Raw genomic sequence first — 69,617 nt, 5'->3', positions numbered from 1 at the left:
AAACTGCAGGCTTTAGAACAGCTGTTATAGGAGCAACTAGATGCTCAGCATATTGAAGAATCAACCAGGCCTGTAATTCTCCTGTATTTATTGTTAAAAAGAAATCTAGAAAATGAAGAATGGTAACAGATCTAAGAGCCGTCAAAAAGGTGTGTCAGCCAGTGGGCTCTCTACAGTCTGGAATGCCTTTGCTTTCTCTTATTGCCTAAAGGATGGCCTCTTACAGCTAGTGATTTAAAAGATTGTTTCTTCACTATACATTTACTAGAGAAAGAGAGAAAAATTGCAAATCAGAAAAACATGTGAGTCAGTGGCTTAACTCAGTCAAGTTGGATGGAGGGCAATGCTGTAAGTCTCTGTGCGACTGGAACCTTCAGCTTACCTCTGCATGATCCAGAAAGTCCCATTTCTTTCTCTCCAGATCCTGTCCACTCAGAGAATCTCTAAGAAACAAAAGGTGCCACAAAGCCCAGTTCCATATTCTTGGCGTCTACGGCAGCTCCTCCCCTGAAGTTGCCAGCAGCCCAAGTCCCTGCCTAAGCATTCAGCTTTTCCCCATACTTGGGTACAAACTCAGCATGGGCCAGACACAGCATCACCTCTCACCTACATGGTATAGGAGCTCCCTGCTTTAGTTCAGGAGTGAGACTTCTCCAGCCTCAATCTCTGGTACTGAAGAACTCACCCGAGGTTCCTTTGCTCAATTAAAACTGTTCTTTTACTTTTTCAGTTCTGCTTTATCTGGCTTACTGTGTTCTTACTGCAGAGAAACCTTTATTGCACTTACAGAAAATCTAATACTCTCTGCCAAGTTTTAAGGTAGAGAACCTGTATCCTAGATGAGGGAGTAAATTCACCCTTCTGTGTTGGAATTTTTCAAGCCCTGAGAGATTGACTGGTGCCATGTCCCACGTGAGCACTATCTTCTCTACGAAATCAAATGCTAAGCTTTTCTAGAAACACCGCAGTGGACATAATGGGAAATAGTATCTTGAAATGTATGTAGCATCTGCACAAAATTAACTATCACACTGTGTGGAAAGTAACCTAGAATGGAATCACAATTACAACATCCCTAAGGAAATAATTTAAAACTTTAAGACAATTCTGAAGCCATTTCTGAACCCTCTCAGTACTTCCCCTCCTTGGGAACCAAGGACATAACAGCTAAACATACACGTACTGAGATGTTGGAAACTTTCCATCTTCCTAAATAGGGGCAAGATAACCCTTAGGTGTTGACTCAGTTACAGATGTTTTGACTTAGTCCCAGGGAAGGGGCAAAGTGACTCTCAGAAGTTTCCCTTTACCTCATCTGATCTGGCAACCACTCTCCAGGCAATTATTGGTAGTAGCCCTTTTGAATAAGCCAATCATAATAGTTAAAGAACAGCACCCAGACACCCCTTTTTTCTGTGTTTTTTTCCCTTTAAAAGTAGACTGTACCAGCCATTCAGGGTCTTTCCTAGCCTCCCAAATGCTGGAAGACCCTGACATGACAGAACTAATAAAGTCCTCATGCTTTTACATCAGCTGTGGTGGTGAGAGTCAGTCTCTGGGAGACGACTCCTCCTTGGTGTTTGGACTCTAGGGTCCAACAACAAGTGTGGACTGCGTCGGATCCATCGTTCAAATTTCTCCAGGAAATGACTAAGCAACAGGTATAAAATTAATAAACACTTTTATTCAGGGAGATTCACAGACTTTGGTTCCTCAGGTGGGATCTTCTTTGAGCAATAATTTACCAAGAGGACAGGCAAACATTCCAAAGCATTATGAAATGATGAGAGTGAGCTGGGCGTGGTGATGCACACCTTTGATCCCAGTATTTGGGAGGCAGAGGTGGGTGGATCTGAGTTCAAGGCTAGCCTGGTCTACAAAGTGAGTTCCAGGACACAGTAAAACAAACTGTAAAAAAGAAAGAAAGAAAGAAAGAAAGAAAGAAAGAAAGAAAGGAAGGAAGGAAAAAAGGAAGAAAGAAAACTGCTGTGCTGGCCACCAGGTGCCTATGTAATCGAGACAGAGGTGAACATCATTTACTGTTGTCACCAACAGATTAAATGATTCTACTAGAAGAGCAAAAAATAATCTCTTATAAAGGACTACACTAATCTTATCTTGAAGTAGCGCCCCACACTACAAAAACAGAAGAAAATGACCATGAGCCCCTTAATATGGGTGCTGGGAACTGAACTCGGGCCCTCTGGAAGAGTATGTGCTTTTAACTTGCCCAAAATTTTAAAAATTCCGTATGCCTGTCTGAGGGTATATGTATGTGACTGCAGGAAGACATGAGAGGGCATTGCATCTTTCAGGGCTGGGGTTGCAGACACTTGTGAGGCATTCAATCTAGATGCTGGGAACCAAACTTGGGTCATCTGCAAGAGCAGTCTGTGCTCTTAAGTGCAGAGCGATTCCTCCAGACCTTCACGATGGAGCCTGTGCCAACACAGTCAGGCAGGACACCTGGAGTCGGGAGTGGGCAATAAGGCTAAGGAAATGTCATATGAAAGAAACTGAGACAGAAAACACAGGGTAGATTCGGGAGTTCTGTTGGTAAAATACCAACCAGTCCAGAGTGTACTTCAGAGCCTGCTTACACACAAAAGCAGCACAGAGCACCACAGAGACAGTCAGTCAGTATCCAATCATAAGACCATTCCTGTCCTTGGACAAGCAGTTTCTCCTTCTATCTGGATGTGTCCTCAGCTGGCATTCACCAGCCCGTGTCTTAGTAGATAATGTGTTCTTTCTCAAGGGCAAAATGCTCTTTCCCCTGGGCTCAATCAGAACTTTCTCACAGTCCTCAAGGATGCAGGAGGAGCAGGCAAGCTTAAGTCACAATTGACTCCAGATGGAAGCTGAGTCACATACGGGCTCCTACACCTTGATGATTTATTTTTACTGGTGTTAGGGATTGAACTCAGGGCCCTGCACATGCTAGGAATGTGCTCTACCACTAAGACATACACCAAGGTTTTCTGTGTGTGAGATTATGAAATTTGCAAATCAAGGTAAACTTTCTTCCTTCTTTGCAATGTGGGTGCCTTTATTCCTTCTGCTCGCCTGGTTGCTGTGCCACAACTTTGAGCGCTGTGTTGAACAGAAACCATGAGAGTTATCATTGTTTGTCTTGGTTATGAGCTTTGGGGTAGGGGCTGGAGAGATGGCATAGTGGTTAAGAGCAGTGGCTGCTCCTGCAAGAAGACCCAGGGTTGGTTTCTAGTACCCTCATGGCGGCTCACAACTGCCCACAACTTCGTTCCAGAGGATCTAGTGCCCTCTCTTGACCTTCTTGGGTACCAAGAACAGGGTGGACACAGATGCCTGTGCAGGTTAAACACCACATATATAATCTCTGAGGGAAAAAAAGTTACAGTATTTTTGGTTTTTTGGTTTTTCGAGACAGGGTTTCTCTGTAGCTTTGGTTACTGTCCTGGAACTAGCTCTTGTAGACCAGGCTGGCCTCGAACTTACAGGGATCCGCATACCTCTCCCTCCCGAGTGCTGGGATTAAAGGCGTGAGCCACCACCGCCCAGCAAGTTCCAGTTTTTACAACTAATTATGATGGAGGGTTCTTACACATGCTTTTATTATGTTGACATATCTAGTTGACTTATGAGCACGAAAAACTCAAAACCTTTTCATCTAGTTTTTGAGTATTTGAATCATGAGAGTTGTTGACTTTCACCTTACTATGTAGATCTGTTTGAAACCTGGGACCTCGGGGTCTGAAAGAATGGGAGGAACTACAGTCCACTACTGCAGACAGCCTTCCTTCAAGGTCACTGTGCTTTTATCTCACTTGAAACAAAGACAGCGATGATCCAGGCGAGGTTGTTTGAGTTCAGAAGAACATGATAAAAAGTGTAAATAAATGCCAGTAATCACATACTAAATATTAACAGAGCAGCGTTTCCCAGGATGTCCTCAGGACACACCAGTTTAAACACCATTGCCTGGCACATTCTATACATTACATCTGAGAAAGCACAAAAGCAAGGCAGAGCCCATATGCAGATTCAGGGAAGACACTGGGGACAGCACTCAGCCATCCTTTTACCAGACTGTGTTCTATAGCTATGTTCCCACATCCAACATACAATGAACATGTCTTGTACATGCAATGTAAGTGTTTAACACAGGAGGCACGATCACATGCAAGAACAATCCAGGGAACACAATGCACCTGAAGTAAAGGCTCTGACTTTTTCCCTGGAGCCTTTCTCATAGCTCCCCAAGGTATTGTTATCCATTCCTCTGCCTTTTGACCATGTTCCAACAAGAGCGGCTGAATTTTACAAGATGCTACTTCTATATCTATAGAAGGACATAGGATTTCTATCTTGCATTCTGTTACCATAACGTGTCCATCTGGTTGCATTTGTTGAACCATCTTTGCCAAGGACCACGATAGACATCTCTCCAAAGAAGACACGCAGATGGTAACAGGCATGAGGGGAAGGCAATCAAGGGCAGTGAAGTATCATCTCACACCTCACAGAGCCGCTACCCCCACAGAACAAGCAGAGAAACTGGAATGCCCACATACTGTTGGCAGGAATAGATAATGGTGTAAGAGTAAGGAGGGAGTTAAAAAATGATCCTACCTCATGATCCCAATACTCTCACATCCAGGGATATGGCCATTCTTCTTTTTTTGTTGTTTTTTTGTTTTTTGAGACAGGGTTTCTCTGTGGCTTTGGAGCCTGTCCTGGAACTAGCTCTGTAGACCAGGCTGGCCTCGAACTCACAGAGATCCGCCTGCCTCTGCCTCCCGAGTGCTGGGATTAAAGGTGCGCGCCACCATAGCCCGGCCTTGGCCATTCTTCTGTTTATTGCAGCACAACCAATCACAGCCTAAGCAACAAGCAATCCAAGTGCTCATCAGTGGGTTAATGGATAAAGAAAACGTGCTGGGAATTGAACCCGAGTCTTCTGGAAGCAGCCAGTGTTCTTAAATGCTGAGTCACCTCTCCAGGCCAGGAAAGAAATTTTGCAACATACAGCAACATGGATGAGTCAGGGAGGTGAAATTAATCATTCACAGAGAAACAAACATGACATAGTTCCACTTCGCAGAGATGTCTAACCAAGGCAAACACAGAGTAGCACAAAAATGGCGTCTGCCTGAGGTTAAGGGAGTAGACCATGTCAACTGCCTCTGAGAGGCACAGCCCCTCCGCCGCTCAGGGTGAACATGCTGTACGAATCTGCTCTAGGACATCACTCTTACAGTTAACAGAACTAAACCATGCACCCAAAGACTTATTTAAAGCTTTAAGCTGGCCATGGTGGCACACTGTGGAATTCTAGCAGAAGGGGGAGACTCAGAGGCCAACCTGGACTACCTGCAGAGACCCTGTCTCAAACACAAAGACAGTAAGCTTTAGTATATCACTATTTTTTTTCAATTTACATGTGAAAATCAATTATAACCTGTAACAAAAGTTTCATGGTAAAGGAATGGACTTAGGATCTGGATATTGCATGTTACGTGACTTAGTTATTTTATACTGGGTTCCTAGAGCTTTTCTTCATGAAATTGTTCTGTTAATTCTCTGTGCTTTTCTTTCACTCTTAAATCTTCTTTTCTTTCTTTCTTTCTTTCTTTCTTTTTTTTTTTTTTGTTAGAGAGTCACCTGTAAAGCTCAGGCCTGACTTTATTTTCTTATATTTTAAAATGTTATGACAGAGGCTGGAGAGATGAACTAGGGGTTACGAGCACTGTGAAACCACCTACCTGTCACCTGCAGTCTGGAACTGTTCTAATAGGGCCAAGAAAAGTTTCCATGAGCCAACATGAAAAGGATTTCATGAACCTCCAAAGTATTGATCTGTAGGTTATTATAGGTCAGCTCAAAGGATACATATTCCCTACAAAGCACTGAGCTATTGTATTGCAAATACTTTTTAAAGACTTATTATTTTACAGGTATGTATGTGTGTACCACATATGTGCAGGTGCCGATGGCGGCCAGAAGGGAGCATCGATCAGGAGGTTGTGAGTTACCTGATATGGCTGCTGGAAACTGAACCCACGTCCTCTGCAAGAGAACTAAGTATTTTTCATTGCTGAGTCATCTTTCTAGCTGTCTTTGGGTTTCTATAGCTGTGAAGAGACATCATGACCACGGCAACTCTTAGAAAAGAAAATATTTAATGGGGGTGGCTTACAGTTCAGAGGGCTGTCCATTACCATCATGGTGGGACCTGACTGAATACGGGCAGACATGCTGCTAGAGAAGGAGCTGAGAGTCCTACATCTTGCAGGCAACAGGAAGTGGTCTCAGACACTGTGCATGCTTGAGCATATATGAGACCTCAAGGCCCGCCTCCACAGTGACACACTTCCTCCTCCAAGGCCATACCTACTCCAACAAAGCCATGCCTCCTAATAGAGCCACGCCCTTTGGAGGCCATTTTCTTCAAACCACCACCCAGCCTTCCATGGAAATCTTAGAATGAGGTTCCTAGGAATGTTTCAGAAGATGCTGAGTCACAGCTCCCCCTCCCTCCCCCATAAAGATTAATGTGAATTCAAGGCTCTTTCCTAACTATTAGGTCTTGTCTTCATTCCACTCTGAAGCCCTCTAAAGTCTAAAGCATTACTTCTCCTAGCTTTCCTTTTCTGTGTCTGACCCCATGGACCCTCCACCTGTCACTTAAGAGACTGTCACACTGCCCTGCATTTCTCCCAGGTCACTCCGAAGTTCTGCAGCTGCTGACTGCTGTCCTAGTGACCCTCACCTGACCCTGGCAACAAAAATCTCACAGCTGCTTCTTTTAAACAACTTCAGAAGGAAAGTTCCCTTTAAGAGGCCCCTTGGGTACTTACCTTCTCTCACATCATCGATTCCAATCTCCAGTCTCACAAAACTTTAGGCTCCTCCTGAGGTCATTACAAGCCTATAAGCAAGGACAATCAATTTTAATTTATATTGGGGCTACTTTCTGGCTGCTACAGCTGTTTGCTTTCCTTGGGGCTATCTGGACCTGTTTAGCAGGAAACTTTTAATTCTATTCAATAATGTCTGTCTTGCACAGAGGTATTAAATAATCAAAAATTAAAAATTTTAAGAAGGAAGAAGACGAAACAAAAGCCCAATCCCTGAGCTTTGTCCATCTTGAGACACAAAGTGACCGACTCTTATGACAACGAAGATACTCACTCTTCAGGAGTCCTCTGTGCTCCCTTAGCTGCCAAGGGAGATGAGGCAGACCTCTTTTTCTGCACACTAACTTACTCTGATTCCAACCAGTCCTTAGAATGTTCTAGATAATTAAACTATCATCTACCAAGAAATCAGGCTTATGTAAGAATAACCAGAAACCCTCCAAAAATGAGGCAAGCACAGTTAATTTGGGAGAAGTCCCGGGAGGAATAATGGGTTCTTTTCTATAAAGGTCGACTTCCATAGTGGGACTGGAACAAAATACATACAGCAAAACTTTGCAGAAGGTAGATCTCTGAGTTGAGGGCACCCTAGACTACATAATGAGTTCCCACCTAGCCAATGCTACATAGTGAAGCCTCAAAAAACAAACATCAAATAGTCAGAAACATTGGGAAACATGAAGAAACAGTTCTACCTTTGATAATGGGTAGGAAACAGAAGCTGAGGAAGGAAAGCAATCAGTTAAAAAACGTGTTGAACCAACATGCAGGACGCTTTCTTCTATAAATTGCCTTGGTAATGATGTGTTTCCACACAATAGAAAAGTGGCTAAGATAAGTCCAGACTTTAAGATTATAGGACCAGGTATGGTGCCACATATCCTTTTTTTATTTTTTCATTGGTTGGCACACATCTTTAATTTCAGCACTCAGGAGGCAGAGGCAAGCAGATTCTGTTGAGTCTGAGGTCAGCCTGGTACAGAGTGAGTTCCAGAAAAGGCAGGACTATGTAGAGAGACCCTCTCCCCATCTAAAAACAAAATAAGAAACAACAAACAAACAAAAAAAACACAACCAAGCAAACAACATCCTGATTGTAGCTTAACTCACAAATAGGCTGAGTAGGATAGCGGTAAAATGACTTCAAGGTGCATTGTTACCTCTGGCAGTGCGGGCCAGCAAAATTCTCAGTCTCTTAGAATATGAGATATTTTTATCACAATGCATTGCCACGGTACAGTCTTAAAAGTAGTAAAAATTTTAGGTATAGTCACCTGTCACCTAGCACATTTGGTTAAAGATGGACCCTATATATTTAGGAAGTCCCATAGAATTCCAGTGGAGTTAAAATTATTATTTGATGACCGTGCAGGAGACTAAAAGCCATAGCAAAATGCAAGTGACTAAGTGATCCCTGCTGTACAAAAGGAGAGCCCACTTTCCGCACCTCCAGACACAGTCTTTGTACACATACAAAAACTGGTGTTGGGAACAGTATACCCAGATATGAACAGCAGCGGTAGACACCTCAGGCGTCTCTTTCTTGATGGCAATTGCTGGAAGCTGACCCTGAGCTCCTCACGTGCTGGTCCTATGCACCTTTCGAACTTTCAGGAAGTGTAAAGTCTGTAACTATAATCAGGTGGTCACATGCTGAGAGACACGTGACTCGTTTTAATCCTTGAATAATATAAGCAGACATCCTGACCATGTATGAACCTTCAAAATTTCCATTTTCCAACTTTTTTTGGATCAGATTTTTCTGATAGAAATAATCTCTTAGTTCACATGTACTTCTGAACAGAGACTTCTCTCTGCCAAGTGGAGAAACATCAACTCCGGACAACCGTCCTCAGCAGAACCTGCAGGAATCTGCCTTGTTTGACCACAGGGATGAGGCGCCTAATCAACACTCCCGGGTTGGGGACTCCCTGTGACCTGACCCTGCCACACACCCAAGGAAGCAGGATGTGAGCGACTCAGCCAATGCTCTGCTTCAGCGCCCTGGGCTGGAGGATGGGGGTGGGACTTCGGGCGGAATCACAGATGATTTCCTGGTTTTGTGGGGTGGAGCTCATTAACTTTGCTTCCGTAGGGGAAGGCGAAGAGGCCTAGAGCTGGGTGTGTGTTGCAGGGCAAAACCTGTTGGGGAAGGGCCACACCGGGCACCAGCCCAGCCCAGCTATCAGAGAGCAGGAGGGTAAAGTCAAAGGTGCTCATCCCGGAGACCAGTGGACTCAATCCCTGACACCAACAGCACCAGCACCATGCCTATGACACTGGGTTACTGGGACATCCGTGGGGTGAGCGCCCACCTGACGGTGAAAAGAATCGCCTCGGGGCTAGAATGAGGGAAGCGGTGAGGGGGCGGGTCCTAGAGGAATTCCTTTGCTTGTCTGGCTCAGAATCCTGCACACGTGCTTGCTGCTGCCTGCGCCTATGTGTACTAACTTGGCGGGAGGTGAGGTCACATAGAAATCCCCAGGCCCCATTCCTGACCTATCTCTACAGCTGGCTCATGCTATTCGCCTGCTCCTGGAATACACAGACACAAGCTATGAGGAGAAGAGATACGTCATGGGCGGCGGTAATGCCATCTTCTGGTCAAACTTCTTCCTTACCCCTGTCTATTGGTGCTTAGCAGCCCGTTTCTGACCTACATTACAGGACAGGGCTCCTCCAGGTGGACTTAGAATCTTCCTCTTCCAGAAACCTCCAGAGGGTGGGCTTGATCTTAATACGGAATCCTGGTAATGGAGGGTGGGTCCCCACTGCTGTTGAAATTAGATCGCATTCCCCATGAAGACTTGCCTGAACCGTTTGTAAGTTTTAGAGATGTAGGACCCACAGCCCCAATCACTTGTCATCACTGGTACCTTATGTTGTGAGATTCAGTGTGTGGGTTGCAATTCCCTGCTTTAGGAGGTTGGGTCCCTGGAATAGGCGTGTTGGACACTAGGCTGATTTCTTTTTATGTAACCTTATCAACCACAGCTCCTGACTATGATAGAAGCCAATGGCTGAGTGAGAAGTTCAACCTGGGCCTGGACTTTCCCAATGTAGGTGCAGGGAAGGGAGGTTTGGGGAAGGCATGGCGTCCTCACCTCATCTCCTTGACTGGCTGAGGGGATTTGGGGTCAGAGCTTCTGCTCTCCTGCTCCCATTCCTGGTGGTTGCCCAGTGTGATGGGCTGTGCCCCAGCTCTTCCATTCAGTGTGCACTGTGTTCATGCTGGCCACGCTGAATGCCAGGCCACATGGCCACGTGTCTGCCCTAACCCAGGGAAGTAAGGCTGGGACCTCATATCCCACCTGACTGTCCCTGCTTGTCTTTCCAGCTGCCCTACTTAATTGACGGGCCCCACAAGATCACCCAGAGCAATGCTATCCTGCGCTACATTGCCCGCAAGCACAACCTGTGTGAGTGGGGCTGGCTGCAGGGTGGGGCATGGGGGACAATCTCCTTGTCTGGACTGGGGTGAGAGGCTAAAGGTGAGTCTGTGCTGTGTGTGCTGCAGGTGGAGAGACAGAGGAAGAAAAGATTCGTGTGGACATTTTGGAGAACCAGGTTGTGGATGTCACCAATCACCTTGCCAGAATCTGTTACAGCCCAGACTTTGTGAGTCTCATCCTGCTCCCGTGCTGGGCTGGACCAGGCAGTGTTTGGGTCAGGAGTCAGCTCTTTCAAATTCCCATCTGCACAGGTCTTTTTTACCTTCTGATTTCCTTAGCCACTTATTCTCCAGGATGTGTTCTGTTATCACCAGCAGTCCCCAGTACACTGAAATATCAAATGAACACTCTTATTAGGCCCTACCTGTCTTAGTCCAGACTTCCCAGAGCAGACATTAAGTTTCTCAATAATAGATCTTCTGGGCTGGAGAGATGGCTCAGTGGTTAAGGACATTGCCTGCTCTTCCAAAGGTCCTGAGTTCAATTCCCAGCAACCACATGGTGGCTCACAACCATCTGTAATGAAGTCTGGTGCCCTCTTCTGGCCTGCAGCATAACACAGACAGAATATTGTATGCATAATAAATAAATAAATATTAAAAAAATAGATCTTCTGTACCCCCATAATAGGTTTCCCTGCCAACCCAGTAAACCAGATCAAGCTGAATTGAAAAAGTCCTAGAATAGGTTTATTTGAGCAAAGCAACTCCTGGGTGGACTCTCTACTCCCAGAGATTGAGGCCAGAGGAGTCATGTGCCAAAAAGAAAGCAGGGAGATTACATAGACTGTAGGTGCAGGGTGATAATGTGTCCACTATAAGCTGAGCTTGTGCCCAAATATGGTCAAGAGCTGAATGCTCAAACAGGGACTTAGGCTGCTGGCAGAAACAGGAGAGGAAGCTGCAATGGTCACCAGAAATGCAGATGGAACTGGGCTTTTTGGTACCTTTTTCTTATTTTTTTTAAATATTTATTTATTTATTATGTATACAATGTTCTGTCTGTGTGTATTCCTGAAGGCCAGAAGAAGGCACCAGGTCTCATTACAGATGGTTGTGAGCCACCATGTGGTTGCTGAGAATTGAACTCAGGACCTTTGGAAGAGCAGGCAATGTTCTTAACCACTGAGCCATCTTTCCAGCCCTGGTACCTTTTTTTTAATTCCGAGTCTCTGGGCAGGGCTTAGAGAGAGAGAGACAGGACTGGGGCTTTCTGGATCGTGCAGGGGCAAACTGGAGGGTCAACCGAAACCCTAGACAGTGACGTCATGTTTCCCAAGTGTTCTGCACCTGTGCCCTCTGCTTAGGCCCTCACCAGGTAGTTCATATCATTGCTGTCCATTAAATACAAGTACACTCAATGGATCAGAAAAAGAAGTCCAGGATGAAGACTCACAGGAAGCCCAGGAAGTGCCTGAAGGTCTTTCTCTCCTTTCCTTCAGCCTCAAATCCTCCTCAGTTTATGGGGGAAACTCAAGTATATTTCATTCTTTTGGAACCTATGATATGGAACTCCCCATCTTCTCTGCGTACTTTCAGTTCTTGCTTCTTTGGTGCTGCCTCTCATCAGCCCCATAGTCTGCCAGTGCTCTGGGCACTCATGGGTTTAGACATCAGGAATGATGATTTCCCATTGTGGACAGTGTCCTTTTCTTCTCTGGCTTTTCCATTGCATTTGTAGGGTAGCATGAGCTACCATGGAATCCGGTAAATAAGTGTTGATATGTGGAATCAAAGCCTGGGGCCATCTTAGTGGAGATGGCTTCCTACCCCGTGTAGGACCATGCCTGGTACTGCTGACCTGGTCGCTCTGTCAGGGAACTCTGTGGTGATAGCTGTTTCTGCTTCAGGAGAAACTGAAGGGAGAATACTTGGAGCAGCTCCCTGGGATGATGAAGCTCTTCTCACAGTTCCTGGGGAAGCAGACATGGTTTGTCGGTGAAAAGGTAAAAGAGAAGAAGCTGAGGGTTGTCATTTTTCCAGGGGCACAGAATTTCATGCCCCCTCGTTCTTGGCCTTTTGCAGATAACTTTTGTGGATTTCCTTGCTTATGATATCCTGGACCTAAACCGTATATTCGAACCTAAGTGTCTGGACGCATTCCCAAACCTGAAGGACTTCATGGCCCGCTTTGAGGTGATGCCCTTATCCTCCTTCCTCTTGGCTGTCAACTTTTCCCTAATGTTTTCTTGGTCTTGGAGATGAAGTGAAGAGCAGGTAGCATAAAAAAAAACAACAACAAAAAAAAAAAAACAGTAGGTAGCATGAGTTGAGCACTCTCTTTCTCCCAGAGTCTGTGCTCAGCACCTGGTCTCTGTAGACCAAGTTCATCTTTACAGCCTTCCTCAAGGGTGGGGAAGTCATCTGTCCCACAGCTCAGATAAGGAAATGTGAAACTCTGGACGGTTACCTACCCACTCAAGATTTCTGCAGCAGTAGAACTGGGCTGCAGTTGCTGTTGGCTCCTGCTCCTCAGGGCAGCGGGTAGCTGCTGCAGACTGGGTTATGTGAGGTACCAGGATGTAAAGGATACTTGTGCTTGGTTTGCTGAATGCTTCGCCGAGACCTTTGTGGGGCTCCTGTTAGAGAATTGAATCCTGAGGTGTGTGTCATAGGCTCTCCTCCCTCAGGCCTTTCATTTTTTCCTTTTGAGTGTCCAGCTGTTCCTTTTTTTTTAATTATTATTTTAATTATAGTAGCATGCTGGCTTGACCATCCTACACAAAGGCAAGATGGTGATCACAGCTGTTCCTTTTGTGAGATTTGCCACTTTATTTTTCTGTTTCCTTATTTCTGTATGAGGCATAAGTTATGCCCAGTAAGAAAGGAAAAGGTGGTTCGTAGACCCACCTGGGGACCATGTGTATTAGATAATATCAGGCAAACCAGACTGGGATGTGTGTGTGTGTGTGTGTGTGTGTGTGTGTGTGTGTGTGTGTGTTACCACCAGGGTGCTGGGGAGCCCTGTTTCCCTGGAGACTACTTGATTGATATCTACGCCATCTTCTGTATTAGAAATTGGGGGTTGGAGACCTAGGTCCAATGGGCTTTTCAGTCTGGAACTCATTTTCCTGTCTCATTCCTTACCAAGTGATGTGATTTCTCAGCCAGTTCTTGTCATTTGGTCTGAACTGCGTGCGTTTGAGAGGAAGAGGCTGGGGAGTGTTGAAGGCTGCAGCTTAGGCTCAATGTGAACTTGGTCTCTTGATCATAGGCAGCTCCGGACATCTGAACTCTTTAGAGATTTTCTGGAGGCTCGCTCTCTTGGTAGAAGACAAATAGCACATGTAACTGTCATTGACCCTGGTCCCTTTATCAAGACTGGAGACAGGATTGGTTGAGGCTCAATACCAGGTGCAGAAAGTTGACTTTCTCCTTAGGGAATGATTAGGGCAAGCCTGGCTTTACTTTTCTGGTCTACTATAATCTATAAACTTTGACCCCGGTTTTACCAAGTCACTAGATAAGATAGGGGTTATCTGCCAGCCATTGCCCTTTCCATCCAGATTCCTATTCAGGAAATATAGAGTTAATGTGTGCAAGGAGCAGGTCTGTATAGATGGGGTGATAAGGCCTGTTAGGGAGGGCAGGAAGGGAGTGCCAGGAGAGAGTACAGCATTGGAGAGACAGAGGCCAGGCTGATCCCAAATGTGTGCTAATGACTAGCAATATGAGCAAGAGGAAGTTGATTGCCCTCTCTGGCCCTGAGCAAACCTAAATCTTGGTTTTCTTTTTTTTTATATAACTCTCAGGGACTGAAGAAGATCTCTGCCTACATGAAGAGTAGCGGCTTCATCCCAAGACCTCTGTTTTCAAGATGGGCCACATGGGGGAATAAGTAGAGCCTTAACAGGGCAAGAGGTGGGAATGAGGGACCTGGGGCTCTGGCAACTTTGAACTTCCTTTAGCCCTGGCACTTCCTTCTTCTTTCTGTCCCCTTGCTGACCCCAGAGTGTTTTGGGTCTTCTTTTCTTTCACCCAGTCTTGGACCTTTCAAGCCCTTTAAAGCCTTAAGTTTCCTTCAGCAAAGTGCCCTTCTAGTGTGGCTGTCTGACCCACTTGACGGACGGTCGTACCTGTCAGTTGCTGTGATGTCATGAAGAGTTGGGACTCAGAGCTCAGCCTGGGCTTCCTAGCGAGCTAGTAGTCTAGAGATGCTGATGTATGAGGTCTCTCTGGACTATGTCAGGTACCACTGTTAGCCCTGGACCACCCTAGCCCTCGGTTGCACTGCCTGCTATCTCTGCTGCCTCCAAAGACTGCCTCTCGACCTGGCAGAGTTTTGCAGGGATTCTGATTGGATAAGCAGGGGTTGGGACTTCCTGAGGCCATCTGATAGCCTCTCACCAGGCAGCTGCAGGAGGCTCTGTGGAGCTCAAAGGGAGCCTTTGGGGGCTTGGGATCGCCTATACTCTAGCACTGCTTGGGCTTTATACGGGTCTCAGGGGTGAGGACCCAGGCCGGGGGAGTCTCCAGCAGTGAACCAGAAGCCTCTCTGTCCCCCATTAGTGTGTCACAATAATATCCATGTGTCACCAGGACCCTGTCTCCTCTGTCCCTGATGCCTCTGGAGTTTCCTGTCTGGGTCACCAGGGATGGGGACCAACCTGATTAATCCCCTATCTCTGTGAGCCGCTTTGAAATAAATTTCTTCATGCTTTCATAATTTCAGGTGTCTTTTCATACCATTTATATCAGCATTCTTTGGATAGGCATAGAATTATAGCATGAATGTTTCATTTCAGATGTACCCCAGCAAGCCTCCCCCAGAAATGAGTGTTTCTGGTAAGAAGAATCCAGTCTTTCTGACCAGGAGTCATTTGTACATGCTCGACTTCAACACTCCAGATGACCTCCTTTGGCTTGAGATCTCCAAGTCAAAGCGTTTGAAGGGATCCATACCCCACCTGGTTCTTCTTCACCCCCTTTTGCAAACTTCCCTAGCTCAGGCTTCTCCCGCTCAGATCTAAAATGAAGTTTCTCTGGGCTGACAATGCCGTCTCCAAGAGCCAAAAGCTGCTGAACAAAACTCACACCAGTCATGAGCAACCCTCTTTTTGAGTTGCGGGTCAGGGCTGTCCGAGAGTCTGTCAGAATATTACAGGCTATAACACTGGCATTGGTTGCCCTCTCCTATTGCTGAAGATGCTACATACTTCAGACGGATCTGACATGAAACCCTCCCTCTGAGGATTCCCTTCCATGGTGGAAGAAGGTACCATGTAAGCTACCAAAGGAGGCAGGCAACAATAGCCCTCAGCTGTGATGCCTGTGAACCACAGCAATGGCCACCATGTTGTGGCAACCCTTACGGTGCAGTAGTGGTATACATACCTTGATGGTAACCAACAGTTTTCTCATTGGACTTAAGGCCTGCTCAACAAGAGGGAAAACATCCCTGGAATAGGAAACCTAGTCTGTTACCCGTGACTAGGGAAGTCATAGCCCCAAAGTGAGCATCCAGTCACTTAGCCTGTGGAACCATGACAAAGCATTAGTAGTGGAACAGCGACTAACCTGCAAGATTCTAGCATATTCCCTGCAGAGTGGCTCACATCCAATGGGTGATTACAGTTGGTGAATTTGTGCAATAATTGTCAGATTCATGACTCACCAATCTTTCATCTGCGTGATATCCACCTGAAGGGATTTAAAATCACACTTAGAATGAGCTTCAGGAGGCTCCAAGTTTTCCTGCAGCAGAGCGAGCCCTCTCAGCGGCACGGAAACGAGTTGTTCAGTTTGCAGGCAGGTGTTTGTCTCATTCCAGACTCTCGTTTGATTTTTATAGATACTTCTTTGTGCAGGTGAGATTAATATAATCCTAGGACACTCTGTCTAGTCATCTTCATGCTTTAGATATGTGGATTTCCATAACTTAAAATCTTCTAGCCAGGATCATGATCATCTCTTAACTAATTGTTCTCTGGAACATTTTAATTGTATAATTCAACAAGTAAATGTTCAAGGTAAAATTAGTTTAGTACTTCATATTATCCTTTGTTCTTCCAGTAGAATCATTTAATCTGTTGGTGACCACAGTAAATAACGTTCACCTCTGTCTCAATTACATAGGCACCTGGTGGCCAGCACAGCAGTTTCATTCCATACTTTCATTCTTTGGAACTCACTTTGTAGACCAGGCTGGCCTTGAACTCATAGATCCACCCACCTCTGCCTCCCAAATCCTGGGATCAAAGGTGTGCGCCACCACGCCCAGCTCACTCTCATCATTTCATAATGCTTTGGAATGTTTGCCGGGCCTTTGGTAAATTATTGCTCAACAATGCTTCCACCTGAGGAACCAAAGTCTGTGAATCTCCCTGAATAAAACTGTTTATTAATTTTCTACCCATTGCTTAGTCATTTCCTGGAGAAATTTGAACAATGGATCCGAGGCAGTCCACACTTGTTTCCTTAGGGACATCGTAATTGTGGTTCTGTCCTAGGTTACGTACCACATAGTTGACAGTTAATTTTATGCAGATGCCACATACATTTCAAGATACCATTTCTCATTATGTCCGCTGCGGTGTTTTTAGAAAAGCTTAGCATTTGATTTAGTTAGTAGAGAAGAAGCAACTATATTGAAGGGTAGAGGTTACAGGGTTCCTAGAAGTCCTTAGCTGGACCAGGGAAGGACATTCAGTGGTCCAACCCTGGCAGGTCCCCTGGTGGGTGGGAGACAGACAGATAGGCCATGGAGAGAGCTGGGGTATAGAGTTTATTTAGTGAGTATTGGGAATGGTCTGAGAGTAAGGGGTTATGGAGGGGAAAGGAGATGGGGAGAGAGAGAAGGGGGTCAGAGAAAGAGGAAAGAGAGGGTAGAGAGAAGAAAGAAGAGGGGAAGGGAGAGAGGCAGTAATTACCTCTTTAGAAGAGGGAGAGAAAGAAAGAGGAGCAGAGAAGGCAGGAGATCAGCTTGCCTTGGCAAGAAGTGGAATGGGGGTGGGAAGTGGGGGAGTGGGGGTGGGTTGGGATGATTGGGGGTAGGTGGAGCTTGTCTCTTAAAGGGACAGGGTACCCAGGTGACAGGGAAAGTCAGCAAAATGATAACATTCTGGCCTGTGCTGGTGGTTGTAAAGTCCTAAAAATTGGTTGCCAGATGTAGCACAAATAATAATAATCCAGAGATAAATATTGGGGCTCCAGCTGAAGATCAGAAAAGCAAAGCAGCCAGCTCTTAGCTCTTAGCTCTACTTCAGAACGCAATGGGCATCCTGCCTCCACCTTCTCCTTCTACATATTGGTACCCACATGGCCAGCTAAATCCACTTAAAACCTGAGAGAGTTTGAAAAGGAATTCTAGACACAAGCACACAGAGTTTAACACAGCGTCTTGCTGTTTACTGGTGGCATGCTGCAACTCCTTTATGAGAGATTTTCCTGATTCAGCCATAGCAGGAAAAAAGCCCTGGTTATTTTAAAATGCCTGCTTTCTGGGCTGTACTGCCAGCGCAACCTGGCTCTTGCGGGAGCTCTCATTGCTTTTTCTTGATGACTAAAAGTGTCAGACATCTGAAGAACACAGTTATGGTTTATTTGTAGCATTTCCTTTTTTTCTTTTAAATCTTTTAAAATTGATTTTATTGAGCTATACGGTTTTTTTTTTTACTTCCTTCCTTCCTCTCCCCTCCCCTTAAACCATTTCCCATGGTCCCCATGCTCCAAATTTACTCAGTAGATCTTGTCTTTTTCTACTTCCCATGTAGATTAGATTCATGTATGTCTCTCTTAGGGTCCTCATTGTTGTCTAGGTTCTCTAGGATTATGATTAGTGGGCTGGTTTTTCTTTGCTTTATGTTTGAAAACCACTTATGATTGCGTTCATATGACAATTGTCCAGTGGTGAGAGTGGAGCATTGAAGTCTCCATTATTAGTGTGTAGGGTTTTATGTGTGATTTAATCTTTAGAAGTGTTTGTTTTACATATGAGGGTGTCCCTGTATTCGGGGCATAGATGTTCATTATTGAGACTTCCTCTTGATGGATTTCTAATATGAAATGTCCTTCTTTGTCTCTTTTGATTGATTTTAGTTTAAAGTCTATTTTGTTAGATATTAGGATAGCTACACCAGCTTGTTTCTTAGGTCCATTTGATTGGAACATTTTTTTCCCAACCCTTCTTCTGAGGAAATGTCTGTCTTTGAGGTTAAGATGTGTTTCTTGTATCCAGCAGAAGGGTGGATTTTGATTTGCTGTCCAATCTGTTATATTGTGTGTTTTTTTCCCTTCTTTGAGATTTGCTGCTGTGAGATCATCAATTGTCTGTGTTTTTGTTGATGTAGCCAACTTCCTTGGGTTGGAGTTTTCCTTCTAGCACTTTGTGTAGGGCTGGGTTTAATGTATTAGTTAAATCTGGTTTAGTCATGGAATATTTGGTTTTGTACTTCTATGGTGATTGAAAGTTTTTCTGGGTATAGTAGTCTGGGCTGGTCTCTTAATGTCTGCATAACGCTTGACCAGGACCTTCTGGCTTTCATTGTTTCCATTGAGAAGTCAGGTGTAATTCTGATTGGTCCGCCTTTATATGTTACTTGGCCTTTTTCTTTGCAGCTCTTAATATTATTTTTTTATTCTGTATGTTTAGTGTTTTGATTATTATTAGCTATGGGACTTTTTTGATACAGTCTATTTGGTGTTCTGTAAGCTTCTTATATCTTCATAGGTATATGTTTCTTTAGATTGGGAAAGTTATCTTCCATGATTTTGCTAAATATATTTTCTGTGCTTTTGAGTTGAACTTCTCCTACTTCTATACCTATTATTCTTTGGTTTGGTCTTTTTATGGTGTCTCATATTTTCTGGATATTTGGTGTTAAGCTTTTGTTAGATTTAATGTTTTGACTGATGAGTCTATTTCCTCTATTATATCTTCAGTGCTTGAGATTCTCTCTACTATCTCTTGTATTCTGCTGTTCATGCTTGTGTTTGTGGTTCCTGATGGTTTTCTCATGATTCCTGTTTCTATAATCCCTTGACTTGTATTTTCTGTATTGTCTCTATATCAGTTTTCAAGTCTTGAATGGTTTCTTTCACATGTTTGATTTCTTTTTCATGGTTTTTTATTTTATTTTAATTTATTTTGGTTTTTCAAGACAGGGTTTCTCTGTAGCATTGGAGCCTGTCCTGGAACTAGCTCTTGTAGACCAGGCTGGCCTCAAACTCACAGAGATCCACCTGCCTCTGCCTCCCAAGTGCTGGGATTAAAGGCATGCACCATCTTTTATGGTTTTCTTTAAGGGATTTGTTTATGTCTTCCATTTTTTTGTTTGTCTTTTCCTCAATTTCTTTGAGGGAATTTTTCATTTCCTAAAGTTATTTTTAAGACATTTTCTTCTGCTTCATCTATATTTGGTTGTTCAAGTCTTGCTGTCGTAGGGTCGCTAGTTTTTACTGGTGTCGTGTTGCTCTTTGTGGTGTTGTGTGTGTTCTGACCTTTTCTACCCATCTTTTCTTCTGATTGGTATAGTTAGGGCTGTCTGTGACTCTGGTGATCAGTCTTCCAGGTGCCAGTGGATCCAAGGCTCAGATGGTTGCTCCTTGTGGTGTAGTCAGGGCCAAGGTTTCAGATACCCCATTGGTTACTCCCTGTTCCTGGTCATTGCTCGGCACTCCCAGGGTTTGCTCTGCAATACCAGGGATCCTTCAGGCCTGCTCCCACAGAGACTGCTTGCTTGAGGCTCTTTCTGCTGAGGTTTCTGCCTTGAGCATGCTCTGGAAGAGGCCCTGGCTCAGGCCTACTCCCTTGGTGGTTCTGGATTCAGGCCCGAACCTGCAGAAGTCCCAGCTCACTCCTGGACCCAAAGAGGTGTCTGGTTCCTGCCTAATCCCTTGAAGGTCCCATACTCATGCCCAGACCCGCAGAAGTCTCTGGTTCCTGCCTACTCCCTCAGAGTTCCCAGACTCATGCCCAAACCGGCAGAAGTCACAGCTCACTCTTGGATCCACAAAGGTCCTGGCTCAGACCTATTCCCTCAGAAGTCCCAGACTAACATACGCCCAGAGGCATTCCTGAGGCTCATTACCAATGTCCAGCAATCAAAAGCCCCCCTTTCATTCTCCGAATTCACATGCCCATTAAAATATACAACTGCATCCTAGCCCATTCTAACACAGACCTCCTCAGTTAAAATTACACCTGCAAGATCATTTGCTACTGTTTTTCTGCCAGAGTCAAAAAGCAGCCACCTTAACTTTTCTTCCCTACTTAATAAAGAATCTCGCTGTGAAAACAGGTGTTATGTGTAGTTTGTGCCTAATTCTGGTCTGGGAGGGAGCCCCCGCTGTGTGGGAGTCCCCCTCTGAGATACCTGTCTGAGGATAAAGACATTGTGCTGCAGAAGAAATGGAAGCCAGAGTCCTTAGAGAGCATCCCTGAGAAGACAGCATTCTACAAACCAGTGGTTTGCAGGGGATGAGGGAAAGGCTAGAGAGGTGAGGCTGAGGAAGTTTCCATGTTTCCCAATTTTCAGCACCTGCACCCTCAGCTTTTTGCAGAGGACTTATGTGGATTTCCTCACCTGTAATACCTTTGACCAGCACTGTGTTTTGAGTGCCTGGACAAATTCCCAAACACGAAGGACTTCATGCCCATTTTGAAGCAGTCTCTCACCGACCCTCCTTCACTCTGAATAGTCTTTTCCTTCCCTTTTTGGACAATGCCTTCCTTGGAATGGAAATGGAGAACTGTTGGCTTTTATAGAAGGCTGGGCCTGTGTTCAAGTCTTCCATCTACTAAAAAATGGTGGGAGGGGAAGGGAAGGAAAAAGCCAGGCAATGGTTGCCCATGCCTTTAATCCCAGCACTCGAGAGGGAAAGGCAGGAGGATCTCTGTGAGTTCAAGGCTAGCCTGGACTACAAGAGCTACTTCCAGGACAGGCTCCAAAGCTACAGAGAAACCCTGTCTGGATGGATAAATAAATAAATAAGAGGTCGGTCGTTGAAGCAACCTATATCGGGGACAGCAATGCCAGTGTCATTGGACAGGTATGGAGGGTGAATGCAGCCTCCAGTGGTGCTGGGTGCTGCGGCAAATGACAGTCACTACATCCTGTTTCTTCCTTGTTCCTTATTTCTGCAGTGGGCATCCCGAGGATGAGGTACTTTCTCAGCCCCTTCTTCTCATCACACTGATCCAGGCTGCTCACCCGGTGATTATGTGAGCAATCTGTACACACTGTACAAACTGTCTGCACAGTGCAGGAGGACAGTGTGGGAGGCTGCAGTTCCAGGCCTCTTGGGGACAGGCAGCCCAGGAGCTATGATCTATTCCTAGCGTATCTGGGCACTCAGCTGGAAAGATGGCGCACATCACAGTGTCTTTCTGTAGGGTCTTTGCTAGCAGGGCTGGCAATGGTAGGATGGACACAGTGACTATACATTCCTCCACCAGGGTTCAAAGTTTAGATCTTCTGCATCAGGAGAATCCAAGGCCACCCCGTTATCTCCGTGCTGGTTCACCTATCCCCATCCTCATTAAGTCAGGGTTTGCTGAGGTACCGGGTGAGGTCTTTGCTCTCTTCCAAAGTACACTGGCCTGTTACTGATGCCTTTGTTCTACTTGGTCCCTCCTCCATGGAAATACAGGCAAGAGGGAGAAGAAATTTCCTTCTTGGAGAGTGAACTGAGAGAGCCAGGATGGAAGATCTGAGCCCTCCCTTGTAGACAGGGGTATAGACTGTTCCTGTCCAGCTGTGTGAGGAGGAGGGAGGCCCTTAGCCTCTGTGTGCTGCTCACACACAGAAAGATCAGCTGCTTCCTTCCTAGACCAATCTTTGCAAAGACAACCTTTAGAACCCAAAACAGGACTGGAAAGCCAAGACGTGGAGCCATATTTGTGGTCACCCTGCTGGCTCTGGCCCTTAGGGACAGCCTGGTCCTTTTCCCCAGACCATTTGCCTTTCCTCCATGCCTTCTTCCTAGGCCTTCCCTCAGCCTAGATTTTCATTTCTCTGCTCACTTGCGTTCTCTATTATTTCACAATTTTCACCTCCTATTCCTTATATGTCCTGTCCCTCTCTCAGGGCTGTTCCTGAAGAGATAATCCTTGTATTGTAGCTACGAAGAATATCATTATGATAAAAGAGATTGTGCAAAGCCCATATCCCGCATAGCCCGTCTATGCCCCAAGGGCGGCCAATACTGGGCCATCTGCCATTGACCTCCAGGGAGCCTAGTCCCATAGGACACGTAGCTCCCGTCCGGCATAATGACATATGTCATGTCACACAGACGACACTGGAGTTGGTGTGGCAATGTACAAATGACTCCTGGTCAGAAAGACTGGATTCTTCTTAGCAGAAACACTCATTTCTGGGGGAAGACAGTGAGGGAGGGCACATCTGAAACCAAATGTTCATGCTACAATTCTATGCCTATCCAAAGAATGCTGATATAAATGGTATGAAAAGACACCTGAAATTATGAAAGCATGAAGAAATTTATTTCACAGGCCTCACAGAGAGGTGGGATTAACCATGTTGGTCCCCATCCCTGGTGACCCAGACAGGAAACTCCAGAGGCATCAGGGACAGAGGAGACAGGGTCCTGGTGACACATGGATATTACTGTTCCATACTAATGCGGGGCAGAGAGGATTCCGGCTTCCTGCTGGAGACTCCCCAGGCCTGGGTCCTCACCCCTGAGACCCGTATAAAGCCCAAACAGTGCTAGAGTATAGGCAATCCCAAGCCCCCAAAGGCTCCCTTTGAGCTCCACAGAGCCTCCTGCAGCTGCCTGGTGAGAGGCTATCAGATGGCCTCAGGAAGTCCAACCCCTGCTTATGCAACCAGAATCCTGCAAAACTCTGCCAGGTCGAGAGGCAGTCTTTGGAGGCAGCAGAGATAGCAGGCAGTGCAACCGAGGGCTAGGGTGGTCCAGGGCTAACAATGGTACCTGACATAGTCCAAGAGACCTCATACATCAGCATCTCTAGATTAGTAGCTCGCTAGGAAGCCCAGGCTGAGCTCTGAGTCCCAACTTTTATGACATCACAGCAACTGAGAGGTAAGACTGTCCGTCAAGTGGGTCAGACAGCCACACTAGAAGGGCACTTTGCTGAAGGAAACTTAAGGCTTTAAAGGGCTTGAATGGGCCAAGACTGGGTGAAAGAAAAGAAGACCCAAGACATTCTGGGATCAGCAAGGGAAAAGAAATAAGAAGAAAGTGCCAGGGCTACAGGAAGTTCAAAGTTGCCAGAGCCCCAGGTCCCTCATTCACACCTCCTGCCCTGTCAAGGCTCTACTTATTCCCCCACGTGGCCACCTTTGTATACAGAGGTGTTGGGAGGAAGCGGCTACTCTTCATGTAGGCAGAGATCTTCTTCAGTCCCTGAGAGTTAGAAAAGAAAAAGAAAACCAAGATTTAGGTTTGCTCAGAGCCTGAGAGGGCAATCAACTTCCTCTTGGTCACACTGCTAGTCCTTAGCACACATTTGGGATCAGCCTGGCCTCTGTCTCTTCAGTTTTGTACTCTCTCCTGGCACTCCCTTCCTGCCCCCTAACAGGCCTTATCACCCCATCTATACAGACCTGCTCCTTGCACACACAAACTCTGTATTTCCTGGGTTTGCACACTGAATAGGCATGTAGAAGAACAAAGGGACGTGTTGGCAAATGGCCCCTATCTTATCCAGTGACTTGGTAAAACCGGGGTAAAGGTTATAGATACATAGACCAGAAAAGAAAAGTCAGGCTTGCCCTGAGGAGAAAGTCAGCTTCTAGACCTGGTACTGAGCCTCAACCAATCCTGTGTCCGGTCCTGATAAAGGGACCAGGCTCAATGAGAGTTACAAGTGTTATTGGCCTTCTACCACGAGAACGAGCCTCCAGAAAATCTCTAAAGAGTTCAGATTCCGGAGCTGCCTATGATCAAGAAACCAAGTTCACATTGAGCCTAAAGCTGCAACCTTCAACACTCCCCAGCCTCTTCCTCTCAAACTCACCCAGTTCAGACCAAATGACAAGAACTGGCTGAGAAATCACATCACTTGGTAAGGAATGAGACAGGAAAATGAGTTCCAGACTGAAAAGCCCATTGGACCTAGGTCTCCAACCCCCAATTTCTAATACAGAAGATGGCATAGATATCAATCAAGTAGTCTCCAGCGAAACAGGGCTCCCCAGTACCCTGGTGGTAACACACACACACACACACACACACACACACACACACACACACACACCTCCCAGTCTGGTTTGCCTTATATTATCTGATACACGTGGTCCCCAGGAGGGTCTAAGAACCACCTTTTCCTTTCTTACTAGGCATAACTTATACTTCATACAGAAATCAGGAAACAGAAAAATAATGTGGCGAATCTCACAAAAGGAACAGCTGGACACTCAAAAGGAAAAAATGAAAGGCCTGAGGGAGGAGAGCCTATGACACACACCTCAGGATTCAATTCTCTAACAGGAGCCCCACAAAGGTCTTGGCAAAGCATTCAGCAAATCAAGCACAAGTATCCTTTACATCCTGGTACCTCACATAACCCAGTCTGCAGCAGCTACCCGCTGCCCTGAGGAGCAGGAAGCCAACAGCAACTGCAGCCCAGTTCTACTGCTGCAGAAATCTTGAGTGAGTAGGTAACCCTCCAGAGTTTCACATTTCCTTATCTGAGCTGTGGGACAGATGACTTCCCCACCCTCGAGGAAGGCTGTAAAGATGAACTTGGTCTACAGAGACCAGGTGCTGAGCACAGATTATGGGAGAAAGAGAGCGCTCAACTCATGCTACCTACTTTTTTTTTTTTTTATGCTACCTACTCTTCACTTCAACTCCAAGACCAAGAAAACATTAGGGAAAAGTTGACAGCCAAGAGGAAGGAGGATTAGGAAATCACCTCAAAGCGGGTCATGAAGTCCTTCAGATTTGGGAATGCGTCCAGGCACTTGGGTTCGAATATACGGTGTAGGTCCAGGATATCATAAGCAAGGAAATCCACAAAAGTTATCTGCAAAAGGCCAAGAACGAGGGGGCATGAAATTCTGTGCCCCTGGAAAAATGACAACCCCCAGCTTCTTCTCTTTTTACCTTTTCACCAACAAACCACGTCTGCTTCCCCAGGAACTGTGAGAAGAGCTTCATCATCCCAGGGAGCTGCTCCAAGTATTCTCCCTTCAGTTTCTCCTGAAGCAGAAACAGCTATCACCACAGAGTTCCCTGACAGAGCGACCAGGTCAGCAGTACCAGGCATGGTCCTACACGGGGTAGGAAGCCATCTCCATTAAGATGGCCCCAGGCTTTGATTCCACATATCAACACTTATTTACCGGATTCCATGGAGCTCATGCCACCCTTCAAATGATATGGGAAAGTCAGAGAAGAAAAGGACACTGTCCACAATGGGAAATCATCATTCCTGATGTCTAAACCCATGAGTGCCCGGAGCAATGGCAGACACCGGAGCTGATGCCAGGCAGCACCAAAGAAGCAAGAACTGAAAGTACTCAGAGAAGATGGGAGTTCCATATCATAGGTTCCAGAAGAATGAAATATACTTGAGTTTCCCCCATAAACTGAGGAGGATTTGAGGCTGAAGGAAAGGAGAGAAAGACCTTCAGGCTCTTCCTGAGCCACCTATAGAAAAACATGCTACCCCTCTTCCCGTGGGTGTGAAGGAAGCACTGGGAGGGGCTGGGAAGGGTTCCCTGTGAGTCTTCATCCTGGACTTCTTTTTCTGATCCATTGAGTGTACTTGTATTTAATGGACAGCAATGATATGAACTACCTGGTGAGGGCCTAAGCAGAGGGTACAGGTGCAGAACACTTGGGAAACATGACGTCACTATCTAGGGTTTCGGTTGACCCACCAGCTTGCCCCTGCATGATCCAGAAAGCCCCAGTCCTGTCTCTCCCTCTCCAAGCCCTGCCTAGAGACTCAGAACTAAAAAAAAGGTGCCAAAGAGCCCAGTTCCATCTGCATTTCTGGTGACCATTGCAGCTTCCTCTCCTGTTTCTGCCAACAGCCTAAGTCCCTGTTTGAGCATTCAGCTCTTGACCATATTTGGGCACAAACACAGCTTATACTAGACACATCATCACCCCGCACCTACAATCTATGTAATCTCCCTGCTTTCTTTTTGGCACATGACTCCTCTGGCCTCAATCTCTGGGAGTGGAGAGTCCACCCAGGAGTTGCTTTGCTCAAATAAACCTATTCTAGGACATTTTCAATTCAGCTTGATCTAGCTTACTGTGTTGGCAGGGAAACCTATTAATGGAGTACAGAGAACCTGTTATTGAGGAACGTAATGTCTGCTCTGGGAAGTCTGGACTAAGACAGGTAGGGCCTAATAAGAGTGTTCATTTGATATCAGTGTTCTGGGAACTGCTGGTGATAACACAGAACACATCCTGGAGGATAAGTGGCTAAGGAAATCAGAAGGTAGATAAGACCTATGCAGATGGGAATGTGAAAGAGTTGACTCCTGACCCAAACACTGTGTGACCAGCCCAGCACGGGAGTGGGATGAGACTCACAAAGTCTGGGCTGTAACAGACTCTAGCCAGGTCATTGGAGACATCCATGGCCTGGTTCTCCAACATGTCCACACGAATCTTTTCTTCCTCTGTCTCCCCACCTGCAAAACACACAGCACAGACTCACCCTCAGCATCCCTCACCAGTCCAGACAAGGAGATTGTCCCCCATGCCCCACCCTGCAGCCAGCCCCACTCACACAGGTTGTGCTTGCGGGCAATGTAGCGCAGGATGGCGTTGCTCTGGGTGATCTTGTGGGGCCCGTCAATTAAGTAGGGCAGCTGGAAAGACAAGCAGGGACAGTCAGGTGGGATATGAGGTCCCAGCCTCACTTCCCTGGGTTAGGACAGACATGTGGCCATGTGGCCTGGCATTCAGCGTGACCAGCATGGGAAGTCCTCCATGAACACAGTACACACGGAATGGAAGAGCTGGGACACAGCCCATCACACTGGGCAACCACCAGGAATGGGAGCAGGAGAGCAGAAGCTCTGACCCCAAACCCCCTCAGCCAGTCAAGGAGATGAGGTGAGGACTCCATGCCTTCCCTCAAGCCTCCCCTTCCCTGCACCTACATTGGGAAAGTCCAGGCCCAGCTTGAACTTCTCACTCAGCCATTGGCTTCTATCATAGTCAGGAGCTGTGGTTGATAAGGTTACATAAAAAGAAATCAGCCTAGTGTCCAAGACGCCTATTCCAGGGACCCAACCTCCTAAAGCAGGGAATTGCAGCCTCACACACTGAATCTCACTATCTAAGGTTACAGAGATGAGGAGTGCTTGGGGCTGTGGGTCCTACATCTCTAAAACTTACTAACGGTTCAGGCAAGTCTTCATGGGGAATGTGATCTAATTTCAACAGCAGTGGGACCCACCCTCCATTACCAGGATTCCGTATTAAGATCAAGCCCACCCTCTGGAGGTTTCTGGAAGAGGAAGATTCTAAGCCCACCTGGAGGAGCCCTGTCATGTAATGTAGGTCAGAAACGGGCTGCTAAGCACCAATAGACAGGGGTAAGGGGTAAGGAAGACGTTTGACCAGAAGATGGCATTACCGCCGCCCATGACGTATCTCTTCTCCTCATAGCTTGTGTCTGTGTATTCCAGGAGCAGGCGAATAGCATGAGCCAGCTGTAGAGATAGGTCAGGAATGGGGCCTGGGGATTTCTATGTGACCTCACCTCCCGCCAAGTTAGTACACATAGGCGCACGCACCAGCAAGCACGTGTGCAGGATTCTGAGCCAGACAAGCAAAGGAATTCCTCTAGGACCCGCCCCCTCACCGCTTCCCTCATTCTAGCCCCGAGGCGATTCTTTTCACCGTCAGGTGGGCGCTCACCCCACGGATGTCCCAGTAACCCAGTGTCATAGGCATGGTGCTGGTGCTGTTGGTGTCAGGGATTGAGTCCACTGGTCTCCGGGATGAGCACCTTTGACTTTACCCTCCTGTTCTATGATAGCTGGGCGGGGCTGGTGCACCGCACGGTCCTGCAACACACTCCCAGCAACGAGGATCTACGCCTTCACCTATGGAAGCAAAGTTAATGAGCTCCACCCCCAAAAGACCGGAAAGCTGCTGCGATTCCGCCCGAAGTCCCACCCCTATCCTCCTGCCCAGTGCGCAGAAGCAGAGCATTGGTGAGCCGCTCACTTGGCCAGACAGCTAGGGCTGCTCGCCTTGCTGCCCTGGGTTGTGGCAGAGTCAGGCCACAAGGGAGTCCCCAACCCGAGAGTGTTGATTAGGCACCTCATCCCTGTGGTCAAACAAAGCAGATTCCTGCAGGTTCTGCTGAAGCCTTTGTCCGGAGATGATGTTTCTCTGCCTAGCAGAAAGCAGTCTCTGTTCAGAAGTACATGTAAATTCAAAGAGATTTTTTCTATCACAAACCTCTGATCCAAAAAATGTGGGAAAATGGAAATTTTGAAGGTTCAAACATGTTCAGGACGTCTGCTTATATTATTCAAGGACTTAAAATGAGTCACTTGTCTCTCTGTTTTGTGACCACCCGATTATTTTTACAGACCTAACACTTCCTGGAAGGTCGGAGGGTTTACAGGGAACCCTCCCTCCCCCCTCAGCTGTGAGGCTCTCAGGGTCAGCTTCTAGCAATTGCCATCAAGAAAAGATGCCTGAGATGTCTATCGCTGCTGTTCATAGCAGAGTGTACTGTTCCCAACACCGGTTTTTATATGTGTACAAAGACTGTGTCTGGAGGACGGGGGAAGTGGGCTCTCCTTTTGATCAGCAGGGATAACTTAGTCACTGCTTTTTTTGTGTGTGTTTTGTGTTTGTTTTTGTTTTGTTTGTTTGTTTTTTTGAGACAGGGTTTCTCTATGGTTTTAGAGCCTGTCCTGGAACTACCTCTGTAGACCAGGCTGGTCTCAAACTCACAGAGATCCGCCTGCCTCTGCCTCCCTCCCAAGTGCTGGGATTAAACGCGTGCACCACCAGACTCCTGCACGGCCTCGGCCTGGGTGGTGGCGCACGCCTTTAATCCCAGCACTTGGGAGGCAGAGGCAGGAGGATCTCTGGGAGTTCGAGGCCAGCCTGGTCTACAAGAGCTAGTTCCAGGACAGGAACCAAAAGCTACGGAGAAACCCTGTCTCAAAAATCAAAAAAAAAAAAAAAAAAAAAGAGTCCTGCAGGGTCATCAGATAATAATTTTAAGCTCCACTGGAATTCTATGGGATTTCTTAGGTATATAGGGCCCATCTTTAACCAAAATGTGCTAAGTGACAGGTGACTATACCTAAAATTCTTACTACTGTTAAAACTATACTGTGGCATTGCATTATGATAAAAAAATATCTCATATTCTAAGAGACTGAGACTTTTGCTGGCTGTCATCTAGCACAATAATCTTAAAGTCTGGACTTGTCTTAGCCACTTTTCTATTGTGTGAAAATGCATCATGACCAAGGCAATTTATAGAAGAAGGCATCCTGCATGTTGGTTCACCACGTTTTTTACGTGGTTGCTTTCCTTCCTTATCTTCTGTTTCCTACCCATTATCAAAAGGTAGAACTGTTTCTCCAAGTTTCCACTGTTGCTGACTATTGGATGTGTTTACTGAGGCTTCACTATGTAGCCCTGGCCAGGCTGGAACTCATTATGTAGTCTAGGGTGCTCTCAACTCAGAGATCTGCCTTCTGCAAAGTTTTGATGAATGTATTTTGTTCCAGTCCTACTATGAAAGTTGACCCCATTATTTCTTCTTGGTCTTTTCCCAAATTATCTGTGCTTGCCTCATTTTTGGAGGGTTTCTGGTTATCCTTACATAAACCTGATTTCTTGGTAGATGATAGTTTAATTATCTAGAACATTCTAAGAACTGGTTGGAATCAGAGTAAGTTAGTGTGCAGAAAAAGAGGTTGCCCTCAGGGCTGGAGAGATGGCTCAGTGGTTAAGAGCATTGCCTGCTCTTCCAAAGGTCCTGAGTTCAATTCCCAACAACCACATGGTGGCTCACAACCATCTGTAATAAGGTTTGGTGCCCTCTTCTGGCCTTCGGCATACACACAGATAGACTATTGTATACATAATAAATAATAAATAAATATAAAAAAAAGAGACAAGTGATATTGACTAACAGAGAAAGGAGATTTATTCAACAGGGCCACATTGGAAAGAAGAAAAGGCGAGGTCACATGTCGCTCAAGTCTGTCTTGGGTGTACTGGTGTGAGGATTGATCCCGCCCAGCCCTCGCCATTTTTGGGCTCTGGTTTGTCTCACCTGGAGGTCTGACCAGTGTTGCCCTGTGTGAAATCTGACACACTGACCAGTGTGAAATCTCTTCATGGGAGGCAAGATTCTCCTCTGGCTGGCACTAGGACTTCAGCCTTTCCCTTTCTTCATTGTGGGGCTCCTGGGAAATTTTGTTTTTAATTTTCGAAGTTTTCGTTTCAAGAGTATGGTAGTACAAGCAAGTGCCTCTCTTCCCAACACCTTCTGCCAGGGCCATTACAGCACCATCCAGGCTACCCAGCTACAGAAAACAAACAGAAAGCTAACTTGTCCCCTGAGAGTTGAGACCAAGCTTCCTGCTGCGGCCTTGGACACCAGCAATGCAGGTGCTACGGCCTTTGGACCCCCGGATCTGTGCCATCAATCCCACATCCTGGCTCTTTTAGCTAGTCTCCCTTCACCCTGCTTATCAGCACCAGGTTTTACAAACTGCTGTGTCACGTTTCTCAAGTTTGCATCACTCCAAATCCTGGAAGCATAGCTTATGTGAAGCCCTTCGTCATTCCAATTCATGGCAAGCTTTTGCTTTTCTGCAAATTTTACTCTTTGGATGTCCAGTATCATCAGCTCAGTCACGGACTGTGTGTGAGCACTGCCCATGCATGGAAAGATGTTGAAACGTCCTCGGTAAGTGAGGACATGGTTTTTGTACATCTGCCTTGTGGAAGACGATGGTTTGAAGGGTTCCACTTCTTTGGTCAAGCACTTCTGCAATGGTGACTTGCTGAGACTTTGGCTTTGTTCTGTACTTGTAGTATTGGGGATGAATGCAGAGCTTCACACACGTAAAGATGTACCACTAAGCTATACTCCCCCACCCTGTGTTTCTCTCTCCTCTCTCTCTCTCTCTCTCTCTCTCTCTCTCTCTCTCTCTCTCTCTCTCTCTCTCCTTCCAGACTGCTAGTCACTGCAATTAGGAGAAGCCTGTCTCTTGCTCCTGCTCCATGCCTTCCTTGCCACGGTGGGCTCTACCCCTCTGGGACTGTAAGCTAAAATTAACCTTTCCTTCCTGAAGCTCTAGTCAGGGTGTCTAATCACAGCCCCAGTGAAGCATCACCTCCCCCTCTGATGCCCTCCCTTCATCCTCCCCTGGCCATCAGAGTGCTGCTTCTGCCAGATGTGCTGGTGCAGGTGGGAAGAGAGAAAGCAGAGCTCTGTGGGTTCCGGGCCAACTTGGTCTATATAGCAAATTTCCCTTTCCAATAAACCATTCCTCTACTTCTTCGTACGAACAAAAAGGACAGAGATGCTAGACCACAGACCTCCTAGCTGCCTTCTCTGTCTCAGAAATTAAGGCCACGGCTCCTCTGCCGCCGGATCTCCACCTCCCGTGTGCGCAAAGGGAACTCAGAGACAAACATTCTGTACCCCCATTCTGAGCAAACAGCTCTGATGACCCCACCCCCGAAACCAGCTTTGACTTGTGGCCAGTCTCCCCCACCCCCACCCCCACCCCTAGGGAAAATTCTAAAAGTAAGACATTTCCAGCTCTTCCTCGCTCTAGACCCTTGCTTTCATGTCCGATCTCTTTCTCTCTCCTTCTAGGTCTGCCATCATGTTGTATGTGGCTGTCGTTCTCCTACTCTTCCTTAATGAAGCTCCCCGCCAGGTTCCAAAGGGGACCTCTTCTGTTAGTCACTTTGTGTTGCCGCGATAAAATACCATGACCACAAAGCAACATGTGGGTGAAAGAGTTCGAGTGTTTGGTTCCAGAGGGAAAGTCTGTAAGGGTCGAGGAGCCCTGGCAGCCAGCAAGCAGCAGAAGCAGAGAGGGCACGCCTTCAGCTGCGAGCACGGAGCAGAGGAGAGCAACAGCAACGTGGAGCAGGGCTCTAAATGCAAAACCCATCTCCAGTGACCAACTGGCTTCTTCCAGCAGGGTCTCACCTCCTACAGGGAGCGTAACCTTCCCAAACAGCGCCACCAAGTAGAGGAGGCCTAGACGGTTACAGCCTGAGAATCCCCTATGAAGACCTGCCCCTGAGACTAGCTAACCCCAGACTGCTAAACAGGAAAACCCTGACATCCCACAGTTCCTAAGCCTTCTGATTATCTGTAGCCGCGGCTGCAAACTGAAGTAACTAGTTTGTTGTACAGACTTAAAGGCCCACGAGGTTTCTGGCATCAACAACTCCTACAGTGCCCCCTGGTGTCCAAATGCGCAACTACAAATCAGCGGCCCTAAGGTTCTTTTAGCCCATTCCGTGGAAGAGATGTGGCACAGCTAGTTCCAAGACAGCTAGAGCTATTAGACAGAGAAACCCTGTCTTGAAAAAACAAAACAAAAAAAGAATAAAACAGGTTATCATCTCACAAAAAGCCCCTTGGCCATTAGCATAGAAAGGCCATGCTGCCCAGCAAAAGGCCATGTCAGCCCATGGAAGGAGGCCCTTCCGCAGGCACAAGGCACTGGACTGCAAAGTAGCGCATCTCTGACCGGGGCCACATTGATACAGGGGTGATGCAGACGATTCGTGCTTCTCAGAACCATGCTTCAACTCCCTGTACCACACATCATTCTTGGCCGACATCTTTACGCACACTGTGTTTGGTATTTTGAGTCTTTATTGTAGATGGCTCAGTGGTTGGCTTAGCAACTGGAGGATTGGTCATCTCTAGACACCCACCTGAGGATCTGTCCTGTGAGGCTGCGTCCCCCAGGAGCCTCCTGAACACCTGAAATTAATCTCACCCACTGTGGCCTCTGCTAATCTAGCCACACAGCCTGGGCCCTCCACACGGACTGTCAATGCTCTCCTCCCCATGTCTGTCCCCTCAGGAGCTTTTGACTCCAAGGCCTGAGAGAAGAATGGTTACAGAGCAGTTAACTACAGAAAAGCCATCTCCTGGGCCACCTCAGGAAACAGGGTTGTCTGGTGAAAGATGGGCAGCCGAAAGGCAAGGGGACCAGAAAGCAGCTCAAAGACCCACACTGAGAGACCAAAGACACCAATGGTAAAACATCAGAGAAGCAGCCTGGGAGAAGTGACAGCTGAGCGACAGAAGCTCAGCAGTTGGAGGACCATGGAGGACAGCTGGATGACGTAGAGGAGTAGGGGAAGTAGGAAATGTGTGTGTGTGTGCGTGTGTGCGCGTGTGTGTGCGCGCACGTGTCAGACAGAGGACCCCTTCTGGTGGCGTTACTTGACACCAACCCTCTGCCCTTTACTTTAAAGACAGATTCTCTCCCTGGCCTGGAATTTACCAAATATCCTTGGATATTAAATCTAGACCAGTAAGCCTCAAGGCTTTTCCTGTCTCACCTCCCCAGCACAGGGATTAGAAGAGCGAATCAGGAGCCTAGTGGTGGTGGTGTACACCCTGAATCCCAGCACTCAGGAGGCAGAGGCCGGCGGATTTCTGAGAGAGAGAGAGAAAAGAAAAGAAAAAGAAAGTGTACCTCACCATGTATAGCTTTTTTCTTTCTTTCTTTCTTTCTTTCTTTCTTTCTTTCTTTCTTTCTTTCTTTCTTTTTTTAATGTGAGTTCCAGGGATTGAACACTGGTCCTTGGACTTAAAAGACAGACACTTTACCTCCTGAGCCATCCCCCCAGCCACTGGTGACCTGCTTATTAAAAAATGATTCTAGTGGCATCAACTGAAGAAAGGAGTGTAAAATTAATGAATATAAGCAGAATAAAAAGTTAGCCTGGGTGGCCCCTGGCAGAGTTGATAACGCAGAAGAAAATGCAAGGCAGAACAGGCTAGTCAGAATCTGGTGACAGATCAAGGGGCTGTGTGCTCTTCTGCTTTGTCACAACCTGTAAACGTCTCCCGGAAGCACCTGTGTGTCACCGTGTCTTGATGCGAAATTCAGTTACTCCGAGATAGCTTCATCTGCAAAGTTCTAGGGGTTTCTAGAACACAGAAGTGGTATACCACAGTGACTCGCCTTGGAGTCTAAAGTCAAATAGACATGAATTTGGAGCCTAGCTCTACATCGCAACACAGAACAGCCAGAAAATCCCTTAATCTGTAGATTAGAGCGTCCATCTGTGAGATGTAGATAATAAAGGAGCTACTGTCCAGTGGGCTGTGCAAATCTGAAAAGGAAAGTAATTCCGGGATGGAAACATGATGAACAGAATGTTGGTCAGCTGGTGGGGGCTGGGAGCTCAAGAGTTTGCGAGAAGGGCCGCAGCCAGCCAGTGGGTCTAGGTCTCCATTGTTACTCCCAAAGCCTTCTAAGAGCCGGGCGGTGGTGGTGCACGCCTTTAATCCCAGCACTTGGGAGGCAGAGGCAGGCGGATCTCTGTGAGTTCGAGACCAGCCTGGTCTACAAAGGGAGTTCCAGGACAAGCTCCAAAGCTACAGAGAAACCCTGTCTCGAAAAACCAAAAAAAAAAAAAAAAAAACCAAAGCCTTCTAAGATCCATGCTCACGGCGGCTCCTCCAGGGGGCGCTCTGGGCCAAGATCAGCCTGTGCAGCAGGAACAGAGGAGGAGGTCCTGGGAGTTAAAAGAGACACTGGCATGCTTGCCTTCAAACGTGTGCCCAGATACACCCTCATTCCCCTCCACCCTCACCCTGGACCCCAACATCCCCGTTTCTCACTTAGGCCTTTTTGCAGGGCCTGACAAAAGTCCCAGAGGGAGCTCAAAGGGCACACAATGGGCCAGGAGTCTGATGCTGACCCTCACCCGGCTCACTTCCTAGCCCTGAGACTGGCGAGGTATGTAGCCACTCAGTTGTCTACGTCATTATCCCGAACAATTCTGACCCCGCCATGCTCCGAAAGGCTTAAGGCTGTTGGTAGGAATAATCCCACTCCTGTTTAACCCGCAACAGTCTAGTGAAAGCTAAAATGTGAAATGCCAAGTGCCACTAAACAGATATGGTTATGATTATTTTCCCCAAAAAGTAATTTACCTAAACTTTTCTAGGTCTCCCAACAGAATTTCTGACACAAGCACTGAATTGTGCAAGTCCCGTGTTCAAACTCAGCTTTAAATACATAGATTTTGGTGGCGCACGCCTTTAATCCCAGCACTCAGGAGGCAGAGGCAGGCGGATCTCTGTGAGTTTGAGGCCAGCCTGGTCTAGAAGAGCTAGTTCCAGGACAGGAACCAAAAAGCTACGTAAAAACCCTGTCTCGAAAAAAAAATAAATAAACAAAATAAATACATAGACTTTGATCCTACAACAGACCCTCGCGAGAGAGACTGAGCTGGGGTTCGGATGTGAACATCATGCAGGGGCCCATGTGTTAAAGGCTTGCTCCCTAGCCTTTGGCACCAGTGGGTAGAAAATGGCAAAATTTTTAAGACGGAGGGCCTCCCTGGAAGAAGTTAGGTAATTGGTGATGTGCCCTTGAAGAGGATATTGGGACCCTCCCCTCCTCCTGCGTGATGCTTCCTGGCCTCCGTGATCTAAAGGGACCTCTCAGTCTGCGTTCCCTCTACTGTATTGTGAGTATTGTGCTGTCACCGGTCCACAGCAAAAGGAGCAGGCAGCCGGGGATGCAGGCCTCTGAATGCGAGCCAAAACCAACTTCTGCTTTTAAGTTATCCCAGGTGTTCTGCCCTGGCGACAGAGATAAGAGTCCACATAATTTCCTCAGGAGCTCACGCTAGTGAGTGACAGTGTACCTTGAAACTGAGTTTTTTTGTTTTTTTTTTTTTTTTTTTTTTTTTTGGTTTTTCGAGACAGGGTTTCTCTGTGGTTTTGGAGCCTGTCCTGGAACTAGCTCTTGTAGACCAGGCTGGTCTCGAACTCACAGAGATCCACCTGCCTCTGCCTCCCGAGTGCTGGGATTAAAGGCGTGCGCCACCACCGCCCGGCTTGAAACTGAGTTTTAACCCGAAACACGTACCTCCGTGGGGCCCAGTGTTCGGCAGCAGGGAAGTTTGTCACCATCTCTCAGCATGTCTTTTGTCAGACTGCCAGCCAGTCATGACACTGGGTATTTATGCCACCCTGTCTTAACTATTGGTCTTTTTAAACACACACATACACATGCACGTGTTAAGGGCCAGAAGACAACCTCAGGTATAATCCTTAAGAACACTGTCCACAGGTCATCGAACCCCGGGGAGCCTCCTGCCCAGCACTGGAATTCCAAACAGGTGCCCTCAAGCCCAACATTTTTGTTGTTGTTTGATTGGTTTTGTTTTTTTTTTTTGAAACAGGGTTTCTCTGTGTAGCCCTGACTATCCTGGAACTCACTATGTTCAAGCTGGCCTCAGACTCAGAGATCCGCCTGCCTCTGCCTCCTGAGTGCTGGGATTAAAGGCGTGTGCCACAACTACCTAGCAAGCCCAGGATTTTCTTCTGTAGATTCTGGCACCTGAACTCAGGTCCTTGTACTTGAAAGGCAAAGGTTTTATCAACTAAGTTATCTTTCTAGCCCCTTAACCACCGATCTTTTTTTAAATTGTACTTATTTTTCTTTTACGTGTATGGGTGTTCTGCCTACATGATGTCTGTGCCACATGCCCACAGAGGTCAGAAAGAGTTGGATTTGCTAGAACAGGAGTTACAAATGATTGTGTGCTGCCATGTTGGTGCTGGAGACTGTCTATAAGAGTCTTAACCACTTAGTCATCTCTCCAGCCGTTAATTACTCCTCTGATGCCCTTCTCCACGCCCACAGCGACCAGTCACATCCAGATCACTCACGCCAGGATGGGACACAACATTGTCCCCTCTCAGAGACTCCTGCCCCCAACCAGACACATACCTTGAGGGCCACAGTAGAGCGGCCAAGCATCAGCTCTGCACTTGCCAATTGAGTCATCTTAGACAATCATCCACCCTCACGGAACCTCAAGTTCCTCTCGTTATGAGGGAGAAGGCCAAACATGGTGGTGAACCCCTAAAATCCCAGTATTTATGAGGCTGCGTGAGGCAGGATGACTGATGTTAGTTCAAAGCCAGCCAGGGCTACATAGTGAACACTAGCGTGCAATATAGAACCTCTTTATCAAAAAAGAAAGGGGGCGGGGCGGAGAGATGGCTTAGCGGTTAAGAGCACTGACTGCTCTTCCAGAGGTCCTGAGTTCAATTCCCAGCAACCACGTGGTGGCTCACAACCACCTATACTGAGATCTAGTGCCCTCTTCTGGCCTACAGGCAGAATACTGTATAAATAAATAAATCTTAAAAAAAAAAAAAAAAAAAGAAGAGTGGGTCTATGATGATGCTGAAGTCGGAGACCAGCTCTGACAAAAATACCACTTACCAGGGTAGGGGCATGAGGACTAGAAAAATAGTAAAGAGAATGAAGATGCAAATAAAATAATAAAACAGAAAGCATAAGATAGTATGGGGAGGGAGTTCTAGCGAATACTGAAATCCGCCAGCGTTTAATCTTCCAGACAGTTTTATTCCCCAATACAACATAAAAGACTGCTTTAATATGACACAAAGGACAATAAGAACAGTTACTTGCCTCAATACTCGAGACATCAAGTTGTTAGCATTCTATTGTTTATGCAGTGAACCCACCCTAGACCAAGTATCCTAAAGGCAGCCACTCCCAAAGTCAAGCCTCCTATTGCAAAAGAAGGCGCAGAAGTAGCTTGAATTTCCTGACCATTGGTCAGAGTGGAGTGGATCTACCTGTATGGGCCATGTTAATGTCAAAGAAACCAAGTAACCCCACCCTAGGTCAGGGTGTATAGCCACACTTGTCAACAACTTTGAACAAGCTAAAACTCTCTGATCTTCAGACAAGGTGAAAATAGGCTCACATTTTTGGGCCTCCACAATTCCTCCCTTTTTATTAATTTTAATAAAGCCTGAGCTTCTGCTATAGGACAGCAGTGCCTGCCTTAGGTGAACACTTTCCCATTTTCCAGATTTACTCATCTTCAGTACATGCATTCCACTCACGCATGCCCATGTCTTAGGGGGAAAAGGCTCAAACCCATCTCTGACTGCCGGCCTCTGTAAGCAGAGGGTTAAGGGAGACAGCCTCTCTTGGTGCTCTGTGCCTTTGAGCCAACATTTTGTCAAGAGGGTTTACCAAAAATGAGATAACCGTGTGCAAGCAGATGATGCTTTGTAATAAAATGATCCTATGGCTACAGCATCTCCTAATCAAAGGAGTGGAGGATCACCAGGGGTGGGGGTGCCTTTTTGAATTGGTCTAAAGTGTTTCTTAGCAGTAGTCAGCTGTATCAAAATCTAAATCTGTCTTATCAAATATGTCCAATTTAAGAATTCATTGGAAATGTCAAACTTCTCTTAGACAAGTCTTTACCCTATTCTAATCATTAACATCTTACTATGAACTAAAGTAGTTACACTTTATGGTCAATGCCATAATTCTAGGGTGGAAATTAACGATAAACACAAATTGTCAAATCCCCAATTTTCTTAAATCTGTTCTAGTCAAAAGACAAGAAAAGGTTTTTCTGATGGGTGAGAGTCCAATTGCAATGCTGCTTTTAAATAACTGTCCCAGTCTCTGAGCAGCAGCAATAAACCCTTAGGCTATCCTCCTCATCTCTAAAGAGGGCCTTTGGTCACTCCTTTTTCTCCATAACAAGTCCTTTTTCCCCAGAGGGGAAAACTGAGGTCTCAGTTTTCAGGTTCTTTCAACATTTCAATAGCAGACAATCCAAATTCGGTGTCCCAAAGTATAAAACAGCCAAATGTTCAGTCTGCATTTCTGGTCTGGCTCCAATGTAAACAGGACTCACTAGGTCTGAAAGTTTGTGCAGCAAGTCCATCAAGAGGCTGGAAATCACCAGCCGTCACCACGATCTTCTTTCCCTTCTCAGACTGCAGCATGATGGAGGTCAGGAACATTGGCTCAGGTACCCTTTCCTCAGCCTGCAGCCTAGTATGAGGAAGTCAGGAACACAGACTGTCACTCTGACTCTCTGTGGGGGCGTTAGCAGCTATGATGTCATTGGGGCTGGCACTCTTCTTCTGGACACATCGAACCAGACATTCTGGAAGCTATCTTGCTTGATCCTCATCCTGTGAAAAAATACAGACATGCTCTCAGTCCCATATTCACACAGGGTCAGGCCCTCTCCATAATCCAGTGCAAGGGTCTCTCCACCTTGCTTTAGCAAAAGTCATCTTGGTGCCATCATGCTGAAATCTGTCCGTGGCAGAGTGCTCATGGACTTCTGTATTCAAGAAATTATATTCAAGAATACGTGGCTTAAGGCAGTATATGGCAGTTGAGGATATAATTCTCCTGTTTTTATCTTTTGAAGTTGTGTTTTCAAGGAGCCATGGGCACGCTCCACAATTCCATGTCCTTGGGGATTATAAGGAAGACCTGTTTTATGTTTGATATTCTATTGGGAGCAAAATTGATTAAATGCTTTACTAACATATCAGGACTCATTATCCATCTTTATGATTTTTAGGGTTCCCATGTATGAGAAGTGTTTTAAGCAATGAGTTATTACATGCTGAGTAACTTCCCCAGTTTGTGCAGTGGCCATCAAGAATCCTGAATATGTATTGCCACATGTCTATATCTTAATTTGCCAAACTCTGCGATATGAGTAACATCCATTTGCCATAAGTGATTAGGAAGTAGTCCTGAGGTATTTACTCCCAGATGAGGTACAGATAAATACTGTGGGTATATATTACATTGCTTAACAATTTGGCGAGCAGCTTCTCTTGTTAATCTAAATTGTTTTCTTAAACTTATACTATTTTGACGATACAGAGCATGTGATCACTGAGCAAGCTCAACCTGAGATAGAGTGATTCGTTTTATAAGCTTGTCAGCTAAAGCATTACCTTCAGTCAGTGGACCAGGAAGATTTGAATGCGCTCTAACATACCCTACAAAGCATGGCAACTTTTTTTTCTTTGTTGTATGACATTTTGAATTTGCTGGAATAGCATTTTAACTTGCTTATTACTAGTCCCAATATGTGGGATGGTTTCTAGGACTCGAAGAGCAATAAAAATATATTGACTGTCAGTATATAGATTAAATGCCTTATCTGAAGGAAGCTGAAACACTATAGCAACAGCTCACAGCTCAACTATCAACCAAGGCTGGTTCTATTTGCATTACATGTCCTTCTCCATTAACAACACATGCAGTTCTTTTATTGGAAGAACCATTTGAAAAAAAAAAGCATCCTTTAAGGGATCTTTTGTTATAACTTTTGGAAAAATAAAGGAATACAGATGTGCAAATTGCAGCAATGGATCAGCTGGGAAAAGATTATTAATCTGGCCTTTAAATTGAGCAAACACAATTACCCAAAAATTATTATTTTGAAATAACCAATCAATCTGTTGCTTAGTATAATGGAAGTTGATCATCGTAGGTTTTTTTGTTAATCTGAGCCACCTCTCCAGTCCTGTAAGCTATGTTTTTAATTTAAGTTGCAAGTCTGCCTAGCCGACAGGCTTAACTTGCTCATATGCATTTTAAAAGACATTTGACTGGGCCTGGAGTTGTAGTTTTTTGAGGTTACCTTTTTGTAGCTTGGCTGCCAGGTTGGGAACCTTGATTTGGGTTCGTAGTTCAAGCTGGGCCGAGCAGCTGAGTGGAAGTAATGCTCTCCACTGCTTGGCCAAGTACTTTTTTGAAAGCCGGTCCCTCATCGCCTGTTGTGCATGGGCAGGGCACAGGCTACATTCGGTGCCCCCACACACACACACACAAACTGTGACTGACTGGCAAATTTAGTTCAGGATTTCAGGTGCCTGCCATTGTAGTGGCTCTGAGACTGCCATGTCCACAAGCTTAGGCCGGTATAGTCATGCTGATTTCCTTTATTACCTCTGCTTATTTATTTTAAATCTTGTAATTATAAATCCTGAATCCTCTCCTCTGTTAAAAAAACATAGATTTATCCACAGGCTTCTTGGCTCATGGGCATTGGCTCATGGCCTCTAGGCATTTTCATTGAAGGCTCTGAGTGCTGACTGTGGGAGGTAAAGCCCTTCAAACTTTTCTGTCTCTCTCCTTTCTTGGCTCCCCCACACAGTGTGGGTCAGACTCGGCTGGCTACAGCATGTTTTCATGGACTGCTACAATCAGTGGTAACTCAGGCCATTGCTGGGCCACACACCATACCGCCATCATTTTCCCCACCGGCTCAGCAGCGGCAAAGGCTGCGGCTTGGTGACCACAGCATTATAACTTGTCAGGGGGCAAAGGTCAGGCTGCACTTTGGCCTCTCCAAGTCCTGGATCACCCTGAAGGTGCCGGTGGGTGCTCTGCCAATGAGGGGGAGGGAATATACTATTTGCAAGCTCTAAAAATATCTGCCTTTGGTTTTCTCCCACTTTAGTTCCCCTAGCTATCAAAATACATCCAAGCAACCTGCACCGATAGTTGAATACTATTTCCTTGTCCTATATTGACAAATATTATTTACAAGTTTCACTCCCAATTTTCCCCGCCTCTTTTTCCTTTTTTATTATCTATGAGTATTTATTTTTGATCACTCATTACTTACCTCTATGCCTGTGGTGTCATTTTCCTCATGCAGGATCCCTCGTGTACTCCCTTGTACACTGGCCACACTTTTGTGCATTTTGGGGTTTACCTGTCGCCCTAGGTTGGGCGCCATTTGTCAGAGACCAACTCGGACAAAAATACCACTTACCAGGGTCTAGAAAAATAGTAAAGAGAATGAAGACCTCCACAGATTGACATGCAAAGCAGGCCTCGGTACATTACACACACAGGAAGGACGCAGACCTCTGTGTGCAGGGGGGGGGGGGGTCTTTTTTTTTCAAAGATTTTTTTTTTTAAGATTTATTTATTTTGTTTACAATATTCTGTCTGCATGTATACCTGCAGGCCAGAAGAGGGCACCAGATTTCATTACAGATGGTTGTGACCCATCATGTGGTTGCTGGGAATTGAACTCAAGACCTCCGGAAGAGCAATCAGTGCTCTTAACCTCTGAGCCATCTCTCCAGCCCCAGGGGTGTCTTTATCCTGCTAGAAACACACGGGTCCTTTCATTTCCTTCCTTAGGGCCCCAGGCTGGGGTCTGCTGGTCTCCACTCCTCTACCTACTGATGTCTCAGGGCTCACTCTCCCAGCAAATAGGCTCACAACCCGACCAGTTCCCCGTGAGCCAAGTGAAGATGGACGCTCTAATCATTGTCGCTGTTTAGCAGGCAGCAGCCACGGCTACAGCTGAGACAGCTGTACCACACGGCCTCTTCAGCCAGACAGAAGCACTGACCTGGAGATCCGACCTGAGGCTCAGCCAATCTTCTCTGGAAGAGGCCTGGGGACAGGGCTCTCCTGCGCCCCAGGCAGACCCTGCATCTGATTCTGAGGACCCTCCCCTCCAAGAGTTACAAACGTTAAAATGCACCTGTGGCCCTCATTCAATGTAACTCTTCTTCCGCTTAAACTAGACAGGCCTCATTGACTTGCTTTTGAAGTTACCCGACTATGAGCAACTCGTGTAGTTTAGAACTGGCTACAACTGCGATCGTGCTGTGGAGTCCTGAGTGTTTGCCAAAAACCCAGTTTACAAATTGTTTTCAAATATGATGACATTTGTATGGATACTAAGATTAGCAAATATTGAAACTGACACTCTATTTTCTTTAAACATTTGTTAGTTTCAGTTTCTCTTTTTTTCTTATTTTACAGCCTCCAAAGTTGTAGCTCCACAGCTTTGCTTGAGCTTTTTGGAAGTTCACTCCTCAGGTCTACATCCACAGCCAGGGCTCCTTCCTGGGTCACCCCAACTCCAGACACTGCCGGAGACCCTGTGGCGTCTACCTGCAGAGACCACCTACCCCAGGACATCAACCAGGCAATGCTGAGCAACTTTACTCCTATTTAGAAAACAAGGTGAATTGCTGAACATTACATGTGAGTTAATATTTAAGTTCTATTGGACTTTCCTTGAATAAATTCACCTATGAGGCAATAGTGTGACTGGGTTTGGATGAGCACACGAAATGTCCCCCGTTTTTCTCCAGGTCCCCAGGAGGGGGCGCCCAGAGAGCAGCCCAGACTACCGTCGGCTTGACTTCACTCTGGGCCAGCCCAGGGCAGCAAGGAGGGAGATTCTTCTGCTGTTGGCAGGTGCCATTTGGGGCATTCTAAAGCACTGATTGTAAGTCAGCCGCCAACCATTCCCCTATCCTGCAAACAAAAGGCAGTTTCTGCCCCAGCCAGGACTACACAATGAGTTCAAGGCTAGCCTTTGGAGGCTGGTAAGATGCTGCCTCCCCCAGGAGGGGTCCACACTCATCTCACAAGCAGACCACAGGGAGGGACTGGCAGGGAGACTGTATGGGAGGTCTGGAAAGGCAGAGAACAAACAAGGAAAGGGCTTTGGTTAGCTTTATCAAGTGAAAGAGATATCTTAAACCTGGTAATTCTCTGATGGGCTTGTAGGTTAGGGTGAGAATCTCGAGTCTTGTGCAAACCCAAGATGAAGCTTAACCGAAATCTTACCGACTGCTTTAAAGCCAATGGCGGGGAGAATCCAGCATGAGGAAAGTACTATGGATAAAAGCCCGTAGGCACAGAGAAGGAAGGATCTTGCCCGTGATCACACGGACCAGGAGTACAGCTAAAGCCCAGGTGTTTTGGCCCACAGTGCATAGCGAGTCCCTCACCCCAGGCCAACTATCTTTTTACATTTTGAGCATCCGTGCCCATACACACGACACGGTGTGCACACATACCATGGCGCATGTGCTGGAGGACAGTTTTCAAGAACCAGCTTTCCCTTCCAAGGATCCACCCAGGGCAGTCTTGGCAGCAAGCGCCTTTACCCACTGAGCCATTTCACAAGCCCAGGCTCAGTTATTCTTAACACAGAAAAGTTATGACAGTAAACCATGGAATAGGGCACAGCAACAAAATTTATATTTATAGATTTTCTTTTTATTTTTTGAGACACGGTTTCTCTATGTAGCTGTCCTGAAACTCAATTTGTAGACCAGGCTGGCCTCGAACTCACAGAGATTCACCTGCCTCTGCCTCCTACGTGCTGGCATTAAAGATGTGCACCTGGCTTATAGATTATTTTAATGAAACGTTAAAGATATGTTAATGTTTTTAAAGCAGATTTATATACAATATAATCTCCATTCAAAGAAATCACTTGAATTTAGAGTATGGTGACACACAGCTGTAACCCCAGCATGAGGAAGAGCGTGTAGAATCGTGAACTGAAGGCTGCCTGAGCTGCATAGGAGACTGTCTAAAAAACAAAAAAAACCCCAAAGACTACTTTCGAAAAAGAAGTGGGAATGGCAAGATGACTCAGTAAATGATTGCTGCCACGCCTGACTCAGCTCCATGTCCAGGACCCCCGTGGAGGACGGAGAGAACCAAACTGACCGCTACATACACTCATGACAAGAACACATCGAGGGTGCATGCGCGTGCATGCGTGTGCACACACACACGCAAAATAAATGTAATAAAAATTTTTTGAAAAGAACTAGAAGGAAGGGGGCTGGAGAGATGGCTCAGTGGTTAGGAGCATTGTGTGCTCTTCCAAGGGACCCGAGTTCAATTCCCGGCAACCACATGGTGGCTCACAACCATCTGTGATGAGGGCTGGTGTCCTCTTCTGGCCTGCAGACATATATGCAAACAGAATAGTGTGTGCATAGTAGATAAATAAATAAAAAAAAAGAACTAGAAGGAAAACATAAATATGTAAAATAGATTCATGCATACACATAGCTCAAGTATGCTCGTTATAAACACTTGGTAAAATTGGTATAGGCAAGAATATGATTTTTACTTCCTACTTTCCTGTATTAAAAATTTTCTTTAATTCGGTCATTTTATTTATATGTATGTTTCTGCTTTATGCCCCTAGAAGAACCCCAGGATCTTCCCTCCCGTGTATTTTCGTCTTAATTCATGGTTTGTGCTGCCATCTGGGGCTGTCAGGACAACGAAACCAAGCTGACAGGGCGCGAGTAGATTATTCCGCCTGTTTTTCCTAGGTCTCCGAGCTGCACATCACATTTGGGACCATGCCACGCTTGTTTCACCTGGCAGCGAGGTTCATTTTCCCTGCTCTGTGATCAGCAATGACTGCCAACAGAGCCATGCTTTTTCCTGTTAGGAGCCAGGTGACGACTCTGGAGCACGTGCAGGTAAGGATGGGATGTGTCTCTTCAGCACCACTTACACTCTTGAGAGCATCACCGGGAAATGCATGTGCCCCATTCTGTCGTGCAGAGAAGTTCCTTTCCTTTTTAGTTAGTAAAACCTTCCTGACCTTTGAAATGTTAGTTGTTCCTGGGCTGCGCGTGCAGAAAAGCTCCTTTCCTTTTTAGTTAGTAAAACCTTCCTTACCTTTGAAATGTTAGTTGTTCCTGGGCTGCGCGTGCAGCTCACTAACCTAGAGTATGAAAGGTCTGGCATTCTGTCCCTGGAACCACAAAACCAAATTCCAAAAAGGAAAAAGATTCACTTGTTGTTGTTTTGTTTTTTTCTTTTTTCTTTTTCTTTCTTTTCTTTTCTTTTCTTTTTTTTTTTTTTTTTTTTTTTTGATTTTCGAGACAGGGTTTCTCTGTAGCTTTTTTGGTTCCTATCCTGGAACTAGCTCTTGTAGACCAGGCTGGCCTCGAATTCAGAGATCCCCCTGCCTCTGCCTCCTGAGTGCTGGGATTAAAGACGTGCGCCACCACTGCCCAGTGGTTCACTGTTGATAAATGTTTGAAAGAGAATTTTCTGCAAAACTGAAAACCAAAGTCCAGTTGTTACAAAACTGGAAAGGTGGCTAAGAACCGTTTTTGTTGGTTAGCGGTGTACTGAGGGCTGGGCCTCAGCACTGAGAAAAGCCGGGCGAGAATATGAAAAGAAGGATTTGCCTTAATTACAAATTCAGCGAAAGAATATGGAGTCCTCAGTGCCGGTGTGGGGCGGGCAGGGCTGGCCTTCAAGGCACGGTCTACACCTACTAAGCCTGTTTGCCCGATTTCACAAAGTTAGCTCCCCTCATTCTTGGAAAGCATTGTTTTGGGGGGGTGCAGACAAGGCCCAGCAAGGTGTGTAGAACTTATCTCCAGTCTGTTGCTATCCCTTTCTACCTCCACAGCCCATTTCAATAAGCAGAAATTAGTTTTTTTGGCGTGGTTTTGTTGTTGGTTGGTTGGGTCAGCCTTCCGCTCATGCCCAAACTCCAGCATTCAATACAGATATGTAAATGACTAAAATGAATTGGCTAGGAGCCAGTGAGAGTCAGGAAGGTAAACAGAGCTGCATTGGGTCTCTGGGGCACTGCTGCAGTCTGAGGCCAGATGCAGACGAGCCCTCCTACCTGCTCAGAGTCAGGGGTTAGGGAGTGGAGGCTGCTGCCAGTCTTCATGGACTCCCAGCCAGGCCCTCCATCATAATGGTTTGCAATTCTGAAGCAGGAAGCCCTTAGTACCTCTCCAGCAGCCGTGCAAGCATCTGTTGCCTATGCAGGAAATACCCTGTGCTGTTCAGGGCCGGTTCTACTTCCTATTTATTTATTTATTTATTTATTTATTTATTTATTTATTTATTTTGTGTTTCAAAACAGGGTTTCTCTGTAGCTTTGGAGCCTGTCCTGGAACTATCTCTATAGACCATGTTGGCCTCAAACTCACAGAGATCCGCCTACCTCTGCCTCCCGAGTGCTAGGATCAAAGGTGTACTTCCCTTCTTCACACGCCAATGGACTCTAGCACCTTAGAGGCAAAGAGATGTCCTGCAAACCGTACCACAAACTTGGGGTGGAAAGTGAACTGCTAGAGAGGGGTTCAAACACCAGCAGCTCCAGCTCCTTGCAATACAATCTGACAGTCTCACCACACCTACCACAGGCCTCAGGCAGACATGTAGGGGCATATGTTCCCACCTGCCATGCAGTCCCTTAGAGGCTGCACAGGAGGCACGATGTGGAAGCGTGCCGTCCTTCCAAGCTGGTGTGACAAGAATACACCATGGACCCGGAGCCACCTGTCCCCTTCAGAAGGGACAAACTGGGTAATAGCGCAGTGGGCATCTTTCTCCTGCTGATACCCTGGTCTCTGTGCAAACACACTAATCCACTTCATCCATGTCGTGCGCCTCAGAATGTACTGCACGTCATAGCTGTGACAACACACCCACACACGACCCAAGCACTCAGAAGTTGTCGGCAGGACCGCCACCAGCCTTTGTTAGACAGCAGCCCAGGCTGTACTCCATCCAGAGTACCTTGCCACTTACCACCCTTTCCCTTCCAACAGAGACCTTCGCATGCCTAATTACTTAAATAATCTTTATTTCTCATGCACTAGGAAAATGGGTCATATGAAACACTGTTCTTCATAGCAAAGGCCTTGGTCTAGAACATAACACAGAAGGCTAACTGGGATCTGGGCCTGGCCAAAGACCTGGGAACCTCCGAAGGTGGTACCACCCCCAGGGCTAACGGCAGGCCCAGCACCCTCCAATTGTACACACAGATCAGGGCAGCTGCCCGTTCCCACAGGGGCACAAGGGAGCTGGTAACAGAGGGACATGTGGAGTGGGGAGGAACAGAGGAGGCAGTGACTTGGCAGGGGCAGTGGTCCAGGCCTCCAGGGCCATGAGCAAGCCAAAGCCTACTCTGCCTAGCACAGACACCGAGCAGCCAGTGCCACAACAGAGGGACCATAAGCCCCTCCTGACTGCCCCATGGCCACATAAACAAGAAGGGACCACAACTTGAACTCTAGTCAAAGCCTGGATTTGCCGAGGTAGGGCTCCGGAGGCTAACAGGGCTAACACCACACAACTATCTCAAGCCCCTGTGGACACTGAAGACACCATAGGACAGCCAGACCTCTGACAATCCTGGGACGGGTCATTAGCAGGGCCAGCCCTAAATCTCAGTCATCAGGTACCACCTGAGCCAAGACGGCAGTGAAACAGATTCCTGGACTTGCTTTCATTGAGGTGGCCCAGAGGCAAGGCCTGGTCAAAGACATGCAGGACGGAAACAGAGAACAGAGACATGCAGAGACCACACCAGGTGGAAGGAGGCCAATCACAGACACGATCAAGTCGCTGAGATGGGCGAGCACTGCACGGACCAGGTTCACTAAGGCCCCGGGCTCATGACAAGGCCCACTTCCTCTGGGATGGTCTCCAGCGTCTCACTCTGGATGGCCTGTGTGATAAGCGCCAGCTCCTGGCACAGGGTCTCATGGCGGTAGCCTACTCGGATGTCTGGCACGTTGGTGCGGCGGATGTCATTGCCCTCGGGGCCCTCCTTGGTATAGTTGGGTCCCAGCCAGTGGCTTTTTACCTGCAGAGGGTGTGATGTGGGTGATAAGCTGAAGCTGCAGGGAGATCCAATCATCATACGGACACAACCGGGACCCCAAAACAAAGGATGACAAAGAGGTGACACCCAGCCCCGGGGAAGGTTGCGTATCATACCTTGTGGGAGAAGCCACTCATGAGCACACTGTTCCGAGCCAGTTCACACATGTCGCAGGAGCTGAGCTTCCACACCTGAGTGGCAATGCTGTACTCCTCCATCAGGGGTTCCTGCACAGGCCAGGCTCCTTGAGAGAGGCATCCGGTCCCTGCAGCCTCTCCCTCCTTTAAGGGCTTAGCTAACAGTTGCAATGCTCCACCAGCAAGGGGCAGCACAGACCCAGAGAAACCCAGGGATCCCTGAGACACCCACCCGCCCAAAGCCAACTGCTGACGTGGGTCTGACCTTGGTGAAGTGGAACTGCAGGGGATCATCCGTGGACAGCGAAACCATGAGGCCGCGGGACAAGTACTCGGGTAGAGGGTTCCGGTGGTAGCTGAGGAACAGGCTGTTGTTGCTGAGCGGGGACATGGCGATGCCGATCTGAGCCAGGTAATATAGGTACTGCAGGACAGGGGCCTGGGGAGGTAGGAGGAAAGGAGGAGTTGTCGGGAGGCTTCAGTGCTGGGAGGGAGTACTGGTTCTGGGGAGCAGGGGAAGGGGGCTCCAGGTTGGGTCTCACATAAGAATAGTAAATCCAAGCTGGGCTCTCCGCTAGGGGATGGGTGGGAAGAGCTAAATATATAGGGAGGAAGGAATGTGATCTCATGGCTGGGTGAGGAGGAGAAGCAGGAGGGCAAAGAGCTGCATGTGGAGGCTGGGGGTGTAGACCCTGACCTTACGCAGGAGCAGCCCGTGGGAGATGTTCTCGGCCAGCATGAAGGCTGACACCAGGTGGTGGATGGGCCCAGCCTCCCCGCAGTGCGGCCTCAGCACAAACGTGTGGAAACCCCTCTGCCTGAGGGGTATGAAGACACAGTCAGTTCCAGAGCCCGGGCACACCTAAGCTCACCTGACCCCGGATCCCATACCACCGGCACACACGTGCCCTCTAGCTAGTGGCTGTGGGGGCCTAGGATGGAGGACAGGGGCAGATTCTCCACTAGAGGGGATAACAAATGAAGCCTATGGGCACAGAAAGAGCCCAGGCAGGAGGAGCCCCCCCAGGGCAATGTGAGTCAGGGCACTAGCGGCCTCCGCTCAGGGCGCTCAGAAGCAAGGCAAGCGGAGGGTCAGCACCCCTGGGATAAGCACCTGCGCAGATGGTTCAACACGGCCATGTTAGCAAAGGTGTAATACAGGTAGTAGGCGTAGGGTGGGTTGTCCTCCTCCACCCAGGCTTCCGGGAGGGGACTCTCCAGGTTGAAGACGTGGTTCTCCGGCTTGGACTCATCATCCACACTGTCAAAACCATCCACCTGGCAGACAGCTGGTGGTCAGTCCGAGGGCCACAGCTGGGCCCTCACCCAGCTAGCCTGCCCCCGCCCTGGCCACTGCTCACGTGCTCCAGAAACAGGTGCAGCTCTGGGTGGCTGGCAGGGTGCACGGTAGCCTCAAACAGTGGCAGAAAGATGTTCTCCAGCATCTCTTGGAAGTTGGCCAGCTGGCCCTTGGTGCGGTACACGTCACTACAGGGAAGACAGGACACAAGCAGATGCAGGGCCAGCAGCAGGACAGCAAGGGGCAGAGCTGTCATGAGGAGCACCAGCCTGAACCACAGTGGGAAGGTGGGACATCCGGAGAGACCAGGCTGGACAGACCGTAGCCCTGGGGCTTCCTCCCACTCTAAGGGACACTCACAAGAGGCGGGGCACCTGCACCAGCCAGCGCACATTGGGAGAGTGCACTTTGTGCACCACTGCCCAGCGTGCCAGCTTGTCCCACTCGTCCCTCGAGCGCCCGTAGATGGACAGCCGGAGCTCTGCGTTCTGGTATTTGCTCTCCTCCAGGTCTGACATCACCTCCTAGACAGCAGAAGCAACACAGCAGGTTCCTCCTGGCCCAGGGAACCCAGCACAGGTGTTCCTCAGGCCTCCTGCCTCCCCGCTCCTGGCACTGGAGCCCTCCTACACGTGGGCTCTAGCTCAGTAGGGCAGCTGCTCCATACCTTGATGATATGAGCAAAGTACTTCCCAGAAATCTTGTTGTCGGTTTTGATGAAGATCTCGCGGAGGACAGACTCCCCGATAGGGTTGTATTTAGCATTGAATTTATCAAATCGGTGGAAGGTATTCCTGTCCTGGAGGAGATGGGAAGGCCGAGGTCACACCCCTAATCCCTGGCCCTAGTGCCGACCCAACACCCCAGCCCCTGGGACATACCGCATGCACGTCCAGTGTGTCCACGCTGAGGTCATAGGCCGTGAGGTTCATGCTCTCGAAGACCTCCCGCAGGGTCTGCTCACGGCCCTGCTCAACATGCACGATCTCCTCCAGATGCCGCTTCATCGCCCGCTTGATGAAGCGCAGCAGATGCTTCTGGTTCATGCAGGATGAGGCATGGATGTGCGTGTCCACCTGCAGCAGAGAGGGACCGCGGGGTCCACCAAGGGCTAGGGCTTTGCTACTTCAGCACATGAGGACTACAGTAGTGATCCCCTGAACCCACATAAATGCCAGGGGTATGCAGCAGTCTACCTATAATCTTAATGTGAGGATGGCAGAGGCAAGGGAGACACAAAATAAACCTAGACTAGTCGGAGCAACAAACTCTGGATTCAAGCGAGAAACTCTGTCCATGTTAACTTTGGCTTCCCCACCATGTGTGTAAGTGCGCACAGGCATGTGCACATGCATGCACACATGCACAGACACATACACACACACTATGACCATGTACTTGCAAGCATGCATAAACATATGCACACATACCACACAAACAAATGCAAAGTTGGGGAGAGAGGGCTCAGCAGGTGAAGGCGCCTGCCACCGAACCTGACAAGCCACTCCCCAGGACCCAGAGGGCAGAAGAGGAGAAAGGACTTCTGGGAGGTTTTCCTCAGCCTCCACATGCCCACACCCATAGACACACACAATTACATAACTGGAACGTAGTAATTTTTTACAAGAAATGTCCATGGCCAAAACGGGGTACAAGAGGGCTCTCCATATTGACTGTTGGGGGGCGAGGGGAGAACCCCAGTCTTGGGAGGAGATGCATCAGGACACAAAGACCACAAGCTGAGGGCCCACCTTCCGGATATTGTAGAAGTCCCGGTGGGGCACTTTCTTCTGAGCAGCCAGTTCCTTCATCTCGTTGAGCAGAACATGCATCTGGAATTTGGAGCTCAGGTACTGCAGCCGGCGGTAGCAGAATGACTTTCTGGGCAAGAAGGAAGAAGAGAAAGACTCAGCTCCTGATGGAGGTTCCTGGGAAGGGCGAAGGCAGGAGGCAGGAGCGTACAGAGTAAGGGCAGCAGACTAGGAATACATGACTCGGGAGTGGCAGGAGACAAGTGACACTTGTCTGGGGCAGGGCAGGGCAGGGCGAGGCTGGAAGATCTGGGCTCTGAGGTGGGACAGGTGGAAACTTACATGGGTCCATTGATAATCAGGGCCATCAGCACATTGACGTCAGCAACAAACTCCTGTAGGTCAGGGTACGGAAGTTCTACCTCTGGACAGCTAGCATGTGGGAAGCTCAGGTGAGGAGAGCAAGGCAAGCCACCTGGCCCCTCTCCCAAGCCAATTCCCTATGGTACACCCCAGCACACACCACACCCCTCTTACTGCTCATCAGGATCCCTGCGGGTGTAGACATGCACCACACCACGCACCATGCGCAGGCCCAAGCCCAGGTCCCCAGGCATGGTGCTAGGCTCACAGTGCTCATACGGGTGCTGCTCCAGGGCCGGGGGGTGCACCGGGGCATCTGCAAAGGGGAGAGCGGGGGAAGATTCAGGGCCAGGAAGCTTCAGAGCCTGCAGCTGCCTAGTCTGTGGGGTCCATAGCAAGGGATGTCAAAGGCTACAAAAGAGCAGCTATGGGCCCCAACCTCCACCCTGCCTGACAGCAAGAAGCCAGAAAGCCTGGGTGCGGGGAAATGCAGGCAGGGCAGAAGCGCCCAGGCTCCAAGCCTAGGCACCCAGGGCAGTTGGGGTCTGGGGAGGGACGGGAGCTCCCACCAGCAGACACAGGGGTATCAGGGCTCTGCTCATAGGTTCGCGTCTCCAGGGGCTTCTCAGCCAGCTGCTGCAGATAGCGGCGGGTGGTGGGGCAGAAGCTTTGCAGGGCCAGGGCCATGTACTTCTCCCGGATGAAGAGTGCCCGCACCACACTTTTGGCTGCATCTAACAGGTCTGTGAATGGTACCTGAAGACAAGGACAGACAGTCACTTTCTCTGGTCACTGTCCACACTCAGGCTTATAATACTCACCCTTTGGCCATCCCCAGACTGCACACTGCTGACCCCCAGTTTCAAAGGCCTCGAGCCCAGGACTACCCAGCCCTCTCCAGTCCCAGCACCTCTGACACTCCAGGCACCAGAAGAAAGATGCACTCTCTAGCTCCTGCTCTCTAGCTCCCGCCAGTTCCCCAGGCCAGAACTCTCTAGAACCCAAGGCTTCACTTCACACTCACCCCACACTTCTCCTCCCCAGAGATGATGACCCGCTGAAATTCCCGTTCCAGTACCGCATCGCGCTCCCAAGGACCCCTGTCGCCCTGTCCCTCTCCTTGCTCCTTGTAGAGCCTATGAGAAAGGAAGACAGAAGGGGTTGAGACAGCCACAGTACAGACCCCAGCTCCACAGGCCCCGCGCATGCCCCCTTCCTTCCTCACTGTAAGTCCGAGTCACTGTCTGTCTTCAGGAAATCTTGCTTGGCCCGAAGCAGGATATCTGGCTCCAGCCTAGAGGTGAGAGGAAAAGGGTATGGTAAAGCAAGACCAGAGGCTGCAGCAGCCGGGTCCCAGCCTGTGCCAGCTGCTCTGCACACACTGCCACAGGTGGTCCTCACGGGCAGGGCTGTGGACCCTGGGCTGCTCGCAGCCCACTTCAGAGACGAGAAAGCAGTTCCAGAAGTAAGTTTATCCTGCAGACTCTAAACCTCCCAGAAGATGGAATGAGCATGGCCTGGCTCCAGAGAATGTGCTCTGTGCTGCCTCCCCAGTGAACCTCAAAGGGACAAAGGGACAGGGGAGAGGCAGGAGCAGGCTCACTTGACATCCTGGCTGATCTGCCGCTCCAGCCGCTGCCTCCGCTCCTCCAGCTGCTCGATGGGGCTGGCCTCTGGGAATTCATAAGGGGCGCTGCGGAGCTCACTCTCAGCCAGTGAGCGGCTGAACAGCTCCTGGTACCAAGGAGGGAACGAGAAAGGTCAGGCGGCCATGCTTTCAAGCCCTCTGTCCCCCACCCCCCCACAGAGTCTGGGCAAGGGGTGTGGGCAGGAGGCAAGGTTCCTGGGCAAGGCTTAGGGTCAGGGACAGCCAAGAATGAGGTGAGAAGGGGTGGGGTGCCCAGTGATACCTCAGCGATCTCCTTGCATTTGCCATCCATAGACGTGCGAAGGTCGAGTGGGAAGTGCTTGAGGCCGGGGGCAGTGCCCGGCAGGGAACGGGCAGACTGCAGCGGAGAGGACCCCAGACTACCCCGAGCTTCTGTAGAGACAGTGATGCCAGGGTCAAGGGGAGGAGGGGTAGGACCTATCTAGGAAGCCAAGAGCCCGTTCTCACCCTGGGGCCAGAACCTATTAAAAGCCAGGGCCTAGACACTGGGCAATATATCCACTGAGACAGAAGAGCAGCCATGTGGGGCTCCCAAAGGAACCCATCCACATCTACACAGAGGCCCGTCACCACCCCAGCCTCAGGGATGAGGTCCTGCGCCTGCCTATAAAGCAAATGAATCAACTCTGCGATAAGAACTTGAGGTGGGGGTGGCCCCTCCCTTAGACCAGGAGGATCTATCTGCATGGGACTACTTCCCAGAAAGGGGTGCACATCGCGTGCGCGCACACACACACACACACACACACACACACACACACACACACACGGCACTCATTTAGGACCAGTGGCCACACTAAGGATCGTCAGCTTCTAGCGCACAAACCCAGATCAGATCCGCCCCTGGCCTAACAGGTCCTTCACAAACAAGAACAGGGCGGCCGTCTTCTCTCCTAGACCTGCAAGGCACAGGCAAGTACAGCAGACACTCTGAGAAGCAACTATCCAAGAAGAGGACCTGGTTGCTAAGGCGCCCTCTCTCCCCATGGGGGCCTGTCCTCTCTCGAGGACCCCAGAGCTGCCATGGCTGCCCCACCCACTGCTAGCTGTCCTGAAGGGAGCGACCACAGTCTATGCCACTTGGAGACACTAGCATCTGGGCTGGAGGCCCTACGGAAGGCCCTGGGAAAGGAAAAGTTGGAAGCCAGGGGTCTTTCTACTCCAACCAGGGCAGAACAACTCTTCATGGGCCCCACCACGGAGCTAACACTAACGGTCTGAAGCAGCTAGTCTCCTGGACGGCCTGCGACCCCAGCCCACCAGGAAGGACCCAGATAGGTCATTCAACAGTCTTAGCCTCCTCCTGCAGGAAGCTGTTTACAGACCCTCGGTTCTCCCAGCCAGCTGGAGAAGATGCAGCCATCCTTCCAGAACCCTCTTCCCCACCTCCACTCTGTCTTAGAAAAGGACTCGGAGGCTCTGTCTAGGTAGTATGCCTTATGGTCTTTGCACCTACTTCCTAGTATTCCAGGTACAGTCCCAAAGCTGGACGAAGAAAGAGAAAGGAGCTTAACCTAGATCAGGACCCAGCTACTGACTTGCCGTGGTCCCTACTGGCACCCTACCTGCGGAGTTCAAGAGTGTTCTGGTAGCAGCCCCGTGCCCCTTGCCTGCCTGTTTGCCTTGTGAAGCTGCAGTCAGTCCCCCAGGACAGCTCAGGGGCTGGCATGGGCTGTACCAAGTGCGGCTATAAGCAGGGGAGACCCTGGGATGGCCCCAAGTAGGGGGCTGGGAGAGTTCAAGGGAGTTCAGAAACCCAGAGGAGAACTCTAACAGAACCTTAACCTCTTCAGTGCCAGCGAGGTCCACCTCGATGCAGGGATCTCAACAGGGAGAAACAAGACAGGCTGATATGGCCAAGCAAGGCAGTCTGAAAAGGAGGGGCCAAGTCTCCTTAAAACCACAGTCCTAGGGGACAGAAAGTAGACACAGTCTGGCTGTCCAAACGGTACGAGAAGAGACAAGAACGGAGACCAGCCATCCTCCCCTGGGCCCTGAGCCTCTGGGCAGTTACCTCTGTCCACCAGTCTTTTGTGCCCTGACTATGAGCTCTTCGGGAGAGATAAGGTCTTTGCTACATGCAAAAGCTGGCTGGTAGTTGGACCACCGGTTGAATCTGGATAGGAGCTAGTTACAGAGGCTTCTTGGCCTCCACGCCAGTCCCAAGCCCACTGTCAGGGTAGGAACAACCTATTCAAGAAGACTACCTTGGAATATGGGAGCAGCATTTGGGAGACACACAGAACTCTACTTTTGTTTATTTGCTTGTCTTAACCTCTGAACACAGGCTATAAGTGGGTCAGAAGTGGCCTTGTCCTACCTGGCCCCAGCCCCAGGACTCATAGGGGAATGTCCTACAAGTGTTCTGTAAAGCTTAGGGCCCTGAGTCCAGGAGACTGCAATCAGAAATTCCTGGGATGCTCCAAACACTTCCCACATGGAGCTCCTTCAGCCAGGAGGGTGAGAGGGCCTCTGAGCCCAGTACAGGGACAAGGCTGCTAATTAGAAAGAGCAAGAACAGAAAGGAGCTTTGTAGGGGTGATGAGGTGATACCATTTCTCCCTTGCAAGAGCACAGAATAGGTAACGATCAACCACTACCTACCCAACCCAGGTTTCAAAGTCTTTGATTATCAAGAACCCAGATCCTAGACCAGGCAGTGGTGGTACACATCTTTAAACCCAGCACACAGGAGCCAGAGACAAGGAGGATCTCTGCGTTTGAGGCTAGTCTGGTCTACAGAGTGAATTCCAGGACAGCCAAGGCTATACACAGAAACCCTGTCTCAAAAACCAAACAAATAAAAAGAATCCAGATCCGGATCCTATCCATCCTCTTAAATACATTTGGGGGTTTTGTTTTCTGTCTTTTTCATTACTGGGACCACACTGAGGCCTTGTGTGTGCTCAACCCTCACCCCTTTCTCTTTTTCTCTAAGGCAGGATCTTACTAAGGTGTCCAGGCATACCTGGAACACATGATCCTCCTGCCTCAGCTTCCCAAGTAGCTAATGACAGGTGTGCATCACACATCCAGCCACCAGCCACTTCTGCGTCCCTGAAAGCAGACCTCAGAGCTGCAGAAATGAAGTCAAAAGCCCTCATTTTAAACCCTTTATTGTCAGGTAACCCTGGGCCTACGCAGCAGAGCTGGATGAGCCGCCAGGGTTCCAGAAGCCAGAGTCATCTTCCCAATCTGTCACATGACTACAAACACTACTAGACTCACCAGAGGGGACACACTGGCAACAACCTCCACATTCCCTCAGGCCAGGTCCTGTCTCCCTGGCCCGGAGCCATAAGTTGGCATCACAACATGACATATACAGCCCAAAGCCAAGAGGGGACCACACCATCAGCTCCAGGATTCTGGTGCCTAGTCTCTCCTCTTGACTAGGAGTCCCCCCCCCCCATTATCAAGACTGCTTCACTAGGTCTTGACCCCTGGGACAAGATGCTCTCAGGGTCTAACCACCCAAGGGTCTCTGGTTCAGCCACAGAGTAACCAGCGCAGCCCCAGAGCACACACTTGGAAGACACAGATCTGAGCACACAGCCTAGCACAGTACAAAGCCCTAGTCGGGCATCTTCCGCAGCCTAAGAACAAGCTAGAGGAGGGTGGCCAGGGTGTAAATACAGCTACTAGGGGTTAACAACAATCACCAAAAGGTCTTTCTTTAGCCAGAACACTTGAGCGTGGGGGACACCCTCACCCCTGGAAGCACAAACTCTAGTAGCTGAGTTCTCACCAGGACAGACAGTCAGCAGCACACAATCAGCCGCCAATGGTGCAGAGATACCCACAAAATAGGAGCCAAACCCAAGGGTGCAAGGTACACAGCCCACTAGGCATCCCAAGGACTCCCGCTCTCCGGAAGAGACTCACAACACAGACCAGGAACAGGCACACAGCAAGGATAGTAGCAATTGAGCCCTAGCTCCCTATGTGCCAGCAATGCATGACCCCAGATGTCAAAGTCCGCCACTCTCACCAACGAGGGAGTTCTAGATCTAGGGTCTTGGAAAGCGTTAACAACGTGAGCCTGCCTTGCCTAGGCACAGGCACCAAACACGGTAGCCAGTCCGCAAAGCAGGCAGTCCCACACCCTCCCCACTCCATTCACATACACTTCACACGCCGTCTTAGCATCTGCACAAGCAGACACGTGTGCACAGACGACTCTCCCGCACCCACATCCACACCCACTCCTTGTTACGGAGGGCAGCATCCCTGACATGGAAACCTCAGGCACCCCCTCCCGGCCCCCTCTCTCCGCCATGGAAACCAGCTAGTCAGCCCTGGAACCGAGGTTAGAGAGGCATCATTGCAGAGAGGGTGCTGCAGAAGGGGGCCCCTCTCTGAGGCACCAGGTGACCTGGAGGAGTCCATGCCTGAAGCCAAGAACACTTACCTGGAGCAGCAGCGGAAGCTTGCAGGCTGGCCCGCTTCTTAAAGGGATATTTGGACTTGGACTTGCTTGGGCCAGGATAGGATGCCATGGCTGGGGCCAAGGCGACAGCAGAGGAACCTCACCGGCTGAGGCCAAGCTCTCTTACATCCAACCCCTTCCTCCGCCCCGCCCCCAGCGGGAGTGACTGATGCAGGAAGCAGCGCCCCGCCAGCGGAAGAGGCCCTGGCCACGATTTCTGATGTTGTCTAGGCAACCTCGGGGAGTGGGGCCTCCATCCTGCCCCTTATCCCTCCCTTCCCACTCCAGTCCCTAGAGTGACGTGACTGATGGTAACGCGGACTGGGGTGGGGGGTGCAAAGAAAACAGATGGAGCAGCGCCAGCTCTCAGCTCTGCACCACCCCTCACCCCACCTCGCGAGCCCTCATCCCTTGCCAAAGCTTCAAGGCAAAGAAGCCAAAGTCCAGGCTAGGCTGGTCCGGCCAACCAGAGCGAAAAATAATAAGCAAAAATACAGCCTGAGCTTCTCCAAACTCAAAACCCATTTCCTCCAGGGACAAGGCAAGCGTATTCATGAAAACCCAGCGCCTCTGAGGTAGAGCCCACACTCTACTCCATCTGACCCCTGCTCTAGGGACAGCTCAGCTCTGGGAGAAGGAGGCTGAACGAAGAATTCGAGCCCGGGAGGGAGGGGCCTGTCTTGGGAAAATTCCACTGACTGGCAGACGCTGCCTCCTAGGAAGACAGGAAGAGCAGGAGGCACGGTCCTGTCTGCGGTGTGTGGCAAAGACCCCAGACTCTGCCTGCACACTCAAGCTCTGCTTCCCAGACCCTTCTAGGATCTGCTCACATCCCCTAGGTCTTGCAGGCTGTGCCAAGACCCTCACGCTCGCTCTTGTCACCCGGACCAAGGCACCTCTGTCCCGGGATCTCTGTATCACCAAAACACGCGCCCCACGCTTACCTGAGGCCATACTGCCCGAGTCCCGAGTGGTACCAGGGAGGCTGCCTAGCAAAGTCTGCCCAGCGGGAAAGCCCGGCTGGGGTGAAGGGAGAGGGCCCCACCGGGGCGAGGTCGCGCCACTGGCCCCTGCACCCGCACTGAGAGGCGGGAAGGCAGTTTTTCAAAATGGCCAGCTGGCCGAAGGCGGACTCCGCCGACTTCTGCCGCCAGAATGACCTCAGGAGACCCTGGAGTCGCGACCCCGCAGCCCGCACTCAAGAGGAAGCCGGCCACGTGCTCCGCAGAAAACCGGACCCGGAATTCGCCTACGGTTCTTTCACTACTTTCTGGGCATCAATTAGCGACCCGAACCCCGTGGCCGAGCTGCGGAGGAGTCACGCAACAGGTGCGACCCCGCCTAAACCTTCCCGGACGCGCGCCAACCTCGCTTGCCCCAGGCCCCGCCAAGTCTGCGGCCACGCCCCGCTCGGCCACGCCTCCGCCCGTTTAGCCACGCCCCTACCATTCTCCCTGTTTCCCTAACGCCACGTGAGCAGCCACCCGGCCCCGCTTGGCCTGGCTTGGCCTTTTGGTCTTGGGCGATTTTTGTGCGTCAGCTTCCTCATCAGTAAGATGAGATGAGGTAATGACAGCATCTCATTCAAAGGAGTTACTGAGGATTGAATGTAAAGCCCCTTTACACAATGCCTGGCACAAAGTCAGGTAGCTATTATTAGGGTCACAGAATCCATTTTAAGCAGAAGCCTAGCCCTTGCATTCTCGGCATTCCCACCTGAATCTGTTTCCTTCTATTGAACATTGGTAAACAGGGTGTGCCCTTCGAGGCTAGCTCCCCATCCCACACTAGTTTCTATATTGAGGTTAGACTAGCCAGAATATCTAGGTTCAAATTCAGGCATCTCCACCTACTCCTGATTTAACGCTGAACTTCTCTGAGCTATTTCTGTAAATGAGTATCTGCTCTATATGATGCTGGTGAAGATAAATGAGTTAATTATAAGTGCTTAGGCCTGTGTCTGGCTTGTTAAGTTACTACCCAATGCCTGGGATCCTTATTGCCAACTCATTGGCTCTCCTTGTGGGTTAAGTGAAATTGGACTGTTAGAATAGGGCCTCTCCTCTCAAACCAGCATTCCCGTGCCCGAGGGTCAGTCCTACCTAAGGGAAACCTGGAAAATCCTCTCACTAAAAGTCCCTATTCTTGCCCTTGGGGGAGTCCTTCATCCCCCCTCCCACACACACCCAGCTGTTCTAAAGGTCACCCCCACAACTCTTCCTTCCTGTCCCTACCCTGACCTCTGGGCCCTGAGCCCCATTCTCTACCTACATCCGAGCCTACCTCCAGGGTGTCTCCTGTCCATCTTCTTAAACTTTGAAAACTATTGCTCTGGGAAGGGGTTGAGGGCTCAGTGGTAGCATCCCTCTACACGTGGTAGGCAATGCACTATAAGAAGACAAAAACACAAACAAGAAACCCCCTGCAGAGGTCCCTTAAACTTAGAAGAGCGGTGGGGGAAATCCAGCTCACAGAGAATCCAAGTCTAAAACAGAACAAGAGATACCTTGTTCCTACTTTGTTATGTTTAAATATCAAAACAGGAGCCACTAAAAGCTTCCCAATACAGACGAGTGTATAACTGAGACACACTCATATAACCTAAGAACCATTTAGCAAAATATAATCAAGGGTCTCAAGTTCTACTGTTTTGACCCAGTAATCCACTTCTAACATTTTTTTTTACAGATCAAAAAATAATTTTATTAGTGTTTAAAGAAAAAGCCCCAGAGCGTGCAACTTGTGACTCTCAGCAGTCAGTCGCCTCGAAGAGGAGAAGAGAAGGGAAGACACATTTAAAAGAGAAAAGAAAAACTGCGCCTCTCTCAATCAGGACTCAGGAAGATGGGCAGACCCAACAAATTTCACAGTAGCTTCTAGGGATTTCTTCAGAGGATGGGGATCCCCAAACTGTTCTTTTAAAAAAGGATTATCTGAACCTGGGTAGTTGTGGTACACCTTTAGTCGCAGCACTCTGGAGGTACACATGCGCGGGAGAATCTGAGTTCAAGGCCAGCCTGGTCTACAGAGTGAGTTCCAGTACAACTGGGGTTACACAGAAAAACCCTGTCTCAAACAAAACAAAACAAAAAATAATAATAAAAATAAAGGGTTATCTGAAAAATATCCACAAAGTTGTTCAATATTGCAATGTTTACCACAGAAAACTTAGAAATATAAAGGGCCAAGGGGAATGGTATTTGTTTGTTTGGTTGGTTCTGGAAGGCAGGATTTCTCTGTGGCCCTGGCCGTTCTGGAACTCTGTGTGCTGGCCTCAAGCTCAGAGATCCACCTGCCTCTGCCTCCCCACCACCTCCTGGCTAAACGGGAATGTGTACATGAACTCAGTGAAATACAACCACTAATATTGTTCTTGGAGAACATTTTAGTCACGTGAAAATGCTTACAACATCAAGTTGTGGAAGGATGGATGCAGAGAGAAAGGTCCTAATCGTGTGATTTATATGATGCACACAGAAAAGAAGTATACAGAGTTACAGCATAATCAAGAGGGTGGAAATCAACAAAAATCCTGCAGAACTAATCACCCAGTCTCACCCAGACTTAGAAAGTGGGCTATTCTGAATATAGCCCTTAGACATTGTGAGAAGGTTGGTTTCCAAAAATGAATAAAATAAATCCCAAAATTATCAATCAAGTACCATGTGACATATAGAAGGTCATTTATAGTCTGGTAAAATGCAGATTTTGACATAATTTTAAGGGTCAGAGCATTACACTGGGCCAGGCCTATGAAGATCCCCTAATCCAGATCTACCTACCCAGCCAATAGGTAGCAATTGTTCTCCACCCAACCCAGGCAAACCAGTTCATGAGCGCCTTCATCTTTAAGTCCCACCAGCAACAGCACGCCCTTCACTAGATAGCCTTCCCCCACCCCCAAACTTGAGGTCACGTGGTCTGTAGTGGTTGTTAGGAAGCCCGCCCTGCTTCCGTCAGTGTCCCACCCACTCACACGGGCAGAATTTCAGTGGGGTTTTATTGTCCATGCGGAGCAAGGCTTGGGGAATGAAGGAATGGGTCCCCTTGTGGCCTTGGACTTTGTGGTATTGAAGCCTTAATGCTGCTCCAGTCTCTGGCACTTACCTACCGCTAAACACCGCTTCTTCTTCCTCCTAACCGATTTCCACCTTGGCTTCTCAACTAGACCTTCCTGAACCCCTCTTGACATCAGCACCCTCCCGTTTCTGAACAGCTTCCCTGCTTTTCTGACCTCCGGTTCCCTCTCTAGTGAGGCCAGCCTGGCTAGAACTGATCTCTTCTAGCTGATACTAGACTTGGGAGAACACAGCCGAAGCTTCCCAAGAATACTTGCCCAGGGCAATTTCTATGCCCCATCCTATTCCCAGACCTTTCTAGAATCAAGCTTGACCCAGCATCAACTCTTATCCCCTCACCTCAGTCACCCAGAACTACAATAGCACCAAGCACTTGTCTCTGTGCTTGTCTGTAGGTTGGCCCTACCTGACACTCCAGGCCCGTCACTAGCTGCTCTGTTTCCCTTTCCTCACCTCCCAGCTCTCCCACCCTTTCCTGTCCAGTCCATCGAGCTTTGCAGTCTAAGCTCATGTTTATACCTTTTCTCTTTCATCCTTTTCCCTCCCCAGACTCTTATCTTCCATTTCTGCTGGCCTGGCTCCCTGTGGAAAGTCTGTCCATTTCACAATCACCCCTTGCTTTCAATATTATCGTTATTTAAAATGTGGTCCTTGTGTAGCTCAGGCTAGCCGAGAACTCAGGATTCTTCTACTCTGACTTGCTGCATGCTTTGTTAAGGGCAAGAGCTGTTGGCTCACACACACACACACAAACACACACGCATGCACGCACGCGGGCGTGCACTCTTTTTGTAAAACTCACAATAGATGTATAATTGCCTCTCCTACCAGGGGGTGGAAGCAAGGTTTTCTGAATCTCCAATATTAGCATCAGCCCTTTAATTGTTACTCTGCTTTCCCCAGCCTCCTCACACGGACTGCAAGTTCCCAAAGGCAATTCTTCCTGTGTCGGTGTCCCACACTCCATCTGGGGCACAGCTTCTCACTAAATGTGAGGCTGATCCTGAGATCTCATTCACTTAGGAAGCATGCCCAAATTCCCCGGGGAAACAGAGCCTGCTTTCACTCAAAATGATATGGCCACCTTAGGGCTGTGACCGAAACCCCTGGCTTCTGTCAGGCCTCATGCAGGGGGGACCACTACTCTAAGAGAGGCACTCTGGGAAGGCAGGCGGTCTGAGAGTGTCTCAGCTCAAGCGTGAGAATGGGGAGCTTCCACCTACCGCTTGTGACCAAGCAGAGGCAAGCACCAACCAGAGTCTGGAGCAACAGCAGCTGGGATGAGAAAGAGGGCAAGTGTTTCGACATGTGTTCATCGAGCTGGGGGTTTCTCTCAAGCACAGGCCCGCTGTCCAGTTTCCCAATTTGCTCAACGGTTCGGTTCTTTTTCTCACTCACGGGGATGGGTGGGGGTTAGGGAAAGGAGGACTACTGACTTCTCTGTTTACCAAACTGCGTGCCCTGAAAGCAGCCGCAGAACCCACCTGCAGCAAAGGCACAGAAACCGCCAGCGCCATCTTCTGCTGTTGGGCCTTCAGTGCAGGTCTGGTCTCGGTCTAAGTTACCAATACTGTGGGCAGGGCAGGGCAGGGCAGGGCAGGGCAGCCAGCGCCGGAGGTATAATTACTGGAACCTCCTAGCCAGGATTCCAAAACAGCCACAGTTTCAAAGGGACTCTTGTTTGCCCTTAAGTCGCTAGGCACTTGCCAATTTTTGATTGGGAAAGCGGGATTGCCACTGCAGGCCCTTAGCAGTCATTTCTCTCATCAGTCTGCCAGGACCTGGGAGGAGGGCAAAGGAAGATGATAAACCACGGTTCCGAGTGTCCGGTTCGTGGGGGAACCTTGCTTCTCCTCCACTTTTCTCATGCCACTGTCACACAATTTTGGCTCTAAAGGTGCAACCAGTCTGTTTATCTTAAAGATTCTTTTCTGCCTTGGCTCTTCCTGGACATCACCTGGGGAAAAATTTAAATCTCATGCCTGGACATCCAAAACAATTTACTGTCTTTAAACACACACACACATACACACACTGGCATGCACATGGGCCTGGGTTTGATCTCCATCACCAAATAAACCAGGCGTGGGGGCACATTAACTGTAATCACAGTGCTTTGAAGCTAGGCTACATGAGACACAGTTTAAAAAAAAAAATCTTTCTAGTAAATGCCAATGTATACATCCCAAATTTACTTTTGTAGGGCAGAGTTTTCAAACTTGCCAGATGATAAAAACCACTTATAGTAACTTCATTTTAGCTTCCAAAATGAATAGTAACCGAAATTTATAGATTCTAAAATACGATAAAATATTTTACAAGTATTTCTAACTATTTTAACATTTTTGAAAAGCCAGGTGATCTCACGACCATATTTCAGGAAACACATAAGGTATAGGCAAGTCTGGGGAGAAACAGTTCCTTAGGGCAGGTCTTCCCAACCTTAACACCCTGTGGGTCACCCAAGGTACTGTTAAATCCTGATTATTTACTGGGCTTTCTGAGCTGATATCTGAGACTGTCTTTCTAACAAACTTCTAGGGCCTCTGATGTGCCTGCTCCTTGCGTGACAGTGATTCTCAGCCCTTGGACTGCGACCCCTCTGAGGGGCTGAATGGCATATTCACAGGAATAGCATATCAAGTATCTTACAGATCAGATATTTACATGACAATTCATAACAGCAGCAAAATGATAGTTATGAAGTAGCGCCAAAAATAATTTTATGGTTGGGGGGCATCACAACATGAGGAACTATACTAAAGGGTCGCAGCATTAGGAAGGTTGAGAATCCCTGTTCTAAAGTATCTCAGTCCAGGTGAGGGGGTTGCACTGGGAAGACTCATTTAAATGAAACTACTGGCCTTGAGAACTATGGCCAACGAGGTACATTCAGTGTCTGTGAGGCAACTGTGAGGTTGCGCCCTTACCCCCACAGGACAGCCAAGATGAGGGTGAGGGAGCAGAGCTATTCCAGCCTCTCCAGAGGCGGAGTTCAACTGCCCAGGGGAGAAGTTTGTTGTGTAAGGTGACACTGGCATACAACCCACACAAAATACCAGCAAAGTTCACATAGACAAGTGTAGCTGGTGTGGGGTAAGGGGAAGCAAGGCAATTTCTCTACCACATACTCCTTTTCCTTTGTCTTCATTAAGCAAATATTTGATGAGGGCTCACTAGTAAACCACAAATTCAAAGGCGAATCAGATTTAATCTGTGAATGGAAGAAATGCACAGTAGTAAATCAGAGAAACAAAGACTCAGTTGGTGGTGGCACATGATTTTAATCCCAGCACTCAGGAGGCAGAGGCAGGTGGATCTCTGTGAGTTCAAGACCAGCCTGGTCCACAGAGGCAGCTCCAGGACAACCAGGTTATACAAAGAAACCCTGTCTCAAAGAAACCCTGTCTCAAAAAACAACAACAAAACAAAGAAACTCTCTCTCTCTCTCTCTCTCTCTCTCTCTCTCTCTCTCTCTCTCTCACACACACACACACACACACACACACACACACACACACACGGCATTCTGAGAGATGAGCCGGCACAAAGCAACAATAATAGCTCCTGGAGCAGACGTCTTTGCCAGGACTATCCCTTCAATTCCCTAAAACCAAGACCTTGTAAACTCAGCTAGGGGATCACCCTTAACCTTCAGCTCTTCAGCTCTCCAATGCAAACGAACCCCTAAAACAGTGGCTTGCAGGCTTGTGTGAGTTCTTTAGAAGGGAGGAGGTGGCTGCTTCCTCCCAGGGCTCCAGTACCTGTGTTCTACCCAGCTGTGTCAAAACCCAGGTCATTTCCCTCCTTAAAGAACATTAGAGCCTTTGCCCTTTGCCTGACTGGCAAAGCTTTTAATTAGCTTACCCTGGCATACTGCTAGACATAAAGGGAACAATCCCTAGATTCAGAAGCAGTTCTCCAGTCGGAGGAGGGAGTCTCAAAGCAGGGTAGGCAGGGTGCGAGAACCAGCAGTCCACACTGTCACTAACGCTTATGGGAGCAGGAGACTGTCACTCTATCCCAACCCGGATTTTCTTGATCTTGATCTCACAGACAGGAGCCGTACTGGAAATTTTTCGGAGCTAGAGAAAGCGGTTCTTCTCTGAGGAGACAGCAGAGATGGGGAGTGGAATCAGTGCCGAGGATAAAGAACTTGCCAAGAGGTCCAAGGAGCTGGAAAGGAAGCTGCAGGAGGATGCTGAGAAGGAAGCCAAGACGGTCAAGCTGCTGCTGCTTGGTGAGTCACATGAGATGGGCTAGCGGAGGGGAAGAGTAACACTCTCTTTGCCTTTCTGGTGGGTTGATGGGACGGGGAGGGCTGGGCATGTTCTCATCCTGGGCCAGTCCTCAAGCTAAGAAACCAAGCAGAGCTTAGAGCTAAGTTAATATGGGGACCCAGAATGTCACGGTCACTGGAACTGTCTTGCTTTTCCTTGAACTATGAATAGTTTAAGTACAAACCTGGGCTACCCAACTGCAACAACACCTCTTTTGGGGTTCAACAACTACCAAGAACCCTGGCCATGCAGGCACACCCCAATCCTGCAGTCAGAGAACTGTGGTATACGGTAAGAAGATAGGACTCTCTCTCTCTCAGCAATGGGTTCGTAAAGTACCACGCCATCCCAACAGTCTCAAGGAGAAGCCTATTGGCTTTTGCCAAGGAGTCTGGATTCTTCTCCTTGCTCTCAAAATAAATGTTGGAGAACCTGGTAAGGAGGGGAGGGCCGCAGGGAAGATGGAGTCTTTAACAGAAATGCCCTTCTGGCTTTCTGTTAAGTAATTGCTCTAAAACCCCTGACATCTGGACGATTCATTAACTGGAGGCATCGTAAGCAGATCACTGGTTGGTGCAGAGATGATAAAGCACCTCTGTGGGTCAGTCATGGGAACCGATCATGGCTTCAAACAGAAAGCAAGCAACTGACACCTGGTTCACGAAAAAAAAAAAAAACCACAAGAAATAAAAACACCAGTGTTACTACTGAAGTGGGACCGTTGATCTGTGTGTAGCAGAAAGCAGGCTGTCTGGGACAGTTTCCATGAAGAACCTGGGGACTTGAAGCAGTAAAGACCAAGTGCACACTAAAGGGGCCATTTGTGAGCTGGACCCAGGCTCTGCGGAGGACACGGGAGTTACACAGGAACAGGGGCTAATGGACCCAGGCTCCGAGGAACACGGGAGTTACACAGGAACAGGGGCTAATGGACCCAGGCTCCGAGGAATACGGGAGTTACACAGGAACAGGGGCTAATGGACCCAGGCTCTGCGGAGGAACGCGGGAGTTACAAAGGAACAAGGGCTGATAAACCCAGCCTCTGCCGAGGAACACGGGAGTTACACAGGAACAGGGGCTAATGGACCCAGGCTCCGAGGAACTCAGGAGTTACGCAGGAACAGGGCTGACCGACCCAGGCTGCCGAGGAACGTGGGAGTTACACAGGGACAGGGGGCTGATGAACCCAGGCTCTGCCGAGGAACGCAGGAGTTACACAGGAACAAGGGCTGATGGACAGATCTTTTAAGCCTAAGCAGATTGTCTAGGTTCAGGGTAAGCAGTTTAGAGGAAACAAGCACAGGCAAGGTGGGAGGGGACGGAGGGATCAGGTCAGTAGAGAGGCTGATGGACAAGAGGACACTGGAATGTTTCAGCTAATAACAGACACCGTCACGGTAGGAAAAACAGCATCTCAACAAAGAGCCCCAGCTCTTTCCAATCCCAACCAAGACTACTTGTGTCTAAACAGGCAGCGTGACTATCTTAAAGGAATATCTACAAGTCTGTCAGTGGTTCCCAGCCGGGAACTTTTGAGCCCCAGGGGCCACAAGGTATGTCTAGAGATCCTTGGTTGCCACAACTAAGAGTGGGCTGCTAGTGGCCTCTAGTGGGTAGAGAGCAGGAAGGGTGCTAACCAGCTTACAGTGTATACGATAGCCATAAAAAAGGAATCCAGGTCTCGATGTAAATAGCGTTAATGAGGACGAACTGCTATAAATCCAGGTGGACGAGCCTAAAGCTCATGGTGTCTCTCAGTAAGTTCACACACGGTCCTCTGGACCACTGGGGAGTTACACAGGAACAGGGGCTAATGGACCCAGGCTCTGCGGAGGAACGCGGGAGTTACACAGGAACAAGGGCTGATGGACCCAGGCTCTGCCGAGGAACGCGGGAGTTACACAGGAACAAGGGCTGATGGACCCAGGCTCTGCGGAGGAACGCAGGAGTTACACAGGAACAAGGGCTGATAAACCCAGCCTCTGCCGAGGAACGCGGGAGTTACACAGGAACAGGGGCTGATAAACCCAGCCTCTGCCGAGGAACGCGGGAGTTACACAGGAACAGGGGCTGATAAACCCAGCCTCTGCCGAGGAACGCGGGAGTTACACAGGAACAGGGGCTAATGGACCCAGGCTCCACCGGACCACTGGGGAGAGCCGGTGGAAACTGACGGCATGGACATTTGCCTTCCAGGTGCTGGGGAGTCAGGAAAGAGCACCATCGTCAAACAGATGAAGTGAGTACGACACAACCCCGGGAGGACTGAGGTGGGGCGCCATGGAGCCAGTGTTGGTCTAGTAGAACGGTCCTTAGTGCCCCCCCCCAACCTGCACTAGGAGACAGCAGTAGAAACAGGTGGTTTCCTATGACCCAAATATCCCCTAGACTCCCAATCCCTTAGGTCTGGTTCCTCAGGTCCCTCCAAAAGTTTAGTGTCTGTTCCTTGAAGGATCATTCACCAGGATGGATACTCTCCAGAAGAATGCCTAGAATTCAAATCTGTCATCTATGGGAACGTGTTGCAGTCTATCCTGGCTATCGTCAGAGCCATGGCCACACTAGGCATCGACTATGCAGAACCAAGCTGTGCGGTACGTGATTAATGTTATCTGGTTCAGGGTGGAAGCAGGAGAAGAAATAGACAAGAGACCAGCAAACCACAAGGAAAGTCGGGTAAGAAAAAGCTCTGTGTAACTCAAATTGCATCTGCTAAGCTCCAGATCACTTTAATCCCAGTAGGGTAAACAAGTTCTACCTTTATAATGATGTTTTTCTTAAAGATTTATTTATTATGTATACCGTATTCTGCCTGCATGTATG

The 69,617-nt window shown here is 48.5% G+C and overlaps 4 protein-coding genes across 7 annotated transcripts in view; 2 read left to right on the top strand and 2 right to left on the bottom strand.

The window, feature by feature from the left end:
• The first annotated feature begins 8,971 nt into the window (after positions 1-8,971).
• On the top strand, positions 8,972-15,016 carry LOC142855041 (glutathione S-transferase Mu 4-like). The gene is made up of 8 exons (XM_075981625.1): positions 8,972-9,202; positions 9,411-9,486; positions 9,894-9,958; positions 10,237-10,318; positions 10,417-10,517; positions 12,201-12,296; positions 12,376-12,486; positions 14,103-15,016. Exons 1-8 carry the CDS (start codon positions 9,167-9,169, stop codon positions 14,190-14,192), a joined length of 657 nt encoding a protein of 218 aa, XP_075837740.1. The 5' UTR covers positions 8,972-9,166; the 3' UTR covers positions 14,193-15,016.
• A 7,757-nt stretch (positions 15,017-22,773) lies between these two features.
• Gstm4 (glutathione S-transferase mu 4) lies at positions 22,774-28,392 on the bottom strand. The gene is made up of 8 exons (XM_075981624.1): positions 28,174-28,392; positions 27,890-27,965; positions 27,411-27,475; positions 27,035-27,116; positions 26,836-26,936; positions 25,387-25,482; positions 25,196-25,306; positions 22,774-23,682 (listed from the first exon to the last, which is right to left on the bottom strand). Exons 1-8 carry the CDS (start codon positions 28,207-28,209, stop codon positions 23,593-23,595), a joined length of 657 nt encoding a protein of 218 aa, XP_075837739.1. The 5' UTR covers positions 28,210-28,392; the 3' UTR covers positions 22,774-23,592.
• Positions 28,393-47,743: 19,351 nt separating this feature from the next.
• Ampd2 (adenosine monophosphate deaminase 2) lies at positions 47,744-59,643 on the bottom strand. 4 transcript variants are annotated; one of them, XM_075981620.1, is made up of 18 exons: positions 58,418-59,643; positions 54,248-54,378; positions 53,941-54,071; positions 53,563-53,631; positions 53,362-53,473; positions 52,907-53,093; positions 52,512-52,653; positions 52,317-52,406; positions 51,975-52,104; positions 51,105-51,299; positions 50,891-51,022; positions 50,584-50,747; positions 50,285-50,411; positions 50,038-50,201; positions 49,621-49,741; positions 49,189-49,362; positions 48,903-49,013; positions 47,744-48,768 (listed from the first exon to the last, which is right to left on the bottom strand). In XM_075981620.1, exons 1-18 carry the CDS (start codon positions 58,503-58,505, stop codon positions 48,562-48,564), a joined length of 2,475 nt encoding a protein of 824 aa, XP_075837735.1. In that variant the 5' UTR covers positions 58,506-59,643; the 3' UTR covers positions 47,744-48,561. The 4 variants fall into 4 exon arrangements, with proteins under 4 accessions (XP_075837735.1, XP_075837737.1, XP_075837738.1 ...); XM_075981622.1 differs by having other exon boundaries at positions 59,380-59,643; XM_075981623.1 differs by having other exon boundaries at positions 54,248-54,375; positions 59,380-59,492.
• Positions 59,644-66,610: 6,967 nt separating this feature from the next.
• The window catches only part of Gnat2 (G protein subunit alpha transducin 2), an 8,758-nt gene continuing 5,751 nt past the window's right edge, over positions 66,611-69,617 (top strand). The window contains exons 1-3 of the mRNA XM_075981619.1: positions 66,611-66,754; positions 68,991-69,033; positions 69,247-69,388. Coding sequence (XP_075837734.1) covers positions 66,637-66,754; positions 68,991-69,033; positions 69,247-69,388 — 303 coding nt within the window. The 5' untranslated portion in view covers positions 66,611-66,636. The remainder of the gene's footprint in view (positions 66,755-68,990; positions 69,034-69,246; positions 69,389-69,617) is intronic.

This window comes from Microtus pennsylvanicus, chromosome 7, assembly GCF_037038515.1.
Source record: "Microtus pennsylvanicus isolate mMicPen1 chromosome 7, mMicPen1.hap1, whole genome shotgun sequence".
Taxonomy (NCBI): domain Eukaryota; kingdom Metazoa; phylum Chordata; class Mammalia; order Rodentia; family Cricetidae; genus Microtus; species Microtus pennsylvanicus.
The sequence above is the reverse complement of the archived record's forward strand: the minus strand, read 5'-3'. Positions and strand labels throughout refer to the sequence as shown.

Excerpts from the sequence above, each read along its gene's own strand:
- LOC142855041 (XM_075981625.1), top strand. The coding sequence starts at position 9,167 with ATGCCTATGACACTGGGTTACTGGGACATCCGTGGG. Across the intron at positions 9,487-9,893 it reads GAGATACGTCATGGGCGGCG|CTCCTGACTATGATAGAAGC; the intron begins GTAATGCCATCT and ends TATCAACCACAG. Across the intron at positions 10,319-10,416 it reads TGCCCGCAAGCACAACCTGT|GTGGAGAGACAGAGGAAGAA; the intron begins GTGAGTGGGGCT and ends TGTGTGCTGCAG.
- Gstm4 (XM_075981624.1), bottom strand. The coding sequence starts at position 28,209 with ATGCCTATGACACTGGGTTACTGGGACATCCGTGGG. Across the intron at positions 27,476-27,889 it reads GAGATACGTCATGGGCGGCG|CTCCTGACTATGATAGAAGC; the intron begins GTAATGCCATCT and ends TATCAACCACAG. Across the intron at positions 27,117-27,410 it reads TGGGCCTGGACTTTCCCAAT|CTGCCCTACTTAATTGACGG; the intron begins GTAGGTGCAGGG and ends TTGTCTTTCCAG.
- Ampd2 (XM_075981620.1), bottom strand. The coding sequence starts at position 58,505 with ATGGCATCCTATCCTGGCCCAAGCAAGTCCAAGTCCAAATATCCCTTT. Across the intron at positions 50,202-50,284 it reads TGCACCTGTTTCTGGAGCAC|GTGGATGGTTTTGACAGTGT; the intron begins GTGAGCAGTGGC and ends GCTGTCTGCCAG. Across the intron at positions 48,769-48,902 it reads TGAGTGGCTTCTCCCACAAG|GTAAAAAGCCACTGGCTGGG; the intron begins GTATGATACGCA and ends CACCCTCTGCAG.